The sequence below is a fragment of the Salvia hispanica genome, chromosome 6 (assembly GCF_023119035.1).
Source record: "Salvia hispanica cultivar TCC Black 2014 chromosome 6, UniMelb_Shisp_WGS_1.0, whole genome shotgun sequence".
In the NCBI taxonomy this organism is placed as follows: domain Eukaryota; kingdom Viridiplantae; phylum Streptophyta; class Magnoliopsida; order Lamiales; family Lamiaceae; genus Salvia; species Salvia hispanica.
The window spans coordinates 36078068-36148547 of NC_062970.1; the positions used below are offsets into that span (position 1 = coordinate 36078068).

At 34.1% G+C, this 70480-nt stretch overlaps 9 protein-coding genes across 21 annotated transcripts; 4 read left to right on the forward strand and 5 right to left on the reverse strand.

The window, feature by feature from the left end:
• Positions 1-730: 730 nt before the first annotated feature.
• LOC125195225 (gibberellin 2-beta-dioxygenase-like) lies at positions 731-2258 on the forward strand. Its single transcript, XM_048093406.1, has 3 exons — positions 731-1059; positions 1273-1597; positions 1967-2258. The coding sequence occupies exons 1-3, from the start codon at positions 731-733 to the stop codon at positions 2210-2212; spliced, it is 900 nt and encodes a 299-aa protein (XP_047949363.1). The 3' UTR covers positions 2213-2258.
• A 5535-nt stretch (positions 2259-7793) lies between these two features.
• Positions 7794-12698, forward strand: LOC125195736 (katanin p60 ATPase-containing subunit A-like 2). Of its 2 annotated transcripts, none has more exons than XM_048093925.1 (11): positions 7794-8077; positions 8839-9015; positions 9092-9147; positions 9335-9400; positions 9497-9604; positions 9677-9743; positions 9866-9950; positions 10429-10589; positions 11415-11516; positions 11729-11951; positions 12330-12698. In XM_048093925.1, the coding sequence occupies exons 1-11, from the start codon at positions 8039-8041 to the stop codon at positions 12461-12463; spliced, it is 1218 nt and encodes a 405-aa protein (XP_047949882.1). In that variant the 5' UTR covers positions 7794-8038; the 3' UTR covers positions 12464-12698. The 2 variants fall into 2 exon arrangements, with proteins under 2 accessions (XP_047949882.1, XP_047949883.1); XM_048093926.1 differs by having other exon boundaries at positions 8866-9015.
• Positions 12699-12827: 129 nt separating this feature from the next.
• On the reverse strand, positions 12828-14301 carry LOC125195737 (glucan endo-1,3-beta-glucosidase 11-like). Its single transcript, XM_048093927.1, has 2 exons — positions 14132-14301; positions 12828-13952 (listed from the first exon to the last, which is right to left on the reverse strand). The coding sequence occupies exons 1-2, from the start codon at positions 14193-14195 to the stop codon at positions 12955-12957; spliced, it is 1062 nt and encodes a 353-aa protein (XP_047949884.1). The 5' UTR covers positions 14196-14301; the 3' UTR covers positions 12828-12954.
• A 2277-nt stretch (positions 14302-16578) lies between these two features.
• Positions 16579-23569, forward strand: LOC125196681 (cullin-4-like). 9 transcript variants are annotated; one of them, XR_007171923.1, is made up of 19 exons: positions 16580-17050; positions 18227-18342; positions 18411-18757; positions 18925-19105; positions 19260-19382; positions 19473-19760; positions 20257-20382; positions 20492-20593; positions 20687-20740; positions 20907-21013; positions 21095-21155; positions 21249-21380; positions 21472-21609; positions 21681-21761; positions 21861-21941; positions 22036-22116; positions 22675-22804; positions 22888-22932; positions 23022-23569. XR_007171923.1 is itself a non-coding variant. In XM_048095294.1 (18 exons), the coding sequence occupies exons 1-17, from the start codon at positions 16723-16725 to the stop codon at positions 22786-22788; spliced, it is 2460 nt and encodes an 819-aa protein (XP_047951251.1). In that variant the 5' UTR covers positions 16579-16722; the 3' UTR covers positions 22789-22804; positions 23076-23569. The 9 variants fall into 9 exon arrangements, 3 of the variants coding, with proteins under 3 accessions (XP_047951251.1, XP_047951249.1, XP_047951250.1); XR_007171922.1 differs by having other exon boundaries at positions 23038-23569; XR_007171921.1 differs by having other exon boundaries at positions 23076-23569.
• Positions 23570-24397: 828 nt separating this feature from the next.
• On the reverse strand, positions 24398-26775 carry LOC125196683 (F-box/kelch-repeat protein At1g30090). The gene is made up of 2 exons (XM_048095295.1): positions 26621-26775; positions 24398-26258 (listed from the first exon to the last, which is right to left on the reverse strand). The coding sequence occupies exon 2, from the start codon at positions 25803-25805 to the stop codon at positions 24588-24590; it is 1218 nt and encodes a 405-aa protein (XP_047951252.1). The 5' UTR covers positions 25806-26258; positions 26621-26775; the 3' UTR covers positions 24398-24587.
• Positions 26776-32238: 5463 nt separating this feature from the next.
• On the reverse strand, positions 32239-36019 carry LOC125197497 (transcription factor TCP24-like). Of its 2 annotated transcripts, none has more exons than XM_048096251.1 (2): positions 35003-36019; positions 32239-32430 (listed from the first exon to the last, which is right to left on the reverse strand). In XM_048096251.1, exon 1 carries the CDS (start codon positions 35759-35761, stop codon positions 35027-35029), a length of 735 nt encoding a protein of 244 aa, XP_047952208.1. In that variant the 5' UTR covers positions 35762-36019; the 3' UTR covers positions 32239-32430; positions 35003-35026. The 2 variants fall into 2 exon arrangements, with proteins under 2 accessions (XP_047952208.1, XP_047952207.1); XM_048096250.1 differs by lacking the exon at positions 32239-32430 and adding an exon at positions 32825-33024 and having other exon boundaries at positions 35003-36016.
• A 5377-nt stretch (positions 36020-41396) lies between these two features.
• LOC125195990 (putative ALA-interacting subunit 2) lies at positions 41397-46484 on the forward strand. 3 transcript variants are annotated; one of them, XM_048094316.1, is made up of 10 exons: positions 41397-41499; positions 41609-41782; positions 42035-42096; positions 42204-42278; positions 42374-42490; positions 43251-43321; positions 43687-43984; positions 44700-44989; positions 45422-45478; positions 46081-46484. In XM_048094316.1, exons 2-9 carry the CDS (start codon positions 41704-41706, stop codon positions 45474-45476), a joined length of 1047 nt encoding a protein of 348 aa, XP_047950273.1. In that variant the 5' UTR covers positions 41397-41499; positions 41609-41703; the 3' UTR covers positions 45477-45478; positions 46081-46484. The 3 variants fall into 3 exon arrangements, with proteins under 3 accessions (XP_047950273.1, XP_047950274.1, XP_047950276.1); XM_048094317.1 differs by lacking the exon at positions 41397-41499 and adding an exon at positions 45104-45143 and having other exon boundaries at positions 41550-41782; XM_048094319.1 differs by lacking the exon at positions 41397-41499 and having other exon boundaries at positions 41553-41776.
• Positions 46485-47698: 1214 nt separating this feature from the next.
• On the reverse strand, positions 47699-49942 carry LOC125195226 (putative late blight resistance protein homolog R1A-10). Its single transcript, XM_048093407.1, has one exon. The coding sequence runs from the start codon at positions 49940-49942 to the stop codon at positions 47699-47701; it is 2244 nt and encodes a 747-aa protein (XP_047949364.1).
• An 8833-nt stretch (positions 49943-58775) lies between these two features.
• Positions 58776-60614, reverse strand: LOC125195227. The gene is made up of 5 exons (XM_048093408.1): positions 60298-60614; positions 59380-59708; positions 59261-59298; positions 58907-59179; positions 58776-58823 (listed from the first exon to the last, which is right to left on the reverse strand). Exons 1-5 carry the CDS (start codon positions 60612-60614, stop codon positions 58776-58778), a joined length of 1005 nt encoding a protein of 334 aa, XP_047949365.1.
• Positions 60615-70480: the final 9866 nt, after the last annotated feature.

The following is a 70480-nucleotide window of genomic DNA, read 5'->3' on the forward strand; positions in this document are numbered from 1 at the left end:
ACAAAAATAATTAACCCACTTAATGAATGTCTCATTCAGTATTTGCTATTATTATACAATGCTTCACGATAAAAAAGTGACACGCAATACTCGACTAGTACGACAATAGGAGTATATGTTAGTAGTATAACCTTTTTTTTATGGTTAAAATATGTATAGGGTAAAACTTGTACTACTGTGTAAAATTAAACATATTAAAAGTGAGCTGTTAATCATGGCAACTGCATAGGATGTGGTTTGAATCATTTATCTCTAAGATTTTATGTCTCGATCGTATTCCAATATTAGTACTATATATTATATATATAATAAATCATATTTAACATTTATCACATCATGTGAAATATCTATGTACTTTCTTCCAATATCTCTTCACACAATTGATCTCAATAGATATATTTTGTAAAATTTATTATTAACAGATTCATACTATTAAATTTCATTTCATTCAAGAAAATGATTAAATAAATTAAATAGTGAACTCTAATTAATAATCTTAAATTTATACTTTAACAACAAATTATAATTAAAGAAAAAATAATTTAAAACCCCCCTAAAAAGATTTTGTAAGTGATATTTTGATAATATTGTACCAATAATTATTGTTCTTTACTTAAAAAGAAAATAAATTGTTGTTTCCTTAATACCACCACCACCCTCCCTTTGTCTATAAATTCTCAAAAAGATTTTCACAAATCGAAACGCCCTCTCTCCTCTCCTATCCAAAGAGATGGTGGACATCCCCGTCGTAGATTTGTCAGACGCCATTAGTGCTAAGAAGCTAATAGTTGAAGCCTGTAAAGAGTTTGGATTTTTTAAGGTTATCAACCATGGAATCTCAAGGGAGCTGGTTGCCATGTTAGAATCCGAGGCTGTCAACTTCTTCGCACTACCCCAACATGAAAAGGACAGGTCCGGCCCTCCCAGCCCGTTCGGTTACGGTAACACTAGAATCGGGCCCAACGGTGACACAGGCTGGCTCGAATACCTCCTCCTCTCCGCCCACCCCAAACTCATGTTCCAAAAACCCCATTTTTCCACAATTTCAGAACCATTCTGGTAAACAGTATACTTTATCCAAAAAAAAAATATTCTTATGTTTTAATTTCCATTCTCTTAAATTAGTCTCATAATACTAAAAATGGAAAGTTTTCTATAACAAAACACTACATTACCATTTTGAACAACAATATTTTAGCCTTGAAAACTCTGTGTAATCTCATTTTGCATTAAAACTTGTGTCATATTATAACTAAATTGTGAGATGACCAGGCTTGTGATGGGAGAGTACACCTCAGCTGTGAGGCAACTACTGATGGGTGTTCTCGATGATATTTGTGAGGAGCTGGGAATCGGTACTGCTCTAAGCAGGCTGATCGGGGACGAGAGAAGTGATTCGTGTTTCCGGGTGAATCACTATCCGCCGTGCCCAGCATTGAATAAGATCGGATTTGGTGAGCATACAGACCCTCAGATCATGTCTGTTTTGAGATCATGCGATGCTCCGGGCTTCCAAATTTGTCTCAAGAATGGTTCCTGGGCTTCCGTCCAATCTGACCCTAACGCATTCTACTTCGCTGTTGGAGATACTCTCCAGGTAAACTCATATCTTGCTACTACTAGATGATGCAGAAACGTATAAAGAATGACTGACCTGATCATAGATAATTTGAAAAACCCTAATACGTTGAAAACGAAAAATATTCTTATTAATGAAAATCTCTTCAAAACAAAGACTTCGCTATATAAAATTGCATAAACGACCCAAAAGGAAATAAAACATAAACTAGAAAATTAAATTAAGTCGGGAAAAATAATAAATTGTCTTTTTTGTCCTTTAAACGATGTTGGATGACCAAAATTTCAAGTCATTCCGACACAAAACGTTTTCAGCGTCGCCAGTATTCATAGAATACTAAATATTTATAAAACTGAGGGGATTTCGTCTCTGTGTGGTGGCATGCAGGTTATGACCAATGGGAGGTTTAAGAGTGTGAAGCATAGAGTGGTGACTAATTGCATCAAATCAAGGTTATCAATGATATATTTTGGAGGGCCACCATTGACCGAAAAGATTAGACCAATATGCTCATTAATGGAGGAAGGCGAAGAGAGCATGTATAAGAAATTCACTTGGTCCGAATACAAAAAATCAGCTTACAAGTCAATACTGGGTGAAGATAGGTTGCAGCGATTTCACAAAAACAAGTGATGTTAGTTATTGACGTATTTAATAAATAAATTAATTACGTTAATAACCACTTTTAATGCTAAATTTTTAATTAATGCTGTTACAATTATAATTATCAAATTTAGAAATTGCATAAATACAAAGTGAACTTATCCTATTTTTTCTCCCACTTCAAAGATGATCTGGAAAAATAAGTTTACAATTTATTTTTTTTGAAAAAAAAAAAGATATACACATGCACAAAATGTCAACAATGTTAACCAGTAGTGCTTTAAAAGTGGTAAACAACATATTAGTACTAGGATGATGTAATTTACAAATTACATACTAGTACAAATTATAGCTTAATTTACCCATCTCTCATTTAAATACAAAAAGATTTATAAAATAATAAAGTATACTAGTATTTTTATAGTACAAATTTGATGGTCTCAATAATATTTTTCTAAGATATTACAATAATACTTAAAAAATAAAAAAAAGAGCTTAGTGATGTTGATAAGCTCAATTAATCATGTGAAGTATCATCGTCCAACTTGTTTTTACTTCCTCGGCTTTAAAGGACAAAGTACCCAAAACATACATCGAAATTACTTTAGAGAACAACCATCAGACGCTTTCAAAAAATGCATTCCTGGCAAAACGAATTATTTTCCCCTAATTCTAAAGCAGCCATTTCCCTTATTTTGGAAAATTGAAAATTTTACACAAGCAAATATATTTTACTACTATGTTTCATCACAATGTCACGAATATAACTAAAATATAGTATATCATGGAAATGGATTTGTAATAAATACACCATAAAATGTCATTTTTATTGGAGCAGAATAAATGGTTAGTCGGTTATCAGTTATGCCATAATACGATTTTGATTTGGTCCCAGATATTAATGATTATCAGTTATAAACGATAAGCAAAAGTAACGATAAAAATTGAATATTTAATTAAATATTAAAAATTATATTTTACTTTCAACTACCAATCAATTGGGTCGATCCATCAGCCCAAATATGAAATCTTAGCTTATAAACCGATAAAAAAAGGTTCAAATCCTAATTTATTTCCTCTATTTTTGCATAATAGCAGAATATCTTTGTTCATTGTATCAACGGTTAATGTGGGATGCAGTCAAAAGAAATAGAAAATGTTATAATAATTTGTTTAAAATTTCGATGACTATAAACCATGATGCATTTTTATCAACCTATAATGTTACTGAAGATGTACGACGCTATTACAGTATAGTTATGATAAACAAAAGTATCATATCCACGGATACTAATAATCTAATTTTAATTACTACTTGAACCTCTCATATTATCTAGACTACTAGATGTGAAAATTCATTACTAGCTAGGAGCATTAAAACTGAAAGTAACTATTTAGAAACTAAGAAAGCAAACAAAACCCTGATATCTTCAATTTAATAATGGAATTCAAAATGCATGCATTGATTTCATTAGTTTTCCATTAAATTAATCATTCGTTCAACACCTGTTATGACTCAAGTTTTTACTATGATCGTGATTCCGATTTTACCCTATTTTGGGTTTTAGATTTGATATATTTTGATCATTTATTACTTGAATGTAGCTTGATAATATCTATATCCTTATATTTTTGGATATTTTTATCCTATTACCATTTTTCGATTTTAGGGGCAAAATTATTTATTGATTATCTACTAGTTAGTATGTGAAATTCAAAGGGTACCTGAAATGATATTGAATACTAAAACGATCAAAATCAAATTTACAGAGAAGGTAGCCTATGAAGTACTAGTACTTAATATCGTTTCAAGTACCATCTGAATGACGTATATTAGTGGATATAATCAATGGACAATATTTCCCCTCAATTCAAAAAATACTAAAAGAACAAAAATGTCTAAAACAATGTAAACGTCCATAAAATGTGATTATCTATATGCACAAGAACTACCCATGATGTTAGAATTCACTAGCTACCAAAATAATGAAAATATTGTTTCAATTGTTCAGGAATATAATTTATAGCAGTTTATTCATTTTTTTTAAAAATGGAGATTTTTTGTCCTTTGTGCCCATGGCCCCAAAATGGCGAAATCTTACCCACGACCCTACATAAAATTTATCCTCCATAAATAGAATGAAGTATGAAATTCAAACAAAGGCGATTTAACATTTGTAGTTTGGAACTTGCATATTGGTGAAGGTACATGAACCTTTCGACAGGATCCTAAAGTTTTTATGGTGACTTGGCTTTTCACATTGATTTATACATAGACATAGTAGTAGTATTATTTCTTAATAATGCTATCAATCATTGTCTTTTAGTGGAGCTTACCATATCACTTCAACTTATATAAATAGACACAGCGTGCTTCAGAAATTATACTTTTTCACCTTCAAAATTTCCCAACATAGCCATCGAACTCTCGAGACAATTTCTTAGATATTTGATTTCAAAGATTCGTGGATTTCTTGAGTCTCTTCTTTTAAACTCAAATACTCCCTCCGTCCACAAAGAATATGCGCTTTGGGTTCGACACAAGTTTTAACACAAAATTGCTAAAGTAAGAGAGAGGTAGAGAGAAAAAGTAATTAAAGTATTGTTAGTGGAGAGTGAGACCTACCTCATTAGAGAGAAAATAGTTTCTAAAATTAAAAAATTATATATTCTTGTAGGACGGACTAAAATAAAAAGAATGCATATTCTTGTAGGACAGAGGAAGTATATAGTGTAACTCTTTAAACATGTATACACCCGTTTAGTCATAAGCAAGATGCTTTTTTGGATACAAGATTTTGAAAATAATAGTAGGTATTTAAAATGTTAAGTGAAAAGAGAATAACAAAGTTTTAAAGTGTGCATTTCCTTGTCTTATTTGAGAAATTAGTTTAGTGGAAAGAGTATAACAAAGATTTAGCGTATGTGTTTTAATGTCTTGTTGTAGCAAATGGTAAAATATATCAAGGATAACTACTTCAAGGTTAGATTAAGATATAATAATAACACAAGTCCTTAAAAAAATACTACTACTATAATTATAGTAGAAATTTGAGTAACTTAAAAAAAATACATAATGTGTTGTATTTCCAGCAAGTGCATTGAACTGGATGTGAAAACATTAGAGTAACAATCAATATTCATTATGATGTATTCCATTGTAGGCGACAAGATTAAAAAACTATCTTGGGCAAAATGCCACATAATCTCATAGTGAAGTTTGATTTGTAATTTTTTTCATTCAACTTTTATCTATGTGTAATAATAATAATAATAATTATGGTAAGAACTTAGACAAGTTAGATGGAGTATTAGTTAGTAGTATAAGCTTATCTTTCTACTTTAAATATTTTATAGTCTAATCCTCTCCATTAATTTTACCACTCTAAGTCTCTAACTATGTAGACACCTTAAATTGGTAAATTGAAATCACGTTTACCAACTTTTATCCCTCACACCCCCTCTAAAACCTTCTATTTAAGTATAATTTACAAAATGAAAGATAATTATATTCAGAAATATCCACATTTGATGATTCATGATAATAGTTTAGATAGCTAATTGAGCACAATGGGCCATATCATCAAATATGGCGGAACAAAATTTTGTGTAACACACTTTTATAAATCAAAATTTGTAAGAGATGTCAACTATTTAGTGGCATACATATTTGTTAATTATAAATCTATCAGTTTATGAGATTCAATTGGTATGAGATTGTCTAAAATTAAATTATTTTAATAATTAATTTAATTTGTTGCATTTGAGAGACAGATTCATAAGACAAATTTGATACTATAATGAAAAACCTATCACAATAATATGTATATCTTCGAGCGGGGAGTGTTATATTCCTAACTCATAACTTAATTGCTAACTACAACTAAATAATAGCCATTAGATATTCAAATTAAGGGCTTAGATCATTAATCCTTAAATGTCAATACGATCAACGAAAAACGTCAATAAGACCATAGGATTAATTCCAAAAAAATCAATAGGGGTATTAATGTCAATTAACTACATGTTTAGTTATAACTAACTTTTAAAAAAATCCCAAAACTTTAAATTCATATAACATATATCAAATTAAAGATAATTTCATAAGGATTCCAATGATATCCTACATGCATATGTTCCGACGTCAAAATTTGAAAAAAAAATTGAATTTTTTTATTTTTTTCGTACAAGCAGAAATGTCAACATACTATATAAAATATGTTAATATAATACATGTAGAATGTCAATATAAGCAATGGGTTAACATTCTTAAAGCATTGTGTTGACATTCTCAAAGGATTGTGTTGATATTTTCAAAACACTATATTGACATTTCATCCAAAATCCTAATTTGAAGTTTTTTTTTATCTTTTTATATTTTATTAATAAAAACGAAAATTACACGTGGCAAATTGTAGACTACACATTTTCTAAAATCCTATGGCCTTAAATTAGTTGTAGTTAGCAATTAAATGATGAGTTAGCAATTGATCACTCCCCTCTTCGAGTAAATCTAACCTAATAACATATTATTATAAACTATTCATTCCATCTTATAATAATAGAACTTTGGAGATTGCATGAATTTTAATACTAAACCAGTAAAGTAAGAGATAGATAAAAAGAAAAAGTAATCAAATTTTTGCCAGTGAAAAATGAGATTCACTTTATAAAAGAGAAAAATATTACTAAAAATGGAAGTAAACTCATTTTGTGGGACAAATTAAAAATAAAAGAAAGCGAAGACTTTTTTTTTTTTTTAAACAAAGGGAGCGTAAAACTTGTCTAATTCACCAATGACCAATCCAACATCCCAATGGCGCCTACTTACACGAAATATAATTAAATGAAAATTCTTGACATGTTTATAGCAATCTCACACAGTTACCAATCATGTTATCGTAGAATCAACATAAAAGCAATTTGGTGAATACTTTTTGATGAAAGTAATTCAAGAAAAAAATCTAGTTTAGCATCCGAGGATCGATCTCGTGCTATATGCAAATATTAATGTATTAGCTAGGACCATATCATGTCATTTTTTCAATAAATAATCGAGACACAATGTGGGTGTAACCTTTTCATCGATGCATTAAAGAATAAATTTTATACTACTTTGATTTGTAGTATAAATTTTGTGGATAAATTTAGAAAACTATTTAAATAAGAAACAAAAAATGAAGAAATAATTTACATCAATTTTCCAAGATAAAGAAGGCTGCAAAAGCTCTATTCTCAGGGCCTAAGTGAGGCCTAATTAAGTAGATATTGGCCCATTTAATCCATCTAAATTCTAAACTGTATAATATGGGCCTTGTTGTAAAACCAGTAATACATTTGTTGTAGCCTATTTATTTTATTTTCCAACTTTATTAAATATGTCAGGTAACATCATGACCTCATATTTGTTGATTATGTTGTAGTTTGAGACGGTAGGAGTTTATGATGAAAAATATTACTATAAATATTCAACAATACTTATTTAAATTCGAAAAAAAATCTCAGTTTTCCATTTAATTAACCATTTAAATACAATAAAATCTTTTATTAAAGAATTAAACACTCACTGATTACACTCCAGATTCTTCCACCTCTTCACCGCATCAATATCACGAGCTGATTTTCCTCATTTTTTTATTAATGGTTTCAATTTCTCTCTCATTAATATTCGCCTGAAAAGCGAAGGAGAAGCACATGCTCGATCTCCGCACTCTCACTGCATAGAGTGTGACGATCGGAGATCAGAAATCACACGCATCTGCTTGGGTGCGTGTGTGTGTGTGTTTATGCGCTAGAGACGGCGGTATCAGCGACCGCGGAGCATTGTCCAATCGGCAATCGATCTACATCTCTTTAATGGCCGATGAGCCTATGCCTACGCGCTGGTCGTTTCAGGTAGCTCTTTTTTACTCTCTCAATTCCGCTTTTCTCAATGCTGCATCTACGATGGCGACGTTGTGTGTTTTAGTAATTTTGCGTTGACTTGTGCTTTGAATTATTGCTCCGGTGAATCATTCGCATTTTTTTTCAATTTCTGTATTGGTGGAGCTGAACGTAGGTGTACCTTAGGCTTCGATTGTTGTACTTACGAGCTTCGTTGCTCCTCTGATTTACATTTCATTGTGTTTTGAGTGTGAATGCGTGTGGTTTGCTTGTAGTCGCTGGAGTTATTCGGAAGTACTTGATGAATCATGAGTGCGTGGTGAATCGAATTAACCAGACTCAACTGCGAGTCTTCGAAATGAATTTTCGTCGAATTGTTGTTGTTTTCTTTGTCTGTCTCAATTCCTGCATTCAGGAGCTGAATGAGTGTACCCTATGCTTTCGATTGTTGTACGACAACGAGCTTCGCTGCTCCGCTGATTTACATTTCACTTGTTTTGGAGTGTGAATCTGTGTGTGTGGCTTGGCTGCTTGATAGTCATTGGAGTGATTCTGAAGTGCGGTAGTAGTTGATGGATCAATATGACCAGACTCAGTTCATGAATATTTATTGCTCTTCCTTGATATATGTACATGCATATACTGTATAGAAATGAGAATTATATGCTAATGACCCAACTTTATGTGTTTGCTGTGTGAGTTCCATTTGTAGGAGTGGTTAAAGGGTAGTACTGATGGTTATATAAAATTTATTTGTTGGGTGTACAATATAGGAATTTAAATTGTTTTATGATTCCAAGTTTGGGAGGAAGAGGGAGTCCGAGCAGAAAGATGCAACTGCAAATGGTCAAATTGTGCCTAATGGAGATCAATCAAATGGAACGACCAATGGAAGTACCAGTGTGAAGAACACGTCTGACTTGGCTATCTATGAGCAGTTCAGGATTCAGGTAATATGATTTTGATTGAACTGAATGAACTTTTTGGTCCTTGTTGTGATATTTTGACACGTCAGTTTTGATTCAGAATGGCGGGAATGTGGTACAATCTAATGGAGCATCTTTAGCACAAGATGATAAACCGTATGGCCTTTATCCCTCCCTTTTGCAAATTAATAAATGTTCACAACGTGCATAGCATGGGCAAGGATTATGGATTTCTCCAAACTAAGGATTCCACCCAATTTCAAACAACCAACCAACTTTCTTCCTTCCGAACGAGGTACTTTGACCATGCAGTCATTCTCTAAAAATTAATCTTCACTTTCAGGCAAAGATCTTTACTTCCTCCTTTTGAGTCAGCAGAAGTGCGTGCTTTGGCGGAGAGTTTATGTAGGTAATAAGGGATAAGCTATTTTCCCATTTGTGTTGCAGGATAACAGTATTAGTCTTAATCATTGATTTTTGGATACTCTCTTGTTATCATTTGCAGAGATATCATCCGTGGTAGTCCAGATATTAAATGGGAATCAATAAAAGGATTAGAGAATGCAAAACGGCTTTTGAAAGAAGCCGTTGTTATGCCTATAAAATATCCACAGTAAATCTTCCTCATTTCTTTGGAATGATTTACGGTTTTTTGAGCTCAATTGAACCTGTACTCATGTTATAGGTACTTTACTGGTCTTCTAACACCGTGGAAAGGAATTCTTCTTTTTGGCCCCCCTGGAACGGGAAAGGTTTGTGCTCTGCTTCAATCATTTCTTCATTCATTGCCTAGTGTCTTATTTTATATTGATAATATTACTTTATTTTGTGATAAACTATGAGTGGTAAATATGTATCTTAAATCAAATTCCAGACTATGTTGGCAAAAGCTGTGGCAACTGAGTGCAAAACCACATTCTTCAACATTTCCGCATCGTCAATTGTTAGCAAATGGAGGGGTGAGATATTGGGTTTTATAAGTTTTGTGACATTCTTGTATGTTATTTACTTAGCTCACCATACCCATGTTATCGACTGCATTGGGTTGTTGCTATTGTATTATTGTGATTATCTTTAGTTACTTGTTATTTTCCTCTTAACTCTCAGTTGTAATTATGGGTGGATGTTCAGTTGACATTATACCACCTTCTTAGCTAATAGAAAATACACTTCCACGTCTCTCTCTATAAGTAATTTTCATTGAGCTTTGTGGTTTGGTCATTACTCTCTTGTTACAGTAATTTTGCTTCTTCATTGCCATCTTCCAGCATTTTCTCAAAATTGTAGTACTATGTGTTAGTCTCTGGTTTGGTAGGTCATTCAGTTTTACAAAATCGAAGACCATTTGCTGGCTTTTTACATAAGACAAGCATCACACATGTCTTTGGTGTTCCACTTATGAATCAATATCATGATATAGAAAGCATCTAATTGCAGGTGATTCTGAGAAACTGGTAAAAGTATTGTTTGAGCTTGCTAGGCATCATGCACCATCAACTATTTTCCTGGACGAAATTGATGCAATTATCAGCCAACGAGGTGAAGGACGCAGCGAACATGAAGCAAGCAGGCGTCTGAAGACTGAGCTGCTTATACAGGTGATAACTTGTTGGATAGTTGTTCAATCCAGAACACAAAAAATTGGATCAAACACCATAAGAGGAAGATATCTGTCTGATTTGGGAACAAACCAAAAAATTCATCTTCTGGATGGGTGAATGTGAACATTAATGTTTTGTTGTTAACTTGTTATAAACTCCCCTGATTAAGATCAAAATCTTGAACCCTTGTAAATTGATAACTCTGCACCATTAAGTTAAGTGAATATTTTCCATATGTACTTTTAGACATGTCTCATCCTAATGAATAATGATTCATATGGTAAAATTAGATAAAGAAGGTAATTTGGCTAAGCTTATTTTAGAGAGCTTATAAGCTCAGCAACTTAAGATTTTTCAAGAGCATAGAAGAGGTAATGTCTCAAGAGTTTATAAGTTGCTAGGGTGTTTGGATAATCGAGCTTATAAGTCGAGAGCAAGTTGTGAGTTAGAGAGAGAATCATAGTTAGAAAAAGAAAATGTAAGATGAGTTTGGAAGGTGTTGAGAAAAAAATTTGGAAATAACAGACATAACAAGGCTATTTTTAAATTGATTGTTGCTTATAAGATTATGAAAAAATAGATGGGGTTGAGGAATTCACGTTTTGAGGAGGTTATAAGTTGTTGGAGTTTATTTTTACAGCTTACTAGTCGTTTAAAAGCTTATAGAGTCTTGCGAAGTGTTGGGCAAAATATGATCCTTTACAGCTTAAAGCTATTTTAAGGAGCCTATAATCTTAACCAGGCACCCTCTAATATGCTCTGCCAATGCAGCTATATTTTCCACGGATACTAAAGTACTAATGTTTTTGTGGTAAACTGCAGATGGATGGCTTGACAAAGACAGATGAACTTGTATTTGTTCTGGCTGCAACCAATCTCCCATGGGAACTAGATGCAGCAATGCTTAGACGTCTGGAAAAGCGGGTGTGCTTTTAAAAAGCTTTGTGCCTCACTTTACAATTTGCTATAATTGCTTTCATTATTTTCTCCATTCTGTTGAAAACAATAAAAGATGCTTGAAAGCTGCAAAACAAAGTCAAATTAATAGCTTGATATACTTATATTGTATGTTGATTAGCTTTAATGTAAACGAATTGCTAAACGATAGGGAAACTGTACATTGTTTTCATGTTTAGATCCTGGTACCACTTCCGGAACCAGAAGCAAGACAAGCGATGTTTGAAGAATTACTGCCATCAAAATATGGCGAGGAACTTTCTTATGATTTATTAGTCGAGAAGACCGATGGTTATTCAGGGTCAGATCTTCGCCTTTTATGTAAGGAAGCTGCTATGCAACCATTGAGACGGCTAATGGCATCTCTTGAGGAGACACAAGCAGAACAGGGGCCTGAAGATGGTACGTTTTTACTGATGTCTTCCCCATTCACATGCCATTAAGGCACTTGGAACTGGTTACTTGTGATCAACGAGTATCGAGTTCTTTGATACCTGGTCAGTCTAGTTCATTATATGTGCATCATTAGGCAATTAACCCCCACCCACAAAAGAAAATTTGCATCTCATCTTCTTTACCTTTTTTTTTTATGTTGAATGAAGCACACTGGAAAACTGCAAAATCTGCGATTACTGATTGATGGAACAGTCAGATTTATTCTGTTACACTTAATAAAGAAATATTCAAGCATTTGATTCACCTTAGTCTGGTTTGATTTGTAGTAACTAGTTTCTCGTTCCATTTTTCTCTGCTACCGCTAAAAGTGTCGTTCATATGCAGAGATGCCTAAGGTTGGGCCAATCACACAGGGAGACATAGAAGTGGCATTGAGGAACACCAGACCTTCTGCTCATCTCCTTGCACATCGTTATGAGAAATTCAACGAAGACTATGGAAGCCAAATACTCCAATGAAGGCACACACATCTGTTCCTTACCTGTTATTTGTTTTTTGACATGCTGTGGTGTGTTATCATATGAACATTGAGGGCTTTAAATAACATCTGTTGTTTCCTGTTGAATGGTGAGCATTTTTTTAGCATTTCACGATTATGTTATTGTCGCGTCGATCCCAGATATATACTGTGGTACATGGTTAAATTACGCTGCTTAGTAGTACATTGTTATTTCATTGAATTATTTCATTCTAGATATGTTGGAAGTAATGCTATTGTGATACCGATCAATTTTCTTTAATATCAGTTCCCCTGTTCAGTTCCCCTGTTCTGTTTAGTTGTTGATTAGTTGTTGTTCGAACTTCTACTTTTTGAAAAACTAATTAAAGAAAGTAGTATACATGTTTTATTGATGCTACATCTAATAACTAAACAAGGTGTATAATTTTACCATTCATGAAGCTAGGATGGTTTTGGTATGACTAGATAAATTTTCATATGAAGAGTTAATCAATTAGCTATACCTTCGGATAGTCCGAGATTGTAAACCATCGTCCCATCGGGCTTCAACAATCCAAAGTTTCTCTCAGATATTGGGCCGGGCTTCATATCCTCATTGAACAATGCAAACATGTACACCTCCAACCTTGTCTTAGGTCTCAATGGAGTCCCTTCACCTCTCCATTGTCTCCTCAACAAATTCCCATTGTAGATCGCAGCGTTATGAACGGTCGCCCCGACTTCACTTGGATCTCCGATTGAGGGCCATCCTGTTTCTGAAACCCGGACCTCAATCCCTCCATACCCCATCTTTGCCATGGCAAATATCACCGCATCGACTTGTGCATACAGCATATTGTCATAATGTAGCTTTGTATATGGATCAACCACTCCCGGGTTCGGGTTGAACAATGTGTAGTCCAGAGAGATCCTACTTGGGTCGCCGTTGTAAGCAAAATACGGGTACGCATTGATCCAAAATGGAGCCTTTGTAGCAGCCAAAAACTGCAAAAGTTGGGGCATGATCTGGTTCAGTTCGGGCCGGAATGCACCAGCTGATGGCGGGTAGGATTCTTGAAGAACCGCTAGCGAACTTGGAGATGAGACATGCATGAACCTGTTCAACCCAACCCGGACCAAGGCTGCATGGATGCTAACCATGGCCGGCACAAGGTATGATATGAGAGTGGTGTCACCACCGGTGAAGAGCTCATTACCAACAGCGATGCCAGTGATCCTCGTAGCCGGAACATAGGGTTTGATCCGGGTCATGACCCACTGAATAGCTTGGTTTGGATCCGCTAAAGTCGATAACATTTCGTTTTCGACCATCACGACTATTTCAATGCTGGAGTTGGCAAACGCTCCTAGAATTTGCGGGTTGGTGTCGTAGATTCGGGTTTTTGTTAGCCTGAGAGAGTGGAGGAGATCGATAACTCTTTCCGGTGGCGGCAAATTATTCCCGACCTGCCCATAGTTGATGCCAAAGGATTTGACTTCTCTTAAACCTGTATGTAATGTAATGGAGAAATCAATACAAAATCATTTCGTTTCAAATTTCCATATCTACATGGTCAATTTGAAACAAATTCATAATGAATAATTGAATATATATGGATTGAAGCCATAAGCAACAATCAAAATTATGAAATTTCTCTTTGAGTCACTATGCATGGAGAGAGAGTACCTGATAAAGTTAAAACAAATGCAAGAGTTTTTATCATGGTAATCATGCTAACAAGACCTCCCATGAGAGGGAGGTGTTCTTGATTTCTATCAAAAATCAAGACACCAAGAAATGTTTATGAAGAAAAAGTTATGCTGGAATTAATCAAATGTACATACGCAAGGGGATATATATACCATATACATATATGTGTGTATGCATAGATTGTATGTCGGCTAATTCCTTTCTTTGCTTGTTTGCCTTTTGATTTAAATTAATGACACAGTATTTGTTTCTTGGCTTTGGTACTCAGCTCAGATGCTTCAATTATTGCTTTTTTTATGATAGAATATATATATGTCCAACATTAAATATTGATGAATTTATTGTTTTATGGTATAAAGTATAAACACCATTGTCATTTAGATGAGCCAAATAGAATTTTTGCTTTGTTACTATATAAGATTTAGTTAGCTTGCATAATACAAAATGTATATTCGGGAGGGAGTTTGGCAACTGTAGTACCTAGTATTTTATGCACCATCAATTTTTTTTATTACTACCTACTTTTCAATTTTATCTAATTGAACTAGCACCTAGTTTGGTAACAACTGGGATCACCTATACAATTTCTTCATAAGCTGCAATGATATTATATTACATTCGTTCCACAATAGTCAAGCCGTATTTCCAGTTTGTGATTGTACTGTAATTGAGTCGTTTTTATTTTATAATAAAAGTAAAGACTAAATTTGGTCCTGAACATATGGTCATTTTACGTTTTTGGTCATAAACATTATCTTTTGGATTTTTTGGTCCTGAATATATGGAAATTTGATCATTTTGGTCCTCCGGCAACATTTCCGTTAAAAACTTGATTAATCCCGAATTTGACCAAATTAAACTTTTAATTCTAATTTTTTATTCCCTGATTAATTCCCTAATTAAAATTAGTAAATATTTATTTAAAATTAATATTTAATATCCAATATAAAAGCGGCGCCTCAATCCTCTGTTCTCCTCTGGCTAATCGCCCATCGGTCTCTCTCTCTCTCCATTTCACATCTTCATTTCCAAATCTGAAATTCGTAATTTAGTGAAGGAGCAGCAGCGCCTCAACCATTCCCATTTCTCTCTCCTGGGCAAAATCATTCCTAATTTCCCCGTTGCGCCGTTGCTCTTCCTCCTTTGCCGAGTGCCACCGGCATTCTCTCAACAAGGCAGCGCCACCATCACCTCTCCATCGTTTCCCCGTCTCCTGCGTGACTGTTTTGTTGCTGCCGCCTTCGATGCCCCACCCTGCTCGGCCAGCGAAGCCGACTGCTCCTCGGTGAAACAGCCGGTCCTCGCGGCTGCATGTACTCCCTTCGCGCGACACGTTTCTACGCCTGACGCTGATTTTCGCCAAGCCCATCATCACCGTCGCACCTCGTCGCCGCCTTCATAGCCGCTGTCGATCGGTTTCTCTCGGTGGGGCTGCTGTGCGTGCGTCTTGGAGTCGCAGTGGAGGCCGCGCGACAACCTTCGATGCCCCGCGTCGTCTTCAGTTCCACGCAGTGGAGTCTGAAATGTTGGACGGCGATTTGTTCTCCTCGGGAGGAATTAATGAGGGAATTATTTTAAATGGTTTTAATTAAAAAATTAATTAGGGAGTAAAAAATTAGAATTAAAAGTTTAATTTTGTCAAAATCGGGATTAATCCCGTAAACCGTTAGTTTTTAACGGAAATGTTGACGGAGGACCAAAATGATCAAATTTTCATATGTTCAGGAATAAAAATTCCAAAAGATAATGTTTAGGACCAAAAACGTAAAATGACCATATATTTAGGACCAATTTTGGCCTTTACTCTTGTAATAATAACTAACACACACATTCTATTGTATTGTTTCTTACCGTACAATATTTTGTTATATCTCTACTCAATACAATAAACATTTTTTTCTTAATTTTCATGTAAAAAAAATAAACTAACGTACAATTCTCGCCCCAATTCAAATCTGTGGACCAAACCTATAGAAATAATCATAGTGAGGAAGTACTATATTTACAGCGTAATTAATAATATATGAAAAAGGAGAAATTTAGTTGAAATAAGTAGATATATTAACTAAAAATCCTACGTGATTAGTAGTTGAATATGAATTGTAAATAAAGTAGATGTATTAATAATTTAATAGACACAAAACATTGAAAAAACAAAACTAATTTTTATGAGTAGAGAATAGAAATGGTAACTTTTTTAATAAACTCAATATTCCACGATTCCACCCTAAAGCCCATAACCACAAAATCCCCACTTACCTAAAAAACACAAAATGGCAAACCCAAAAACCCCAAAATATAAATTCACTAAAATATCCAAACCAGAAAAATAAAAGAAAAAAAATCCCCTCTCCCTCAAGAATTACTCGCCAATTAATTACAGTATAGAAAAAAATAAATAAATAAACACAGTATTATTTCCCCTAAAATTCAATCTCATCTTCTTCAAAATTCTCGATTTCAATTCAGTGCAAAAATCAAAACACACAACCAAAAAAAGACCTTCTTCGCTCCTATAATGAGGAAGAGCTCGAGCTTCCCTTGATAGATTCATCACTCTTTCTCTTATGTCTCACCCCACCTCCTCTACCTCCACCTCCAACCCCAGCAAGCGCTCCTCCTCCCCTTATTCCTCCGCCGCCGCAGCTCCAATTCTCTCCGCGATGAAGAAGGCCAAGTCGCACAATACTCCCCACGTCCACTTCTCCGACTCCCCCGCCCTCTCCCCGATGATCGAGGACGATCCCGCCGACTCGGCGCTCGAGGCCTCCTCCCCCTCCAGCGCCTTCGGCCGCACTGGCGCCGCTTCCGCCGGCGGCGTCACCTCTAATTTGTCGCGGAAGAAAGCCACCCTCCCGCAGCCAACGAAGAAGCTCGTAATTAAGCTCAATAAAGGTTTTATTTTTATTCAATTCGGGGTGGATTTTCTTTGGGGATTTCGATGCTGCTGATTGTGAAATTGTCTAATGTGTGTCGAGTCGGATGAATTTAGTGAGAGATTTGGAGTTTGGTATCCCGATTTTTATAGCTTATGCTTGTTTTGGGATTTTAGGGTTTTTATGTGTTTACCTGATCGGGATCGAATTGGCTTTTTTGGGGTGAATCAGTTAATTTTTTTGAAGCATTTCTGGTCCGATTGTAATGTGTTTGTATTGTGGGGAGATCTGGGATTTTTTTTAGCTTAAGAAATGAATTGAGTGTTTTTTTCTTTATCTCTTTAGTGTCCAGTCTTACTGAAATGCACTCTTGAAAAATGAAATTTATGAGTTATAGATTAGTGTCCAGATTTCTTCTTAGGTTTTTGGCGTTTATGATCTTAATTTAGTAGCTGGAGTATGTATCCTTTTTAAATACTTATATTGGGCTGAAATTTCTGATTGTTTTATCTTGTAATGTTTTTGAAGTAACTGACATGTAAGCAATAGGATAGGAATTCAACAATTATTGTGAAGTTTGATTAGAGAAATGTGAAATATGAGTTAACAAGATGCAAGCAGCTGAGATAGACAAAGGGCAGTCAGTTGTAATAATAAGATAAATTATTCATTAGAGTTCACCAGGGATGGCATTTGACCTTTTTACTAAATGCTGACTTTTTTTATTTTACTAATATGATGTAAATTATTTGCTTGAATTAGGCTTATTGAGTGCACTCATATATGTTTCTCGTCTAAAGAATTGATGTTTGAAATGCATGCTATCTTGGCAAGGCATAAATTGAAGCTGTATTCGTAAGGTGGGATGATTTATTACCACTGATTATATAATTTTGGGATGTTCATTTCACGCACATCTATTAATGAATGCTACCTCGATGTTAAGTACATATATTGTAATGAATAGTTGAGCACAAAGTGATTGATCCTCTTAAAAAAAAATAGTTGATCACAAAGTGAAGGATGTGAATCAGGACATACTTCCCTAAAATTGTAATTTGAATATGTAGTATGAGTGATCATGTATAACCGACAGTTGAAATGGAATCGTAAAGTTTGGAAATTGAAAGCAGATTGTATCTAAATCTATGTTAGTTTTTGGGTTTTTATTAATTCTTGATTTTTGTGTCTGCAGCCAAACCGATGCTACCGGCTAATTTTGAGGAAAATACATGGGCAACACTTGAGTCGGCAATCAGCGCTATATTTTTGAAACAGCCCAATCCATGTGACCTGGAGAAACTCTATCAGGTAAGCTTATGCTCTCTTTTCCCCCTTTATGGTACATTAAATGCTGACTGGGTAATTATCATCTTAAGGCGGTAAATGACCTTTGCCTTCACAAAATGGGGGGAAGTCTCTATCAACGGATCGAAAAGGCGTGCGAAAGCTACATATCCGCTTCCCTTCAATCTTTGGTTGGCCAAAGTGAAGACCTGGTGGTTTTCTTATCACTTGTCCAGAAGCGGTGGCAGGATTTTTGCGACCAGATGCTGATGATCCGGGGTATAGCTTTATATCTCGATAGAACATATGTGAAGCAAACATCGAATGTTTGCTCATTGTGGGACATGGGCTTGCAGCTTTTTCACAAACATCTTTCCCTAGCTTCAGAAGTGGAGCGCAAAACTGTATTTGGTCTTTTAAAAATGATTGAGAGTGAAAGGTATTTTGCAGCTTTCTGAAACTGTTCACACATTTTGTTTAATGATGGTCGTGCTTACAGCTTTCTCCTATAACTGCAGAGTTCTTCAATGGTTTTTAGAATTGTCTCTTTTTTATATCCATCGCCAAATTTTTTTTTAACACCAACATGTTTGTTTGTTCGTGAAGATTAGGCGAAGCAGTTGATAGAACTCTCCTTAATCATCTATTGAAGATGTTTACTGCATTGGGTATTTATCCAGAAAGCTTCGAGAAGCCATTCCTTGAAGGTACATCTGAGTTTTATGCAGCCGAAGGTGTCAAATACATGCAGCAAGCAGATGTTCCAGATTATTTAAAGCACGTAGAGGTACGAATTCATGCTGCACTTTATATTCCTTATGTCGTTCATCGCACATTTAGTCTTGCATCCTTTGTTGAGTTCAAGGCTTGCATCTTTTGGTATTTCGTGTTGTCTTCCTGAGCATTGTTAGCAACTTATTTGGCTATTTATGTTTTTCCAGATGAGATTGCAAGAAGAAAATGAAAGATGTCTAATTTACCTGGACTCAAGTACAAGAAAGCCACTCGTAGCAACTGCAGAAAGGCAGCTGCTCGTGCGTCATGTAACTGCCATTCTCGACAAGGTGGCTGTTGTGGATACAATTACAATCAATACTCACTTTCTTCCTAGTGCTTATGCATGAATGGCCTAGTAATTCCGATCTTCTTTGCAGGGTTTCATGATACTTATGGATGCGAAGCGTATTGAAGACCTTCAGAGGATGTATCTTCTCTTCTCTAGAGTTGACGCCCTCGAATCATTAAGGCAATCCCTGAATCAATACATCCGAATAACTGGTCAGAGTATTGTCATGGATGAGGAGAAGGACAGAGATATGGTATCGAGCTTATTGGAATTTAAAGCTAATCTTGATAGAATATGGGAAGAAAGCTTTTCCAAAAATGAAGCATTTAGCAACACCATCAAGGATGCATTTGAGCATCTCATTAATATCCGGCAGGTATGACCAGGAAAAATATATAAAAATTATTGTATCTTGCTTTCATATTCATTTCAACCAAATAATAAAATCATGTGAGTTTCATTTCATTTTCACTTATTGCATATGATGGTTCCCACCTTAACTTTCTTCAACTCTATAACACCATTTCAATGGGACCCACCACTTACACCTAAACAGTTTTCCAGTTGAGTAAGGGGGGCTGCAACTGTACTCTTATCGATAAAGTACCTAGCTCAAGTTGTTGACATTGGTCTTATTGTTAATATTTCTGTTTGGGTCATGAAATGGAATGATAAATTTAAAGCTACAGTAGCAATGTGCTGAGTGTGAATCACCTGCGGTTTGTTTCATCACTTCATGCATTAGGATTTAGGATATAATATATTTTGGTTTTACATTGGATTGGAAGCTGAACATCCATAGCCATTCAATTGTGTCTTACTGATCCGATCAATTTATCTTAGTAACTGCCTGATAATATGCTCTCTCCCAGAATCGGCCTGCTGAGCTTATCGCAAAGTTTGTTGACGAAAAGCTTCGTGCTGGAAACAAGGGTACCTCAGAAGAGGAATTGGAGGGTACACTTGATAAAGTGTTAGTCTTGTTCAGATATATACAGGTAGATGCAATCTTTAATTATGATCTGCATTCTGTCATTGTTCTTTTACTTCAAAAATCAAAATAAACAAATTTATGTTGCTAAGTTGTATTTCCTACTCCTTGCTTAGGGCAAGGATGTTTTTGAAGCTTTCTACAAGAAAGATCTTGCTAAAAGGCTCTTGTTGAGTAAAAGTGCTTCTATTGATGCAGAGAAGTCTATGATTACTAAGGTAAGCTTATCCTTTCAGTATATTCCCCAACTCCCACCAATTTATTTTATTTTTATTACCGGGCAAGTAAATTATTGTGATACTTTATTGCAGTTGAAAACTGAGTGCGGCAGTCAATTTACTAACAAACTCGAAGGAATGTTCAAGGTGCGTATTAGTTTTGGGTTTATAAGCTCAATGGCTAATGTGTTTACAACCAGAATTTCTGTATGTTAAATATTGAAATGCGTATTAGTTTTGGTTTCTTGATGCTATTTCCAAATAGTGATAACACTCCAGGCGATATGTTTGAATTACTTTTTCCACAATTCAGGACATCGAATTGTCTAAAGAGATTAACGAATCATTCAAGCAATCATCTCAAGCTCGGACAAAACTCCCGTCCGGGATCGAGATGAGTGTTCATGTCCTAACAACTGGGTAAGTCTCTATTTTGTTCCTCCCCTATATACATCAACCTTGCATAATATTCACTTGTTAAGGAATTTTTTTTTCCTGCAGGTACTGGCCGACATATCCACCCATGGATGTCAGGCTCCCACATGAGCTCAATGTTTACCAGGTTAGTTACCTTTTTGATTCAATTCAACATTAAAAAAATACCACTGCTCCGTAGAATAACCATCTCCTTTTTTGTGCCAATTTTTTTCTTCAGGATATTTTCAAGGAGTTTTACTTGAGCAAGCATAGTGGGAGGCGATTGATGTGGCAAAACTCGTTAGGTCATTGTGTTCTTAAAGCAGATTTCCCGAAGGGTAAAAAGGAACTCGCAGTTTCTCTGTTTCAGGTTTGTTTTGTAATTATTACAATTATAGCCGCTATATAAGTTTCTCCTCTTTGCCTTTAACGTATAATATCACGTGTGTTCTGTGACACAGACTGTTGTATTGATGCTGTTCAATGATGCACAAAATCTTTGCTTTCAAGATATAAAAGAATCTACGGGTATCGAGGATAAAGAGCTGAGGAGGACTTTGCAGTCCCTTGCATGTGGGAAGGTTCGCGTCCTCCAAAAAGTGAGTTTTCGTTCTTTTCTTCTTGACTGTTCAAAAATATTTCTCGTAGAGTAATAAAACTGCTCTTGCAGATTCCTAAAGGCAAAGATGTGGATGATGACGATTCCTTTGTCTTCAACGATCAATTTACTGCTCCACTGTATCGTATAAAGGTTGGGATTTGTTTCTTTCCTCATCGGCAAAATGATCTCTTGCGAATATCAGTCTTATTTAGTTTAGCAGATCGCATCGCTGACTGAGTCTGTAAGCAGGTAAATGCAATCCAGATGAAGGAAACAGTTGAGGAGAACACTAGCACAACGGAAAGGGTTTTCCAAGATCGTCAATATCAGGTCTGGTCAAAGAGATCTAATCTGTTTTTCTTGTGGAGATCATCTTGTTTTGGGCACTAATTTTGTTTGCACTTAACTATTCATGATCGTACAGGTCGATGCTGCTATCGTTCGTATAATGAAGACGAGAAAAGTGCTGAGCCACACCTTACTGATCACCGAACTCTTTCAGCAGGTAAAGAAAATGCTCAAACTCTACATATATACTGACTTAATGCTGTGTCTAATTATTGCTGGGGCAGACCATTCGGGCGGTTCATGTCCAAACTGACCCAAGCCCGGAAAATGGCAGTAGGAAAACTGACATTTTGTTTGAGAGGAGTCTGAACTGGAACCGAACCAAACCAAACCCATAACGAAAATGTTCTGTTAGGTTTGGTTCGGTCAGTTACAAGTGACACTTAACCTAGTTTTTAAAATGTTGAGTACTAATCTTTGCAACAACTATAAATTTATTTTACTATTGTGCTAGTCGAACTGTGAAATAAATAAAAAAAAGTTGCATTTAATTCCAGTGTATTTGGTTCCACCCAAATTTCCTGGCCATAAAACCGAACAAGGGCGTATTTGTTTGGGTTACAAATAAACTTTGAACCTCTAAATTCCAAATCAAATCTAACCAAATTGAAAGTTGTGATTTGGTTTCCTGGTTTGGGTTTTTGTTTTGCTCTCCCAGCATAAAAGGGAAGTACACTACATAGTATTGACATGTCATCTTTTGTTGATGATACAGCTGAAGTTTCCAATAAAACCGGGTGACCTGAAGAAGAGGATCGAGAGCCTCATTGATCGAGAGTACCTGGAACGTGACAAAAACAACCCACAAATATACAACTACCTTGCTTGAAAAAAGTCACCACAAGGTAAATCATCATTTTTCCTTGTATAAACGACATGGTCTGATCAACGTGTTAGAAGCTCATCTATCAAAGAAACCTTTGTACAGGAACTCAGCTGTCTTTCTCTCCTCCCTTTTTTTGTTATGCTCAATGTAAGTATATTTCCTTAAAAAGGTTGTCTTAAAGCTCCGTCCAAGATGAATGAATATTATCATTAAAATAGATTTATCATTTTCCTCAGTCTCTTCTATGTCCAGTTTCAGCATGCATTTATAAAATTTGTGGCTCTGCGCAGCAACCCACCTCTCGTCGGGGCTGTACTGTATAAAAACTCCGCTCTTGTACTGTTTACACTCCCCTAATGCCGTTTCTGTGGGGTACATTCACATCAACCCATTGGGAACCTCTTCCACAAACACGGGCTGAACAGAGCTTGCTCTGATACCACTTGTTGCCCGACCCCCATTTCATGAACGTTGCGTCAGAGAATTCAGTTCCACTTTATAAATTCATATGGCAGAAGCTAAGAGGACCAAAGAAATCAAAAGGTGCATGCTTTGAGTATATGGATTACAGTACAGTTACTGCAAGATCTCCTTCAACTATCGATCTTTTCATTTATTTTTATCTTAGGAATAAAGTATAGTGGGATTGAAATTCATAATTTCATGAGATCAAGTGTGATAGAATAGCAAAATTTGATAATAACAACCCTAGTTCAGATCAAACATGACATATTCCCCATCACTTTTGAAACGTCTAAACAATGTGTATGCTCGAATTTCTCCACCGTTGAGCGCTGTTGTTTTTACTGTTACATTTGACATCCAAAACATCGTCATTTTGGAGGTGAATAGAGAGAGAATGGAAGGAGATAGCCGCCATTTCTAGGTCCCAAAGAGCAAAAACAACACAAGCCAGAAAACAATCTTTCTGGGTGGAAATACAAAAACAAAGATTAAATAATCTAAACAACAGATTTTGCTTTTTTTAATCATCTCTATATCTACACCAGACTGATAAAAGAAGCAAAAGCCCATCATGATAATTGATTCATCATCGTTTCAGCATAAGGAAGATGCAGAAAAACGATCAGAGGTCATAAAGAAAGCAAAGAAAAATGAGTCCTTTGTCCAGCAACGGATTCTACTTGTTGTAAACCTCTGTACATCTATGTCAGACTGATGAAAAGAAGCAAAAGGCCATTCATCATCGTTCCAGCAAAACGAAGATGCAGAGAAACCAACATGGGTCATAAAGAAAGCGAAAGAATTGCAACGGAAGAGAAATAACAAAGAAAAATGAGTCATTTATCATTAGAAAAGTTTTAGTTTATGTTGTTAATGAGAAGCATGAAATAGCAACAACAATCAAGAATGTTGATACCAGCAATAGCCAAACATTCATGCAAAACTCTCACAGAAGCTTGTGTAATGGGCCAAGATCCATATCCGGATTCAAGGGCATATTTGTAATCTTGCTAATGCTCTGGAGACCGTCTTATACAAGACTCTCCCGAACTGAAATTACGAATTCGAAACCTCGATTACAAATAGTAGCATATGAACAAGAATATGCATGGAGAGTTTCTAAAGATACATTATCATGAAATTGATATAAGGCAAAAGTAAACAAGTATAGATATACATAACCTTTACACATATATATGATGTATATATTTATATAACAAAAGCAATCCATACAAAGCAATTCCCTCTAATTCATAGGCCCTCTTATAGTTATTCATGCAGCAGCACGAACATGACAAAACAAGAACATAAAGCGAAAAATGAAAAACAAACACCTTCTAAGCAAATAGAACCTGTGCACTTGACGGCGTTAGGTCAAAGAGGGTTCCAGGAGCGTCCACCATTTGCCACTGAACAGAAAATCTACATTTCTTTTCACATGTAGCACTCGGACCAAGCTTCACAATATGGCCAATGGCCACATGGAGATTCCGTCCAACGACATAAATCTTAGACTCCCAACTGCTGACACGGAATGGCTTGCATATCTGCTCAGGTAAAGCCGGACCCTCTACAATATCCCAAGTATCATCCCCTGAGTCATACACCTTCAATTTCGTCCGTTCATGCTCCGTCACTACAAACAAGCGACTGTGCATCACAACACTTGATCCTGTCCATCCCTCCCGGAGCCCAGCAGCCATATCCTCCCAATTATCAGTTGATGGGTCGTATATTTGACCTCTAGGGACGACATAGAAGGGCCAAAACCAGCCTTCTGTCACGAGAAGCTTCCCGTTTAGAACTGCCGCGTCGTACGAGGACATCATTGTCCCCATGCCAGCAACGGGCCGCCACATGCCTTTCTCAGGATCCAATACCTCGGCCGAATTAAGCTCAAACAAGTCCGTGCTATTACCTCCGGCAACATATATCATACCATCGATAACCCCGCTCGCGAAAAACGACCTGGCTGTGATCATCTGCTTCATGACCGTCCAACGGTTCCTACGCGCTTCGTACTTCAACACTAAATTAAGCGGACAGTCAACGTCGGAAACTACTCCCCCGCAAACAAAGAGAGCCCCCTCGTGTGGGATGGAAACGCACCGGAAACCCTGCGGGCACACCTTGTCCTTGCAAGGCATAGCCGGGATTGTGTGCCACGACAAGTGGGTGAGGTCTAGAACCTTCCACTCGATCTTCCCGGTACATTTGTGATAAGCAAATACAAAAAGCCATGGATCGTGAAACCCAAGCTCCTTCCTCAGGGTGAAAAATTGTTCTTTGCTTCCAAACAAAGAGTACCAACGCCTGGACACAGTCTTGCAAGCTGTGTGCTTATCGACCGGCAACCGAAGGAGGCACTGCAGAGCAATATCATCAGGAAGTCCGGGAATCAAAGGCTCCCCCCTCATAGATAGCTCGAACTGTAGTGCAGGGTCAAGCAAGGCAGAACATGTTGCAGCTAACTTAAACTTCGGAGACAAAGTCATCTGCGAATCCCCCAGCTTATGCACCGGAGACTGATGTGATGAAACTCGAACTCTTTGCATTTTTTCCTGAATATCACTATACAGAACCTAATGCTCAAGCATACTTTTTTTTGTCACAGTATATTTTACAAACACTCTAAATTATCATGGAGCAACGACAACGACAATAACGCTACACCAAAATCAATCACTATACACAACCTAATGCTTGAGGAACACTTCTTCCCTCACACTACAAATGTTCAAAATTGTCGGGAAACAACCACCACGACAGCATCAAATGGCAGTTAAATCTCAATTTCTCCACCTCTATGTTCTCCCACAATTCTGATTCACGATACCAAGCAAGCATCATCAAACTCTCCAATCCAACCTCATTTGCCTCAAACAAATAAAACAAAACTGATTCAATTTATTCACCAAAACCTCAGCCACTCCTTCACATCTCCACTTCACATCATCAAAGCTACAAACTTTTCAGCATCCAAGAATCACAAAAATCTTTACACGCAGCTGAGAAAGAAAAATGAATAAGAAAGCAACAAACATCATAAACAAAAACTGAACAATTCAAGATTCACAATAACAGCATACAAAATACTAGAAAAAATTAACAAAACTCCCAATTCACATCCAACACAGTATCATCAGCTCTAAATTCAAGAAACCCACAAACCAAAAAGTGCAAGATTTCAATAGTTCAGATGTCAAAAGCCAAAATAAGATAAAGTATAAAATAAACATATAAGGCACGGGCAAAGCAAAAAGTAGCTCAAGAAAGGAACTTCATTATTAGGGCAAACAAACAGTAACAACAAAAATTAAAATAAAAAAATTCAAAGGGCCCAAATGGAAAAAGGGAAAATCAAACTCACGGATTGCTTGTTGATCAAACAAGCAGTTTGATGCAGATTTCACGGCAGCGAATGATTTACTCGGAAAGATTACTTTTTTATGGAGATTTTTGGCGTTTTCAGCTGGGAAAACTGTTTGGTATTTATCATGGTTGAGTGTATTAAAAGAATGACATCTTCATTCGTGCAAGATCTAATGGTCCAGCTTCAATTAAATTATGCGACTTAACTACAAAATTAATTAATCAATTAATTGATTAAATAACTTAGATTAAAGAAGATTATATGCGGCAAACGCCATTTTTGATTTCATGATTCCAACGCGCGCGATTTCGGCGCGTTAAAGCGACGTTTGTATCAATGTGTTTGGCTTCTTCGTTTTCACATTTTGAATTCAGCCGGATTTTGTGGACTTGTTTGTTTAGAGTACATGGTTTTTACGAAGGTTTAAAAGTTTATGGATATTTATAGGAGAATCTTCAAGGGGATAAAAAATATAATTATCATATTTGTCTTTTTTTTCACAAGAATTATTATTTAAGGGAAAATATATTTGAGAATGTATTATATCATTTTTTTCATTTTGAAGAAGTATCTTTGTCTCTCTATTAATGGAAAGCTAAAATTTCTATAACTATTATATTTACTTTCTTTTCATAAAAAATCATTTTTCAAGGGGAATGTATTTGAGAAGGTATTATACCTGTATATTTTGAAATGCATCTTGTACTATCTTTTTATTTTAGAAAATAATTTACCTTTATATATATAATACATTTTTATCTTTGGAATGTGTTACTCCATCCGCCCAGCCCATTCAAGATGTACACATTGACTTTTTAGTTTAACCCATTTAAAATGTTCATTTTCTATATGTGGAAATAAATCTCCTTCTCCTTTCTCGTCATTAAAATATTCAACTACTCCCTCCGTCCGGCATTAAGAGTCCCGGTTGAGTTGGGTGCAGGTTTTAAGAAATGTTTGAGTGTGTAATAATTGGAGTGTGTGAGATAATGGAATGTGAGACCCATTTGCATTATTATTTGCTTTATTCTTTAGATGTGTTTTTACTTGTGTTTTTTAGTGTTTTATTTTATAATATTTTATTTCACTTTTTATAGAAATATCTAACCGAGACTCCTAATGCCGGACGGATGAAAAGGGTCAACCGGGACTCCTAATGCCGGACGGAGGGAGTACATTTTTTCTCGCTACTTATTCTACTTAAGCATTCCCAACAGTTTCCCTAAAACCTCCCTTATTTCTCCCTAACTTCTGCCACATCAGCGCCACATCAGCACCATAATTTATCCCCAGTTTTTAGCCAACTGCTCCAATGGTTTCTCCCTTATTTCTCCCTAACTCAACATTTCATTTTTACATCATCACTAATTTAATTGTTTTATTTTTGTATATCTCCTCGTCGGACCGAGAATGAGAAGACGATTCAGAATTCATTAAATATAGATGGAGAGAGAGAAAATAAATGAAGAGAGAAAAGGGATGAGGATGAGGATGAGGAGAGAATGAAGAGAGAAAAGGGATGAGGATGGGGAGAGAATGAAGAGAAGGTGTGTATTTATAGGGGGGAAATTAAAAAAAAAAATATATATATATATTTATCGCCGAATTATCGCCCACAGTGGTCGGCGATAATCCGGCGATTTTTCGCCGGTTGGCGATAAAACGGGAGGAAAAATCGCCGACTTTTAGCCGGCACCATTGGAAGTGCTTTAGCAAGTCTTTCTAAAATCTCGTGCTACTCAAGAATATGAACATCTTGATTGAGATGGATAAAGTACTTTTTAATGATATATTTTTCTTTTTGAAAAGATAAATAGAAGATATACCATTTTTTTTATATACCTGACCCCTTTGAAGATGCTCTAATTGAACTAGATACTAGATCGAGTTTTTCTCTGCGATTGTATCTAGTTCAATTTCTTATAATCCATTTGTCCACTAAAATAATCCTGTTTGTGTACCGCAAAGAATAAATATGTAATATTTTTGTTAAAAAAGTATTTCACTTATATGCGAATACCAAAAAAAACATGACACACCTATAATAGTCCTTACATCCATAAAAATAGTCTCATATCTAAATTATAGCTAGTTAAAGTTTAATAGTATAATAATTCAAACCTTGCTTACTAATTCAAAGGTGTAAATAAAGTTCTAAATGCACCTTAAAAAACAAAAGGATTTACATAAAGAGATCCTAATTATGCTTATTAATGGATAGAAAATTGTACTACCCTTGTAAATTGTTTGCGCCATCTTTCACATGTCGATTCATTTGAATCGACCTTAATCTTCTAACAATTATTCCTATGGGCTGGTTTGATACCATCAATTAGCCCAGAAAAGAGCCTTGTTTATCAATTATTCCAATTTTTGATACACATTTGATTTTTCTCAAAGTTTGCTAAATTAAACTCGGCCCGCAAGAAGCCCGAGGAATTATGATGCCTCTCATCCAATGAAAATGGGAGGTTCAAGCTCGTGTTTTGGATGAAAGCCACAAGTAAATACAGGACAAACAACGCGAGGTTTGGATTTTATCTAAATTCATCTTTGTTGGACATCAAATTTTTCGGAGAGGTTTGATGCGAAGCTTCTTGGGGTGGCTTGTTTAGCAGATTTACACCATATATAGAACACAAATCTCTGAAGGGAACATCAACTTCATGGCTAGTCTTACTCAATACCGAGCAGAAATGAGGGAACAAAATATGGCTAAAAGAATATTAAGAAATAGTAACTATATAGAGAGGTCAGTCAGACTGCTAAATTTTTTGAGGAAATATATTAAAATACTTGCCAATTTTTATTTAAAAAATCAAACTTTTCTAAATATTTATAATAATCTAAAGTCGATAGTCTCAACCAAGAACGGATTTAGGTGGGGTCGGAGGGGTCGACCAACCCCACCATCCGCCCATGAGCATAGCCGGAATCGAGCTTTGGATCTCCACCGACCCCACGGATGCTCTGCTCTCACCCCAAAGGGTACGATACTGCGCCTCAAGAAGGAACTTGAACATCGGCGGATCTTTTTTTTGGGGGGGGGGTTGGTTGCGTGGAGTATAGAAATCTATTTGTTTTCAATAAATGTCATATAAAATGTAGTAGTCCAATGGTTTGGTTGTTAGATTTTTAACTAAGAGGTTTAGGATTTAACCCTCAACAAGAACATATTTTTTCATTCTTTATTTTTTTATTTTATCAACTCATATTTCTTCTTAAATAATACCTGTACATACTTTATGAAATCTAAACTTTTACTAATTTGCATATATTATGTTGTTATATTTATTCTTTAGTTAAAATCATTTTTAATCTTGTGTTAATGTATTTTGTCCTAAAGTACTTATAATTTGTGATCCATGCCTCTTATTCTCTATGTAACAATATAAACATTTTAAATATTTTTGAAATCTAAATATTTACTACTTTACTTACACTTTTGTATATAATATTTACGATGATTATGTATATAATTAGGGGTGTCGAAACGGGTACCAGCGGGTACCCGCACCCGATTTTGGCCCAAAAGTTAGTCCCGATACCCGCCCCGCAGTTAGTCGGGTATTACCCGATACCCGAGTCAGGTATCCCGCACCCGACACCGCGGGTACCCGACCTGAAACATTAATTTTTTTTATTAAATCTTCTTTTTTAAAATATTATTTGTATATTTTAGATGATTGTTTTAAAAATACTACTTGCTGAATGTAATAGTCTCACTTGAAATACTCCGCAAGTCCGCAAATATGACAAATTCATATAATGAATTGAAGCCAAGTAGGCATCACTTCTAATTTTCAAATAAGAGAGAGTCGAGCAAAATTGCTGAAGAAAAAAAACTCATAGTTACCTTACCTGATTGAATCAGCGGCTGCAGATGCGGGTGGAAAGAGGAGGCGGGTGGAAGGAGACAAGGAGTTGAATTGTAGAGAAGAGAAAAGACGGAAACCCGATTTGTGATCTTAACCCTAATTAAAAGTTAAAAACTTAAAAAATATGTTTTATAATATATTACTAATAAAAAATTACAATATGACATATTTAAGCCAGCACAGTCAGTAACTATTAAAATTAAAAATTATAAAATATTAATATACATATCGGGTATTTTCGGGACTATCGGGATTACCCGGTCGGGTATCGGGATACCCGATACCCGCAAAATCAAATATAATTATACCTGACCCCAACCCGTTACCCGATTCCGTCGGGTAACGGGTGCCCGATACTCGGCGGGTATCGGGTCGGATTCGGGATTACCCGTTACCCGCTACCCGTTCCTATATATAATATTTACAACAATTTTATATTTTTAAATGAACAATACATATTTGCAAGCTAATGCATGTTTATATTTTATTAACGAAGTTGGTGCTACTTAAAATATTACTCCCTTTGTCCCACTTAAGATGACACGTTTTCCTTTTTAGTTTGTCCCAACTAAGATGACGCATTTCCTTTTTTGGAAACATTCTCTCTCCAATTAATACACTCAACTACCTTTTTCCACCCCTATTAAAATATTCATCTTTCTTTCTCTCTCTATTTTAATACTTCCACCCACCTTTTTCTCTCTCTAATTAAACACATTAATCAATAACTCCTAAAACCCCGTGCCAGCTAAGGAATGTTTCATTTTAGCCGGGACGGAGGGAGTAGTAAAATATTATTAATTTTATTATTAAAAATAATATTAAATTAAATATTAAATATTAAATATAAATTTTGCCCCCGCCATTTCCGGGGTTTGGATCCGCCACTGAACTTGAACATTGTGTGAGAAGATCTGCAGATCAACTAGGGACTGGGTGTGGTTCAAAATTATACAAATATTAGGCCTGTATTTATTTGAAACCCATTAGCCCATTTATGTGCCCTTTTATATATCTACTATAAAGACACTTCACCACTTGTGTTTGTGACATTCTGCTGCAGTAGTTGAAATATGCTTTGCACACGGTAATGGGAAAGGTTTTGTTCCCTAAATTTTGAAATCTGAATATCAATTCCTAAATCAGGTAATTAAATAATTGATCACTAAATAACCTATTATTTTGTCAAATAATATTGTTATATTGTGCCATGAAATTATTTATAACTTAATATAATTTTCTTTTTTTTTTTATGCTTTGCATTCTCATTTTTTCCTCTCAGTTCATATAATTCAATATTGAATATATATATATATATATATATATATATAGTAGTATTAAAAATATTATGCTTCTTCATATTTTCGCTGTTTGCTTTTTTGAAAAATTATTTCAATATTTAATTTATTGAGAATTTTATATCGTATCCAATCCCACGAGGTTCGACTCCTGGATCCATGGGTGATCTCAACAACATCTTAGACAAGATAGTTGGTTTTGGAGTGTTCTTCATTAAACATTCTCTTCAATTGGTGTTAGCCCTAGCTACGGCTCTATTGTAGAGATCTTTATGTCCTACTATGTGTTTTCATTTCATGCATCGTTAATTTCCATTATTTGTTTTATGGCAATGTGCATTTTTGATGTTCTAGATGTTATGGGTTTTATCATTTATCATTTTTATATAATTCACAGGGGTTGACCGTGCAGGAGGAGAGTAAAAAATTTGAAGGCAAACTTATTCATTGAGGAGAGTGATACTACGTTTTAGACCTCTTGCTGAGACAAGAATATTGGACTACATTACTACTACAACCCAGCTGACACCTAGTTGAACTAGTTGATCGAGGGAGATATCAGTGTCTAGTGGGAAAGTTGGTGTGTCTTTCTCGTACCAGACTAAATATTGTATGTGCCAAACCTAGTAACCTACACAAGAATCAGATGAGTAGTGAATTAAAAGACTCTTGTGTAATAGAAAGTGAGGGAATATATTTCTATGATAGAATATGATGCAAGTACTATTTAATAACCAAGCATTGTAACAGAAGATTGAAACTAAGAAAAGAAAATGAAAACTAATTTTTGTGCCTATTCTCCCATCAATATCTAGAAACTCAAAATATTTGTTGCAGTATAAACTGTCAATATGTGGAGTATATGTCAAAGAAAAGATCGATGGACAATACACACGGCCATCAAGATATTTTTTCCCTACTTAATTAGATAGGAATATATCTAGACCATTGATATTTGATGGTTTAAAATTGTCATAAAAAATCATTACATAAATAAATATTATTGTTGTAGCTAGTGTGAAGTATTGATACGAAACATATTATTGTGTGCATAATATTGATGTATTATATATATGCATATAATTCCATTAAAATATATAGATAAAATAACAAGAATTACTGTAAATAAATAGTTTGAGCCTCAAATATAGTACAGAGTAGGAGTCTTTTCTGGTTACGAAATTAGGCTGCTTCTCTTACCTCTCCTGTCTGACTGTCTCTAGATCTGCATATATCATGCATGAAATAAATAACTGTCAATATTGGATATGATATCTCATATCTATGGGGTCATACCTTTTCTTACTACTCCATTTTTCATGTATCTCTATTAAAGCATACTATATAGCTAAATTATATATACACAGAACCTATTTGTGTTTGCATTCATCATTTAATCTCATATTTAATTTAATCAATCCTAATTACGAAGTAAGATATCTGATCTAATTTTTTATAACTTGAAATCCTATATTTAAATGAGCTTGTTTATAAGCAAATCACCCTCAGTTTATTTACTAAACTTGACAAAGTAAATCTACTATCTTTATTGGCATAAACCATCATTTCCCCCTAATTAAATACAGATATCTTTATAGATTCACATATATGTGTGTATATACTGAGACAGAGCGCCGAAGCACTGACAACTGTTGAACTCCAGCTAAAGGTTTTTCTGTGTGTAATTGTCAGAGCGCAGCTAATTATTTAATGTAATCATGGATTAAAATAAGCAAGGATTTTATGGGTTTGCGCTAACATGCGCACAATTTGCACACCCGTCTCTCATGCTTCAAACAAATCAAACCAAACATAACGGTCCCCATTCGTAGGTATCTATGCCTCTATTATCCACGACATCGTTTTGCTAATCACTTTTCACAATCCCGCTAAAATATACTCCTACTACTATTTCATTCGTATGCCATCAAATGATAATAATGCATTCCCCCCTTAATGTTATTAAAAACTTACATATATACAAAAATAAAACTCATATTCAAACAAGTATTTTCAGTCCACTTTCTCTTTATATTTTTTTAATTCATACTGAGTCAAACTGAGACATTTATCTAAGAAAAAAGTAATTAGATAACATTTTATGTCATAATAAAGTTTTCATAAATAGATAGAGACTAATTTTGATGAATGAACCACAATTTTCATTCGCCCAAAGTCCTACTTAGTTGCCTGGTAAGATTCAATTTTGTGAAGTTAGTAATTTTAGTAAATTTGTGTGCTTTTTCCCTCAAGAGTATAATGCTCTTTATTTTAAAAATCGTAGTAATATATTTGAGAAAAAAATTAGATGTTGTCCTAACGTTTAAATGTAGTCTTAAAAATGTGTCGGTATTTAAAAGGCAAAAATAATTTCTTAAACGCAATTGGAAGAGGATGAATCCCGACACATTATTTTCAAAAGTAGTACAGTATAAAATTTGATTCGAGAACAAATGTTTAGCCGTTACAATATTGGGACGGTTTTGTGAATATGTCCGACAAGACCTAATATATTTCCAATTTATATTTAGAAGTGATGATTAAAGTATAATTTTGTCCTACAACCTTAATTTCTCAAGCTATTTAACTGTGGGTAGTATTTGCATAATTGTATCTACTAAAAAATTAGAATAATTTTATCATTTTCATAGTTTCTTAAAACAGTGGAATCTATCAATTCTAATTGAGTTTTCAGTTTACATGGGTGGTGATAAACTGATAATAATATACTCCATGATCAAGATTTTTTTAGAAAATTTAATGAAAAAAGAAAACAAGATAGAGAAACTAAACAATAAAATAAGTAATAATAATATATTTTAAAACATTACTAGTAGTATAATAAGTTATAAAATTATTTTACAATCAATATAATAATTAAATTTTGTCACTAAAAATAAAACTAAATTTATACTTTCTCTTTTTAATATTTTAGACTTGCTCTTCAATATAAAACAGCATAAACTAGTGGGACGAAGTTTGAAATAAATCAAATAAGTAAGTTGAAAATATGCAGAATGAAGCAACCAAATAATGATTTTGTTAACATCCGGCCTCTTAAATGATTCATGGTTTAAGAAAACGTCAAATCCGAACTAGAATTCAGAAAGGGACATAGCACAAGCAATCAATCAATGCAGCAGACGAAATGATCAAGCCCAAATTAGCAACAAAATTCGAGACTGTTTAATTAATTAAATTACCAGCTGTTTTGAGAGTGACCGAAATCAGGGTTTGTCTTTGCTTTTCTGCCCACCATCGCTTCTCTGATCCCCATCGCCGTAGTAGAGCTGCAATCGCGACTCCAATCCGGGATAAAAATGGCGCTGGCCGTACAATTTCGCAGGAAATTGTGAAGAATTGGACTGAAGGGTCCCCCTTTGATCGGAGGGGAATGAGAAATGTGGCTGTAGCTCCGCCGCCGCTGAGAAACCGTTGGTGAAGTAATCCATCGGAAAGAAGTTGGAATTCTCATCGGATGCATCCTTGCCTCCGCTCAATAGCTCGGTGAAGGAAGCAACATAAGAAGATTTCTCCTTGTCATTTTCCTCAACCACCTTCTCAGATCTGGCAATCGAGCCCTTGCTGGTCTCGGAGCTGCTGCTACCACCGATAGAGGATTTTCCCGCGGAATCCGGGAGCGGAAAGGGGGAATTGATCGGCGGCAGCTCTGCAATCGAGGCAGCCGCAGCCGCGAGCAGCCACTCCACCGCCTTGCTCGGCTGATCGTAGCCTAATCGGTCCTGCAAATCATAGAATTCGATGGCGGTGTTAACTGATAATCGAACGCGGCGGTCCCTCAGGCCTCGCGATGTGAGGACCTTGCTGTGGCGGTCCTTGCCGCCGGTGGCTCGAGAAACCCTAACTATCCGCGACGACGGCCAGCCGTATAGTCCGCCAATTGGATCGGCCGCGCCGCTCCGCTGATTCTCCCGTTGCTCATCGTTCATTTTGTTCGGCATTGCTAATTTTGGGGAATTTGCACGGGATCTGATCCACCTCCATTTACAGTTTGAGTCTCATACCGGTTTTGTGAGAGGTGAATTTGGAGAATTAGGGTTTTTGAGCTGAAAAAGGAGCTAGCTAGGTAGCTAGAAGAGTAGGGACTAGGGAGGGATTAAATGTACTGAGTTAAAAAGATTGAAGAAAAGAGAGAGAAAGGGTGGGGTGAATTTAGAAGAGAGAAAAAGCTTTTTCTGCACTTGTTTTTAGTAACAAAAATCCAACACATCCTTTGTCTTTCTTCCCTCTTTAACCCTGCAACAAGAAACCCAAATACGTACACCACATCATCTCTATTATATCACATATGTGTGTTTGTTTGTGTGTATATATATATATAGTATGTGTGTGTGCGCGTATGTTATTTATATGGGTAATTGCAATTTAAATTATTAATTTTGTGTTGTTATGGACAAAAATGATGACATTTTATTCTGAAAATAAATTAAAACGACACATTTATTCAAAATGTGGTGGTTTAATGTCACATCAGTTTTAATTTTGGCTATTATAAAGCAACTTTAAAGAATTATTAAGTTATAATTTTATATCTAATTTTACAAGTTAGGAAAATAGCCAGAAATCAATAAAAATCTATGTTTTTTTATTTCTATATATTAGGTGTGACAGCCTAATTAAGAAGAAAATGTAGTTGAGTTCGAATTCATAATTTTTGTTTAATATAATTAATTAAATTACATAATTATATGTCCGCTAGAATTAATACTTAATATTCCGAGAATCGCAAAATATATATCGCGGGCTTAGCTAGTTTTGGTATTATGGCACACTAATAATTTCTAAATTAGAGCAATCAGAAAGTTTAATTTCGAACATTGAAAATGAATATAGATTAACTTTTCTACATCACAAAAAGTCTCGTATTTTAGCTCATTTTCTATTTTTAGAAACATTTTCCTCACATATTACACTAGCTACTTCTAAATAACTACGTCTACTAATACTATTTTAATTCTTTTCATAATTCTCTTCCATATATACTTTGTCAACTAAATCCAAAAAATTTAAAATAACCTTACCATCTGCTAACCCTATTTTAATTCTTTTTCTCATTCTCTTTCATATATACTTTGTCAACTGAACCTAAAAAACTTAAAAGTAACCTTACCTTATTAGAAATCTTACTATTATATTTAGAATGATCTTTCTATCAAAAGTACATAAAATAAAGGGGACACAATTTGAAGATTAGAAAAAGTATCAAATTAAAGGTAGCAAAAAGAAAAGGATATGAATGTTGCATTTACTTTTATTCCTAGTCATCTTTAGAGGTTATTCAACTCTATCTTGGTGCGTTTGGCGTGTCCTATAATCATTATGCGCTCCTTAGTATTTCCTCCGGTTCACGTGAATAGAGTCATTTTATTTCTGCCACTTATTTTGCAAAAATAAATAAATAATTAAAATAGAATAAGAGTAAAGTAAAAAAAAAAGAAAAATATAGGTAAGAGTCTTGTCAACATTATTCTTTCTCTTACTAAACTCTTTATTCACTTTAACTATTTATTATCATTTTTTCAATACAATATGCAAAAAATAAAATGAATCTACTACCGTGGAAGGAAAAGGGTATATAAGTACTTTTCAACTAATTAATTGGTAACACACTTTCTTCTTACTTAATATAAGTTGAGATTCGAGTCACTAAATATAAGATGGTAAATGAAAAAATATTATTGATCCTAATTTTTAAATATAATATGAGACAAGTATCGACTTTTTTTATTTTAAAGGAATTAATGGGCCTTTTTATTAATATATAATTTTTCTCAATGAATATAGTAACATATGGAGTTTGTGATTCTGTGAAGTTAGAAACATTTGGAAATAACACAATATTTTTTTGGTAATGTAATTCTTGCACGGTTTTTGAAATGGTATTATATATAACAACACAACTTTTTATACAGTATAAAATTTTCAATTATTAAATAATATGATCTTATTAATGAAACAATTTCATTTTAGGTGTCAAGTGAGATGTAAGTACGTAATAAAAGTGTGATAGATTTCACTGAGATGTATTTATGATTGCTATATGAAAGTCATATTTGTATGATAGTATTAAAATATCTATTTTATGTAATAAAATATATGATTGCTATATGAATGTCATATTTGTATGATAGTATTAAAAATTATCTATTTTATGCAATTAAATATAATTCATTGTTTGGTAGTATGATATATTAAAATCAAATACATCTAATAATGTACTCCCTCCATTCCATAGTAATAGGGGCGTTTTTCCATTTCCGTCCGTTCCATAGTAATAGAGTCATTTCCCTTTTTAGTAAAAGTCAACACATTTTTCCACACCTACTTTACTCTCTCTTACTTTTTTCTATCTTCATCTCTCTACCTTTTTCATTTTTCACTTTATTCTCTCTTTAGTTAACTCACCTATCCCAATTTTTCTTAATCTCCGTGCCGAAAAGTTTTGCCTCCATTACTATGGAACGGAGGGAGTATTAGGCTAAGCTAAAATGTCGTTGTCTTACTACTACGATTATTTGAAAGTTGACATACAATTTCTTCGAAGCTTGTAACTCTTCATTTCATCTCAACTTAACAATTAGTACTTTTAATACTGTAGTACTTTTCTTTTGGCATTCACTATTCATACGTGGGAGGTGCACAAATATATTTTGAGAGAGATATTGAAAGGTGAGCAATTAAGATTGTTGCAATAATACAAATTTAAAAATCCGTTTAACTGTTAGGAACGCATATTTAAGGGTATAAATTAAAATCATTTTCTCCATCGCAGGGAATATATGGTTAGATTAGAATTAGATCATTAGATATAGAAGAGAAACGATTGCAAGCTCAATTAGGACTTTAAGATGACTTATGATCAAAATATAAACCTCAAGAAAATATTGCAAGATCAATTAACAAATTGGGCAAATTGGAGACGATTAAGAGGACTGTAGTCTGCATGGATTATGTTAAATTGTTATATTAAGTTTAGTTTTTCTTCTAAAATATGTGTCTCGGACATATATAGTATCATGCATCTTTAAACATGTTAACTTGCGTTTTATTTTTATTTACACTCCATATCCAGTCATAAAACAAATTAGCATATTAGTAATTACATAATTACTTATATAGGTTACTTAACTAAAATGGAAGAATAATAGCGTAATTCATAAAGCATCAAGTAAATTAATAGAGGTTGGTCACATTGACCTTTTGGGCCAAAATCACTACGTATACCGTACTTTTAAATATCCTAGTATATGCTACATATACTAATTAATGTATGTTAATCTATCCACGAAACAAATAAAATAGATGTCGAGATGAAACGCTAGTCGTTGTTAAGAAAAACATGTCGTGGAGATGCAAAAGCCATTTTCAGCTGCCAGCTTGAAAGTAGAAAAAGATCCAATAAATTAAAGTGCAACATATATACAACTCATCTGATTAAAATAAAATACAAGTAGTATTGCGCTTTTGATTTTAGTAATAGCGATATCATTTTAAGCAAGGTTAATTAAAGGACAATATAATATTGCTCCCAAATTAAATTAAAGCAATATAAAGTTTAAAGAGTAAAGTGAACCAACTCAAAGTGTCAAGTTGAGAAGTTTGATTATAACCCATTTAGTCTCCTTAAAGCCCACATTAACTTTTGCCTTTTTCTTTTAGAAAAAAGTGGTTTTGTTACGATAAGTATCCTAGCTGATAAACAAATGGGTATAACTAATAATTACAAAAGGCACTTTAGAGTAAGATGGCTTTAGAATAATATTCCACATAGTAATGACGGCCTTGCTCTCTTTCTTAATTTCGTCCTCTCAAGAAACAGATGAAATTACAAAGCTTGGGGAGACAATCAATTTGATCGAAGTTAATGTAGAGAAGTCGCAGAGTATATTGTTTGCCACAAAAATTGTTATGATACACAGAGAAAAATAATACTAGTATGTTGCAATTTTTATGTGAGTGTTGTTCTCATTTAATATGTGTCTGCATTTTTTCGTTTTATAGTTTAGATTGATTCTATTACTTCAAAAGTCATTATTGAAGTCATTAATTTTAGAAGTTACGTAAAAATCCAAGCTTCCATTTTCATTATAACATAAAAAATAATGAAAGAATGATACGATCATGAAAGCCGTGCGTTAAAATTTACAACAGTAACCGGTTTCAATCAGTTCTCGGCCTATTGAGATGATGTCCAAACACTCTGAAAAGGATACCAATGTCTTCGTCTTTAAAAGAACTTCGTGTGAGTATCTTACACACCTCAATCGGAGTCCGATGGAGAGAGTTATGACCGTTCTACTAAAGCAGCGCAGAAGAAATGGGGAGTCCAAAGATAACGCGTGACCGGGCAAAATGAGACATGGAAAACGATTGGGCGGGCGTTTTGCACGTTTTTTACACATCTGGGCAGAAAGTTTGCTCGGGCGGGCGTTTTGCCACTTTCTAAAATGCCTGGGCGGGCGTCGGCACTATCTTGGCCGATTTTATCCATTTTTTAGGCTCTCTCTTGAGTTTTCAACCTCACCTATACATACTCATTTTGTGAGACTTTAAAGGTAGTTGATGATGAAATAAGATCTTGAGAGTTTTTATCCAATTCCTAATTTTAGGTTGCTTGATCATCAATTGATCCAATCAAGTATGATTAAGTATAGGTATGCATCAAGGGTTTGTGAACTCCTTTGAGTAGTGGAGCCATTAGTTGAATCTAGTATGTTGAAGATTGCTTACATTTGTTTTCTCCATCAATGGATTTAGCTAATATCAAATTCACATTTCTTCGTCTCTTGTGTCTCATCAAATCCTTTTATATCTAGTTTTTGAAGGCTAGATTCACCTTATAATCTTTTTAGTGCCTTGTGTTTTTTTGTGTTCAATTGCAAGATCAAACATCATCAAAGAGTATAAATCTTGAATTAATGGATCATAATCTATATGGATCCTTATCAAAGGACAAACTAAAGCTTTGATTTTTATGTTATTTTTAAGATATTACGGTTGTTTTTCGGGGGGGTAAACTTGACCTGATTTGATTCGGTGCATGATTTGGATAGGTTTTTGTCTACATTTATATGAATTGGTTGTTTGATCATTCCATTGAATTTTCATAGTAATGTGGAGTCGAACTGTGAGTTTTACAAAGTCGTGGTCCTTTGGATCCGCACATGCTTGCAAGTCCGAATGTCCAGACCGAGAGCTTGTATCGGAGTTACCGTGTCAAGACTCAAGACAGGACACAATTAGTTGTATCAATCTTAGATCGCGTTTGTTAGTTCCCAAAATCAACTTCAACATTTGTCGAGGTTCTTGTAAATCAATCATTGTCACTAAACCTATCGTGTTGCATAGTACTTCTATTTGGAAATTGAAATAAAAAATACTACTATATATTACAATTAAATTGGATAGAGACCAATTCTGTCCTCAGCTTGCATGCGGAGGTTGTGGAGGAACTTGCTGCATTTGAACTTGGTTAATAATCGTAAGTCAATTTCTTAAGTTTATAAATTCGTCAAAAGCCACTACACGCCTCTTGAATTGTAAAAGTCGCATTTACCAACAGCCTAGCAGGACGATATTCACTACGCCTTTCTCATTATTTATTTTTTTCATATGACCATTTGATCAATACCCAAATTGGGAGCTGCTTATCTTTCTTTTATCCTCTTTTACTTTTCCGGTAATTTTTTAACGAACCATTGGCAACGATTTTCCCCCAATTTTATTTTATTATTTCATCGCCTTTTTTGTGCGACTGATCGACCGATCTCTCTCTCTCTCGTTGGCAGGCGTTTGCAATTAAGTAACAAATTCAGCTCTGATGCTGTTGCGGATTCGTGAAACTGTGTTGTAGTAGTTGCTCTGAAATTTGATCGAAAGGGAAATGGAGGAAGGGAGGTCCACGGCACCTGGAATCGAAGCTGATCCAGTGTCATTGAGCCAACGCCGCTCCAATTGTATGTGTATGTGTGTGTGACTTTTTTTGGTTGATGTATGTTTTTGGTGTTATCATTTTATTTCATGAAATATCATTGTTAATCTGATTGTATATTGGCACTGATTTTATCTATACATACATATATATGTGCTGCGTACATGATTTTATGATTGAATTTTGTAAAATGCGAATTATGAATCCAAATTAAGCTTGAGGAGTCTGTTCTCTAAGCCAGGAGTAGTTAGTAATGTTTAAATTGATTATTATCATTTTGCAGTCATATACCAGTTTACTCAACAAAGTCTACCAGCTTGTAAACCTGTCCTATCACCTGTGTGGGTAAGCAAATGATGGAAAATCGCAAATGCTCATTGGCGTAGTTATGAATCTGTGTAATGAAACTCTAGTGTTATTGTTATGTATGAATTAAATTTTGCCCTTGACAGGTGGTTTCGGTATTTTTCGTGGTCGGGGTGTTATTTATCCCAGTTGGGATTGGCTGTCTTCATGCTTCAAGAAGTGTAAATCTTCTTCTTCGTCTCTTATGTTTTAGTGTGAGATTGTAGTTTAATGTATATTAGCTGACAGCTGTCAATGAATGTTGATTTGATTGCAGGTTGTTGAAATTGTCTATAGATATGATGTTGAATGCATTCCAGCGCCATTCAGAGGCAACAAACTGGCATACATTGCAAATGATTTCATTTCCAAAAATTGCACCAAACACCTGCAGGTAGTATACTCTGATGCCATCAGCTGTGTATAAGTCATTAATAAGTGGAAAGAGAACTTGGAAGCTCTGATTTGTTTAATATGATAAATGTATCTTACTGCATTGACTTTATATAATGTCTGTATTTCCAATGAGAGCTAGAGCCTGATGGGATAAAAAAAACTTGATGATAAAAATTGCTTATCTGATAAAAGAGTTCCTGATGCAAAAATCTTGATTTTATTTATTGGTGAACAAGGAACAGAATTGGAATATAGTGTTTGTTTCATGTTATTGTTCTGCTGTTAAGGAGGGTAGATTAATACTCTGATTGGCTGGTATCTAAAATGAGGGCGACGGCAGAGCCATGGGGCTCTGGTATTGGTATATAAAACAAAAGGCCTGTGCATTGTTTGCCTGTTCTTTTCAAGTTTTAGTCTGCGCCTGTTTCTTGTTTTGTCCTGAAAAAGTACGCCAGTTTAATGGATATGTAAATGTCACCGGATAAATGTTATGACTTTCGATTGAGTGGGCACATATAGCATTGGGGACTTCTGAAATTCCACAGGAACAAGTGATACTGATGCATTGCTGACCAGATTCTTATTAAATATCTTTCCTTACTTGTATTTCCAATTACCGAGTGCTGGTGGAATTTGTTGTTTGTATTGATTTATCTTTTCTGGTATACTATATGCAACTTGTTTTTGCAATTTGATTGCTTAACTTCAAGTCTAGCAAAGATTACATAATTAACATGTTCCAGAAACCTGGTATATAGGTTCCCAGGAGTATGAAAGCTCCAATATACATCTACTACCAGCTTGATAGCTACTACCAGAACCATAGACGGTAAATTATTCATTTTCTCATATCCAGATATGGAACACCAAGTCTGCATTTTCTGCATATATATAATATGAGTTTGATCAATGTAGAACTTATTTTTTAAATGCAGAATGCTGAACCAAAACACTGGAGTTCATTATTAGTTTGTGTTTAGTTCATTAACATTTTCTGTGCAATATGTTTGACACCTGCGAGATGAATGAACTATAAAATGGATTTCTTTTAAAATGAACTAAAAACAAACTAATATTGGAATCTGTGTTACCTAACAATGACCTCAGTGTTATGGTTCTGTTCTGCATTCAGAACTGGTTTTGCCTTTAATGCCGCCCTATATATATTTAGTCTATTTTATTGGTTTTATCAAGGTATTATAAGAGCCGAAGTGAGCGGCAGCTCTTGCATGGATTAGAGTACCCTGATATAGGTTCGTGTGCACCAGAGGATGTTATCAATGGTCTCCCAGTTGTCCCATGTGGCCTGGTTGCTTGGAGTATGTTCAATGACACGTTCTCTTTCTTCCGGGGAGTAGACGAATTAAATGTCAACAGGAAGAACATTGCATGGAAGAGTGACCGTGATTATAAATTTGGAAAGCATGTTTTTCCCTTCAATTTTCAGAATGGAAGTCTAATCGGTGGTGCAAGACTTGACCCCAATATTTCTGTAAGTGATTGCATCGGTTCGAAAACTTTTTAACTCTTAAACGTGAGACATAACTTTCAAATCCATCACGCCCATTTTTTATTTATAGACTTAGGTCTCATCTATTTAACTTAGTGTTAATTGATTTGAAAAACATCCCTTGCATGTTTCATATCCTCACCCCCTTCTCTTTCTCTCTAACTCAAGCATGCACAGTCACAACCTGGACATCCAATTGTTTCCTAATCAAGATTTCACTATTTTATCTGGAATGATGATGATTTGGTCACTGTTATCTGAATATCTTGGGTAGTTGTGTTTGCATGTCTATGCTTATAAGAAGCCAAGTATTTTACCATGGAGAAAGTCTGATCCCATTTTTTTCCAGCCGTGTACTGTTAGATATGAATTTTCAGCTCTCATGAAGTATGAGTTTCGTATCTTTTTTATTTTTAGGTGTATATTTATTAACCACTGCATTTTTGGTCTTCTGATGTGTAAAATTCTGAGCTGTTTGTATTTTTTATTCTTGTTCTCTTACCATTGGTCTTCTATATGGATTCTATCAACTTTCATGAAGTATGAGTTTCGCATCTTTTTTATTTTTAGGTGTATATTTATTAACCACTGCATTTTTGGTCTTCTGATATGTAAAATTCTGAGCTGTTTGTATTTTTTATTCTTTTTCTCTTACCATTGGTCTTCTATATGGATTCTATCAACTTGCACCAAGTAGCTAAGTGATCAAGAGGATCTTATTGTATGGATGCGCACTTCTGCTCTCCCATCTTTCCGGAAGTTGTATGGAAGAATTGAAGAGGATTTAGATGCTGATGATACAATCTCCGTCAAACTTCTGAACAACTACAATACCTACAGTTTCAGTGGCAGCAAGAAGATTGTTCTCTCAACATCAAGTTGGTTAGGAGGCCATAATAATTTCCTGGGGATAGCCTACCTTTCTGTTGGCTCGTCTTTTATATTTGTCGCCTTTCTCTTCCTAATGCTTCATATACAAAATCCAAGGTAAAATTTGTAAAAGCACGAACACTCATGCTTATGATTTTTCCTATTTTAATGCTGCTTGCTCGTTGATTCTTCTCTCTTGGCTGAAGCATTCTTTTCATGTGATTGTTTTAGGATGAAGAGCCCATTTTTTCTCTTGAGGACCAATCATATGGTTGTTTCATCTTTGTAAACTAACTTCACAGTACCAACATAGTCATTAGAAGCGTACTCCTTGTTTTATGTTCTAATAGAAACTGAGTGATGTCCATTGGGTTGTATAGAGTTTTGTGTAATTTACATTTATAAAAAACACACAAAAAATGCTAAAAACAGCCAATCTAAAATATCTTTCCTTAGTAAGAATAATGTTATGTGTGACTTCAACTTTTCTGAATTGCGTTATATTCGTACTTCATTTTGATCTTCATTCTTCTTATTTTTGTTTCCCAGATCATATGTTGATACGAGTAATATATCATGGAATCGGAAGCACATATACGATTAAAGGTAGAGTAACATCTCGATCTCTCATTGTGATATAGAAAAGAATTGTTCGGTTTTTATTTGAGACAGAGTTGGATGCTTGTTGATGATTATTAGAAATTTGAACTGAGTTTTGAGAACATATTTAACTGATGAACCATATACCTACATAGTAGAATATTTTTAACCTAGGACAGCAGAAATATGCCTGAAAAAGAACTCATCCTTGAAAGCCTAAAATGTTACTATTTGCTATTCTTATTCGAATTGCATGTCCAATGACAAAAGAAAATTTTCGACTTCTATTTTCTCTTTCGTCCTATCTTTCATATAAATCATTGCCTTCTCCCTGCATCATCTATCATTTGTTTTATCTGCCTCCATTCATTCATTTACATTCTCGAGATCCCTTCATTGTCCTCTTCTGCTGCTGCGCTCGTGTCTCTCTTGCCCGTGAGGGAGCTTCTGCGCCCGTGAAGTGATGGGAACTCTTTGAGAAGGGCTAAGAGAAATGGGATTTGGAATTATGCTTGACGAAACATTTCCTGCATATTAGTATCAAACAAAGAGGCTCTGTGCTTTTAATATCAAATGATGAGTAATTACATACTTATGTTCTACAACAGGTATTGATTGATGCAAGGAATGCCAGGAAGGGCGTCGCTGACCACACCTTATTTCTGGAAGCATCCATCTTCTCCAGTCCTTCCTTGGCTATCGTCTCGAACTCAGCCCATTCAACACCTTCTGAGGGAAGATTGTTGGCGCGTGCAACCTCAACCCAGTTCTCATACCTCACTTGCTTTTTCATTTTTGTTGTGCAGCACCAAGAAATTCTAGAGAGAGAGGGATTCTTGTAGGGGGGCTGAAGATGATTTCTTGTATCTATGTAGGATTTAGAGAGGAGAGAAAATAGTTGGTGTGAACAAGAAGTTGAAACTATTTTGCATATGAGAGGTCATTTAGGTGAAGCCATTGGTGGATCCTGAATTGTAGAAATATAATGCCAAGTGTTTGGTTTCCTTGTTTATTGTTGAATCAATACCTTTTGACATGTTCAATTTTCTATGTTATTTCTAATTGATTTCCGGAAACTCGGGCATTAATTTCTTGTTTATTTGACTAATGAAAATTACTGAATAAATTCAGAAATTATTTGGATTTTAGACAACCAATTAATTATTCAGAATAGGATTATGGGCAAACACATGAATATGATCTAGAAATATATAAGTGGATAAAAGAATTTGTATTACTGAGATTTCTTTGTTGTAATAGTAATAGTAATTGACAAAATAAAGAAAAATATATTTTCACTAAGGACCGAACCATAGACCTCTTAGTTAAAAAATACTACTACCAACTTAACCATTGGGATTATATGACATATGTTGAAAATAACTACTAGTAGTACTATATTTCTATATTGTGAGGGGACGATCATGCATTTTTCGACTCAGACTCTAGGGAGCATATAGGCTCTCAAAACTACCAAATATGATTCAGCCGATTATTTTGAGTTTAACAGGAATGTCCTGTAATAGATCTCTTTATGGATTATAATGGAACACATAATATTCAATCTAAATCATTCATATCTTAATCAAATAGATTAAATTAGTAGTAGGAGTATTATACTATGCACTAAGTGGACGTTTACATTCGATTCTGCGTAGTACTTTGTAGGAATTTAATTTTTTGTGTTGATTTGTCTTGTTTAACTCTTGATTACACAAAAACATACACGTAACACGATATACTGACATAATTAGCGACATAGTTGAATATGTAGAACATTATAATGTAGTGCCAAAACAAATAAAACACACAAACCGAATGTAAATAAACAGTTGATGATGCTATACAAGGCATTTCCCAAATAAACATATAAATGATTTAAGGCTGTTGCTCGGTCACTAAAGCCTCAGAAGAAAATAAGATGCGAACTTGAAAGTCCTTCTTATCATAGACCTCTTGATCATCCTTAATCTCTGCTGCCGAATCCACAACAGCACGACCGCAGTCCACCAGTTCGATCAGTCTGAGGGTACCAATGAATCCAATATCCGAAGGAATCTCTTTCAAATCATAGCAATGCCTGAGGTGAAGTTGCTTGAGCACAGCAAAGTTCGCGTGATTAGCGTCCCAGGTCTTGAAATTGAGGTACTCGATCATCAAGTACTTCAGCTTCTCAAACACATGGCCATCTAGCAGGCACCATTCATCGCCATTGAAAGCAAGCTCTCACAGTTTCAAGACTTCAAGATGTTCCAGCTTCGCCACAACTCCCAGTGCCTCCCAAGGAAGTCCACAGCCGCTTAAACTCAGCTTCCTCAGTTTTGGAGGCAGGTCGAATTCAGATTCGAATTCAATTTTTTTGCTAGGACTGGGATTCAAGACAGTGAACTTGAACACCTCGAGCTGCTTGAGCTCATCCGGGTAAAGGCTTACCACGCCCGCCTTTTCAACCCACATACTCAACTTTTTCAAATTAGGCATCCTTTTCAGAACCCCTCTGGTGCAAGAAGCAGCATTGATATTTGTAAGAGATTGGAGGTTTTCAAAGAGAGGAGTCTCTGGGATTTTGGGAAGATCGGTTTCTGTCATTACAAGATGCCTTAACTGCTGCATCCCCCAGAATTCATCAGGCAGAAACGATTTCCCCACATATATGATTCTAGGCTGTCTGCGAACAATCAAGATTTGAAGATTTTGAAGGTTGGACAATGTTGATGCAAGCTTCCCATTATATGTCAAAGACAAATACCTCAAATGAATCAAATGAGCCAATTCCCGCGGGAACCGGATGAAGTAAACTGTATAAGCATCCAACACCCTGAGCAGATCATAACTCAGAAACAAGGGCATCGGATGATGATGATGCGATCCAGCATAGATCAGAGTTCTTGCATCTGAAATCAATTTTGCACTGTGATAAACATCCTTCAAGCAAATGAGTATGTTTTTATGAACAGACACACGCCTCTGACTCTTGGCAACTTCCTCTAATATTTGCGCGTTTCCATACCTCCTTACAGAGTGAAAGAACTTCTCCGTCCCTGACTCCTTCACAGCTAGATCGTGCAGACTGTCGTGCAATCCACAAGTCTTAATCCTCCCACTTGAACTAATCTTGCGAACCGTGATCAGATTCCTCTGAGTAAGATCCATCAAGTAATCCTCCGCGACCTTCTCCAGCCTCCCCTGGCGCTCGGTTACCACCAGAAATCCCTCTCCAATCCATAGCTTTGACAGTTTAGAGAGAGGGATGTCACTATCTTCAGGAAAAGCTCCCAAATAAAGGAAACATCCCTTGAGTTGACAAGGCAAGTGATTGTAGCTCAAAAGCAGAATCTCCAAGTAGGCCTCTTCGCCTTTGGCAGCTGCAGCGTTGGTGTCCTCCTCGATGGTCTGCCAGTACTCCTCCGTCTGCCGCTCTTGAGAGAGGAGACCTCCGATGACGGTTAGAGAGAGAGGGAGGCCTTGACAATTGTTGGCAATCCCCCTACCGATCTTCTCCAAGTGAGGAGGGGATGGATTCCCTTCAAACGCCCTGTCACAGAGCAAAATCCAGCTGTTTTCTTCATCTAGAGTCTGCATCTTATGGAAAAAACTAGAGGATTTCGCAGCTTCAGCTATGGACTCGACTCTCGTAGTGAGAACAATTCGACTTCCGTTTTTGTTATCCGGAAACGAATTCTTCAGAATATCCCAAGTAGCAATATCCCACATATCATCAATCACAACTAGATATTTGTAATCGTACAAGGTCTGATGAACATCAACCCTGAGCTTACAATAATCGCTGCCTTCATACACTCTTGCTCCGGCTTTCTCACCCCTTTTATCCATCGAATTCAACAATCTAGCTAAAATATCACCGACGTGGTAATCCTGGGATACAGTGACCCAAGCGCGAATTTTGAAGCTTTTCATAATGTTACGATCGTCGTAAAGGCTTCGAGCGAGAGTAGTCTTACCGATGCCGGCCATCCCGCTGATTGGGAGGATTTGGAGCGTGTGTTCATGGCTGGCGAGCTTTTCGGTGAGGAGCTGCTTGTCTCTCTCCTGCCCTACGATGCGGAATGTGCGGGTGACGAGGTAGGATCGGGGCGGCGGAGGGATTTCGTCGTCGGTGGCGGCGCCGATGAGTTTGCGGATTGAATCGGCGAGCGATTGCGCCTGATTTGCGATGGGGTGGATTGATTGTGTTATTGGTGCGAAGGAGAAGGTGGGGGATTTGACGGAGAGGAAGGAATCGAGGGCGTCTTGCGCGTGGTAGATTACGTCTCGGATTAGGGTTTGGAGGGTGGTTGCAGTATGGCGGTGCTGTTTGGGGGCGGGGAAGATCGTTTCGATGGATTTTTGCAAGGTGGAGATGGCATTGTACAAGGATTGGAGTTGATCGTGGAGAGGGAATTGGTCGGAGTTGATCAGGAGCTGCTTCAGATGCTTCTCTAAGGAAACTAGGGCGGAATAAGCTGCCATCTCTCAACCAATTAACGTACAGAGAGAGAGAGAGAGGGAATCGGAATTCTGTTCGCTCGTCTTCGTCTCTGTTTCAAGATTCAAGTTTGAAGCAGAGTGTGTTTTGGCGCGCTGCGTCAACGGGTCACCGTGACCCGTGATGGATCGACCCGAACTCATTTGGTAAGATTCAATAATTGATGTTTTTTTTATTCAAAAATGAACCAGTCCAGATATGGAATGCTTTGTGTATCACTTTCTATTTTCTTTTCCTTTTCAATATTACTAGAGCACATTCATTGAATTTGTCTCCAAAATAGCATCAACTTGACAAAAACTTACTACTAGTAGCACTATTTTACACAAATTAGGTCGCAACTCAAGGTTAAGTTACTTATAAATTGGTGTGCTGGTAAACTAAAAGGTTAAATTGTAAATTCAAGTTTTTTTTTAAAAAACATAAAGTCATTTTCTGATAACTCAAAACCTTTGATAGCTTACATTATGAATTGAGTTATTTTTTTTATCTTAAAGTCTTAACAGTGACTTCTTAAATTTGAGGGTCGAAGCAATTTTAACTCAATTAATAACTTTAACACTAATAAACTAGTTCAATCATACCAAACGAAAAAATAAAAAAACTCATAACGTTTGTATATTTGTATGGCTAAAGATGTCAATTAGTACATATTTTAATGGAAATTCTATGTTTAAAATCTGACCACGGGTATCAAAAATTAATCTCAACTATTTAAACTCAAGTAAAACATGCACAAAAATCAATTAATAAATCACAAAACTCTTCTTGAAATGATACTATTCATCCAACGCATCGTGTTTTTTCTGCATATTCTCATCCTCAATTTTACATAATAAAGTAAAAATGAAGTATTGTAAAGAAAGCTAGTACTCCTCCGTATGAGTATAATTGAAAGTAAAAAAATAACTTTAACTTATCAATTTAAAATTGCCACGAAGATTGAGTTCATAAATTTGGGCGGATTCCGTTGGAATAATGTTGATAACCGCTAATAAATCCCTATTAAATTATAGGGATATTTTAAGATTTTTTAAAATAAAGTGATAAGTACTAGTATTCCCTCATTTCCAACTAAGTTGAGTCGTATTCCTTTTTGGGATGTCCCAATAAAATTAAGTCATTTTCATTTTTTAATAAAAAAACAAAACATCTAATCACTCTTACTTTATTCCACCATCTACTTTATTATCTCTTTATCTTTCCTACGTTATTCCTTCTCTTACTTTTCAACACAATTTCTTAATCTTCATGCCCAAATTTTTTGACTCAACTTAACTGGGATGGAGGGAGTATAACTTTCACAAATTGATAAGGGTATATTGAGAAAATGGAAATGCAGATGAAGAAATTGACCGGAGAAGGTGGCGTTGGCCCGTCTTTTTCCGGCTACCTTTCAAAATTGTTCTCTTTATAAGTATATCGCTATTAGAAGATGTTAATATCACATTTTTGCTCATAAATTTCATTACCTTCCTTACACGGCTGAGCTTTAAACTGTACAAATTAGGCCGGTCCGAACACAACCAACCATATTTTTCATGTCAGTCAAATATTATTAATATTATAAATGTATATAAATTAAGAGAGAATGAGAGATTTTGATATGTCACAAATAATATAAATACTGATATAAATGTTTCTGTGATTTTAAATAATTGAATTTTGAGCCGGCTAACTAATTCAAATTTCCAAAACAATGTCTTTTATGCTAAAATAATAAATAAGTGGTCCCGACATTTTGTCACGCGATGTGTCCAATCAAACATAATTGCAAAAAATCACTTCTGTCTTTTCTACTCTCTCTCCTAAAATCACTTCTGTCTTTTCTACTCTCTCTCCTAATTTTAACTGATTTAATAAACCACGTGGCAATATAGTGTTCAGATCACTAATTTTTACTCTTTTTACAGTACAAGAGCTAGTTGTACCCATTTTCAATGGATCTGTGTTTATTGAAAGATAAACTAACGAAGCTTTTGTAATATGTGGAAAAGACATAAATTGATAGATAAATAACTAAAAATATGCATGGGCAAGAAACTCCCACTTGTCGCATGCAGCCTACGTGAAGTTTCCCTTATGCTAGGCCAAAGGGAAATGTCTTCTCAAGCAGATATTAATTAACATAACCAAAATAACTTCAATTACCATCCCAACCTAATTTTCTTCAGCAGCATAGACTGTCCCGAGACAAAAAAATATCTCTAGTGTAACATTTAAAAAAAAAATCCAATTTTATTACTCGTACTTATGGAAGGTAGTGCGCAGTCATCTATACATATATAAAAGGGGAGTTTTGGCCATCTTTTTAAATATTTGTAAAATTTGGGCAAGATTTTAAATATATATTAGTTATGAACCTTTTTAATATTTGTAGATAATTGTGTAATTTGTGTATAAGGAACTGTCATTGGATTAAATATTTGAGCCCATTAATTATTTTTAATAGTAATATAACTTATGTGAAATATATTCATCGAGTTGGCAGTTATATAGTTAGTGGTAGATGATTGGGCATGATACTCAAAATATATACTAGCATTTATAATTCATATACGCTTTAATAATCAATAAAACGTGGAAATCATAATTAGGTTAATTATGACTAATTCAAATGGAGGTGTTTTTATTTGATAAATATAAATTTGTAGACCATTATTATCATGGTATACTAAAACCGATCATGGGAAATTAGTGGCAGTTATAATCTAATATCGGTGTGGGGAAATAATAACCAAAAGGCTCCATGAACTCATTTTGGTTATAGGAGAAAAGGAATAGAGCAAAAATAATTAGGTAGAAACGGTCGATGTGGCTTAACTGATTAATTAGAAAGTGAATGAAATTGGCGTTTTATAAACGTGGCTGCCTTTACCAATGAATCCGACCATTATAAATTAATACTGATGGCTAATGGTTATACAAGACTCTTTAGGGACTATAAATATGAGATTAAATTCTGACTCTAAGAAATTAGTGGTACAGACAGCTATCTGTCGTGAATAGAGCAGCAAAATTGCTTGAGATTCAACTCCGTCACTACCATCTGCTCGACAATGATCTCCACGAGTGAGGGGTAGTTTTAATTGTTCACAACCTTGACATTTTATAGTACATTATAAAGTTGGAGATTAATTATTTCATATGGATGGCATTTTAGTAATGAACGATACATATATTGTTAAGGTATGGTTGCTCCCTTTATAGTATAAATCCAAAAATATCATATTTAATATATGTGCTTTCATTATTTTTATCCAAAAATAATAATTTTCATACGCAATTTTATTTACGATTTTTCATTTTCTTGTTGATGGTGTATCACTTTTGAACTTGCATATGCTTAATTATGCGTGTAATGTGATTACATATTTTGTATTGAATATCCAAAATATTTTAATCAATATTTATGTGTTAATTTTAATATATATTTTGTCATGATATTTAGGTTGAACTATAAATATATGACATGGGATACCATAATCCAGGTGGAGGCACACCCGAACCAAGAAATGGTTTTGCTTGAAGTTCAGAAGCTATTTGTGAAGCTGGTATGAATGAATTTGCAAAACAGATCTTTGTCCACTTTTATAAGGTTTCACATAAAAAGTTTGTCATCCATTTACTTACACGGCCAATCATCCGACAGTTCGCAAAGACTCCTCCAAATTGATGTGTTTCGACGAGATAAATCCACGAGATGGCCTTCGAGAAGTACTAGGCCAGCCGTCCGTTCGTCGCCATATTGTTATCAAGTTTCGTCTTTAGAGAAAAGGGGAAGATAAGAAATATATACCTTTGAACAAACACGAAGAACTCTTTGCGCAGAGAAGAAAGAATAACACTGCGCATTATTTTAGGGCATAATAAATATGTATATTTTCTTTTACAATCAACCACATATGTTTTATGATTAAAGGCCATCGTATAATATCTTTTACTAACTAATTTTCTATGATAAATAAGCCAGCGTACATTAGTTTCAATTGCTTAGTTTATTTCATTTTAATTGATTACTTTAATTATTTATTTGTTTAAAGTTATTGGATTTATCGAATTGTTAACTCATTTAATGATTTATTAACTTAATGTATTTGATTCATTTAAGTTTTTATATTCTTCACAATTTTATTAAAATATTTTCCCCCCAAAATAGAGTAAGTGATCAACAAAGTAAAATTGAACTGGGACGAAGGGAGAATTTTATTGATGATGGCTTATTTGTTGGTCATGGTGAGTATATTTTAAAGTTAAGGGTTTATGTTTAGGTTTCAAGGTTTGGGTTTTTAATGTATAGGGTTACTATATTGCAATGAAATGAAGCTCGACTAGGAAATGTCTCACCAGTGCAATCTTAGATTATAGCTTTTGATAACAATATCTTCAATCTCATTAGGAGAAGTGGTAATTATACATTCTTTATTTTTTTGTTTTGTTTTGTGTGATGTAAATTTGCTTTATTTTTAGTCTCACGGTCAGAGTCATTTTCCCATTTTACAAAAATAATGTACAATATTATTTTCCACGTATTTATATTTTAACTTAATCATAACTTCCTTCGTTTGTTTTTACTAAGCGGGTCATATTAAAACTTAAACTAACAATTGTTACTATTTGCCATTTTTTGTAAGAAGAAGTAGAGTACCACGTATTATATTTTAACTTAATCCTAACTTCATTTGTTTGTTTTTACTAAGCAGGTCATATTAAAACTTAAACTAACAATTATTACTATTTGTTTTTTTAGAAGAAGTAGAGTACATACTCCTATTTCAAATTATAAATTATAAATTATTATGTGCTCCAAAACACGAATATCTGAACTTCGTCCCCAAAATATCCAAGATTTATTGTTTAAGATAATTGATCTAATCAAGCATATAAAAAAAAATAGGTGAAGAGCCACTCTTTGGTACTAATATTTTAGTACTACTACTTTTGCAATTACATTATTATTATTTGTGTATTAACATTGACTCGTATTGTATTTTTGTAGATATAATTGATGTGATTATTGACCCTGACAAGTTCATTACACAATTTAATTCTCAATCGTGAAGGATTGAATATTTTAGTTTGTAATAAAGATAGTTATGGTACTTGTGATTTTTTTATTAATGTTGTTTACAAATAAGTTTTGTAAAATGTATAAAATATGAAATATTAAATTGTACTTGTGTTAACTTTTGTTAAATGTTTGATTTTATTTATGTTTTGTCTGTGTAATTAACTATTTTTTTTATATTATCACATTAATTGTTTATATTTTCATAATGTGTTTGTTTGCTATATAAATGTAAATGTGTTTCAATTAAATTTGTTCACAACTTAAAAAATTACAACGAGAGAAATAAAATGAGTCGTGCGATGCACGGGCAGTCATTATAATAAAGCTAGACAAATAAAATCTTGGACGGAGATAATCATAAAAATAAAATCTATGGTGGTTCCCATTCCATATCCATCAACACACTCACACACCTCCATGTGTCCCTCTTCCCAAACCAAATGGTCCTCCCCTCATCAATACGATCAAATCTATTAAAATTGATTGGATAACCAACATTGAATTCCACATAAAATAAACTAAAATGTGAACATTATTTTTGTTATTTTAATAAATTTATTAATCATCCCTCCTTGTGCTATAAATTCGAGCATAGGCTATATCCATTATTCATCATTCAAACATGAGCTGAAAAAAACCTAATAAATAAAAATGGCGAATGCCCGTATAGCAAGATTCATCAGCGAGGTGGCGCCACCGCAGTTTGTGAGCATTATGAGGAACAGAACGTCAAAGATGCTGGACACCATACATGAGGAGGAGAGAGAAGCAAGCAGCAACCAATCTCTCTCTCTCTCATCATCATCATCATCGACTACCTCCAACGCGCCTCAACTTCTCAAGAATGTTCATAAATCTCTGTCCCAATTCCGCGGGTGACCATGTAGTACTATATATATATATATTCCTAATGCCCGAGCATCGTTGCTAATGCTAAGTGGTGTTCGATTTTCCACTCTCTCTCTGTGTCTTATTGTTGCCCTCTTTTTTCGGCTATGGACCTAATTTACAACTATTTAGATGTAGTACAGTGTTAATCAATTTCACTGCTTTATTTTCTTATTATTATCACCAAAGCGCTCATCTATCTTGTATATAGAGTGAACTACAAAAATGGTCCCTGGATTATGGGTTTATCTCGCCCATAGTTCCTGGACTTTAAAAATATCGTCAGTAGTCCCTGAACTAAGGGTTTATCTCGAAATTAGTCCTTTTGGCTTTTTTTGGTACGAAAATACCCTTTGATATTATTTTGGGGGGTTTGGGCAATTTGGTCTTTTTACACTTTTACATTTTAAATATGATATTATCTTAGTTACGTACTAACTTTGATATTATTTCAAAATTATCATTCTTCTTCCATTTTGTTATCCTTCATTGAATTTGTCTTCTTTTTTTTTTTTTTTTCAATATTAGATTTAATTTTATAAAATTAAATTTAATATTTAGATTTTAAATATCAATAAATTTTTTTAATAAAAACTATTAATTCATGAACACTATAAATATTGATTAAAACTATTAATTTTTGTTATTTAATATAATATTCAATTGAATTGAAGAAGTACAGAAAAATAATATTAATCATGATGGAAAAATAAGAGTTATTCTATTTAGCCTCCGTTCGGTTGTTATAATTGCTTGTGATTAAATATTATGAAGTTGACTAAAAATTTGATCCTACTAAAAATTTATATATGAGTATTTTTGTTGAAATTTTCTAGTAAATTTTGATTGTTTTCAAATTAATAAACGAAAATTATATTAGTTTTACATTAGATGCATATTTATTTCAGAATAAATTGTCTTATATAATCTATTTATGATTAAAGCTACTGCATTAAATATTGATTAAAACTAAGGCGTTGTCATACCTTATTGATTACATAGTACTATACACTATCAAATATTGATTATAAATATTAATTTTTGCTATTTAATAAAAAATTTATTGATATTTAAAAATTAAAATTTAAAATTTTGTAAAATTAAATCTAATATTGAAATAAAGAAACAAAGTGAAGGATGACAAAGGGAAAAAGGATGATAAATTTGAAATAATATCAAAGTTAGTACATACATAACTGAAATAATATCAGATTTAAAATGTTAAAAGTGTAAAAAGACCAAATTGCCCAAATCCTCCCAAAATAATATCAAAGGGTATTTTCGTACCAAAAAAAGTCAAAAGGACCAATTTCGAGATAAACCCTTAGTCCAGGGACTACTGGCGATATTTTTAAGTCCAGAGACTATGGGCGAGATAAATCCATAGTCTAGAGACCATTTTTGCAGTTCACTATTGTATATATAAGTGTATTTCGATGCAATATTTAGCGAGAAAAATACAAGGGTTAATTAATGTTCTTCTTAGGGGTACAATTGGACGACATGACATCGTGTGACAATACACATCACACATGAACTTTATACTGAAAAGTATTGAAATGTTGTAAATTAAAAAAAATTGAGGTGTAGCAGTAGTATAAATGTAATTGTAACTTTTCATACAAACTGACAGTTCACTATTGTATATATAAGTGTATTTCGCTGCAATATTTAGCGAGAAAAATACAAGGGTTAATTAATGTTCTTCTTAGGGGTACAATTGGACGACATGACATCGTGTGACAATACACATCACACATGAACTTTATACTGAAAAGTATTGAAATGTTGTAAATTAAAAAAAATTGAGGTGTAGCAGTAGTATAAATGTAATTGTAACTTTTCATACAAACTGACAATTTTAGGTAAATATTGTAATTTTCTGATGATAGGATAGATATTGGAACATGTTTCAAAAAGTTTAGATGGGAGGCCCAACACCGTAGATGATCCGATGGGTTCGAGCTGGGCCGGGCTGAAAGTCCCACAGTTCTGAGAGGGTATCAGTTGGGGCCTCAAAAAAGAAAAATAAAATGACCAAAGGAATAACTACGAATGTTAGCCTAAGGAACTAGTACAAAAATTTCACATGATCATTATTTCACTGACCTTTATAAAATGTAAGGCTGATTAAACGATTCCGCTGTTTTTGGTTAACCTATGATCGAATCGGAATCGGAATCGGAATCGGAATCGGAATCAGAATCGGAATCCATCAGTAATTAGTTAATCAATAAATTAAACGACTTTTAAATTATCAAGTTATTCTTCAATTGTGGCCTTGATAATTTTGTCGGCCTCAGTCAAAATCTTAATAATATGTCGTATTCTACTTTCGGTACGCGAAATATTTTCACATTTTTATTAGTACTCCGTTTGTTTTTATGTGAATTTCAAGCGTTTAGATGGAATATAAAACACATTACTGGCAAATTTTATCTTTTAACAGTTTTTTATTTTTGTTTTGTAACCCCAACGAATTTTATTAGCATGGATAAACTCTAGATATATAGGTGATCACATTTGAATATTTGAATTAATCCACTAATATAAACTATTCAGATAATACCCGCAACTAATTACAAGGATGTCATGAAGATATGGATCACCAATTCTGGAAACAAAATTATCCAAGAACTCTCATTGATGAATTAATTAACACAATCAAATACTACTAAAACCAACATTAATTTCTTGCAACAATCAAATATTACATATCCAAACCCTCGAACATTTATTGTCACATATCGATAAACATTTATTTATCACTCCAAGTTTTCCAACTCCAAATCTCACTTTCCATGTCTAACAAAACATTTCCCAAACCTCGATCGATGAATGAACACGAAATCTGGGTCTCAATAGATTTTGGAGACATCCAGGGAGCTAAATGATGTCCAAGCATCCTTAGACAATCACAAAATAAGAATAGTTCTATTAATAAGCTAAGCTAGTGAGAAGTTGACATGATTAAATTATAAGTACTCACTTGAAGAGCGGCGAAGACTTTGTGTGCAATGTACTTGTGTATGAGTGATGCTCCTCTTTGCTGAAGCTTGTCTGGATGTAGGCATAGAATTGCTTTTTGATAAGCTTTCTTCACTTGGGAGCTCTCCATTAGTTTCGCTAGAGGGATCGCCATCCACCCGCTGTTAGGCCATACGATCTGATGAAGGGAGGACAATAGCAGCCGGATATCGGATTCCTTGCCGCTCAACCACAACCTTATCTTTTCATCAACTATGCTCTTATCATCCTCTTTCTATCATCATTTTACACATTATTAATTAATTACTCCCACCTTGTTAACATAAAACAAATAGACTCACAAATTGAAATGTACCTCAACCCCTCTTGACTCATCATCCATCACTCCTGTGGCTGCTTAGTAATAATACAACATGTACAGATTCAAAATACTTAAAATTGAAACAAGAAAAATCAGTTTATTAGTTAACTAACCAAGTGTGGGTTTCTCTTGGGAGTGAAACCTTTGCTTGGCCCACGCGATCGCTTCATCAACGTCGCTCGGTACATAAGCACTTGCAGTTTCTCTACTGCAACAATCAAGATCTATAACGTATGAGCTCACAAAATCATCTTCATCAATTTCCATTTCTTCATCAATTATTTCTGCTTTTATCTGCTCCATGTTAGTAACATTTTCCTCGATTCGAGGAGGGCAGCCCCCTAATTTGTTATCACAATCCAAATCGGAAAATAGTGCCCACTTTTTATGATCGGAATCTCCGTTTCTCGTGGAATTCCACTTGGTCTTGATGTCCATTGCTCTACAAATTGTGGGAAATGAATATTACTTTAATAATTTACAATTATTGATCACTCGATTTTTTTAAACATATCATAAATCCAAACAAGGGTATTCACAACGTTGTTATCAACTTCTTTTTTTTTTTCGGGTTTGACCACAAGTTTGGAATTAAGTCTCCAATCATGCATGCATGAGTTTGGTGTTTAAACATGCATCTTCGAAAATATACTATAAAATAATTAAAACTTAAATTCCATGTTTTGGTCCTTAAAAATGCACATATTATTTTAGTTAAACTAGTAGTAGTATTTATTAAAAAGATTCGACAACTATTTTGCTATATCAAATAAAATAAGGGGTGTTCGGTTGGCAAGATTAAATATCATGATTAAATATGTATCATGTTTGGTTCATAAGATTGACCCCCACAATTTAATCATAGATGGATAGTCTAATGATAATTAGTCACAGTCTCCCCCTCCAACTAAAAATCTCACAACGTAATCCTAGATGGATAGTCTTATAATAATTAGTCATGGTAACCGAACGCCACCTAAGAGGATTAATTTAATTTGTAACATCATTGTTTTATACTCGCACGCACGCACCTGAGCTTCGCCGCTGACATAGCAACGTCGTCGTATTCGGAATACAACCTCTTCTCCTTCTTCTTCTTCTTCGCATCCAACCCAAAAATGTGTACGAAGGAACGACTCTTTTGGTTAAGCTGCAACGAAGGAATATCAAAAAGGGGCAAATTCCGTCCCCTCCGCCTCAGCGACGGCGGCGGCGGCGCCTCCTCCGTCGGGCAGAAGACGTCATCGTAGAAGCTAGCGTTGGCGGATATTTGGTGGGAGAATATGCTACGTGGGCGCGGGGCACCACCGAAAATGTCAGTGAAGAAGTGGTGAGGGAGATCCTCCATTTTCTTGATTTTCCGGCGCCGAGGTTTGTATGGAGTTGTTAAGTTGTTGTTTTGGAATATTATGTAAGATGTCAAGTTGTGTTTCTATTAAATAGACACGGAAAGCAAATAAGTTCCCGCCTTTGTTTGGAGGTGCAGACACATTGGTTTATTGGATTTGGAGCAATCCTAGCCAAGGAACTCAATTTTTAATTTATTTCATAATTGTAAGAGTGGAGAGTATTCTACCCCGGCCCTATTCATTTTTTAAGTGCTTTCGTCTCTTTCCTACACATATAATTGTATAACTCTATACCTTCTTAGCTACAATGCATTTTAAGGATCAAATACATCGTTTCTGATATGGTACGAGAGCAAGTTTAAGTTAATTATGGATCTCTTTGTTGTATATGTGGAGTTCTAATGTACCTTACGTTCCACAAGTGTAAGGGTGTATTCAAAACCCCCATTCATATCTTACATTGGCTTGACAGTGATTTCGCTTCTTCAAAAAGTATATTCTTAGAAAACCTTTCTTTTAGGATTGTCCAACCAAATTTCGGTTATCAGGTATTGTCGGATCCGATCTGACTTTAAAATCATCAGATATGTAATACTCATTTTGTTTCCTCATAGATGAGTCATTGTTATTTTTTACACCTTTTTAAAAAAATCATAAATAAATAGTTAAAGTGAAGAACAAGTAAAGGAATCAAAAGAACAAAGTATAGATAAGGGTCTTATCTACATTATATTAGTTTTAAGTAATTCTATATATATAAGTGGAATGCGAGACCTCTTTACCATTTATAGTAATTATATATGAATCGGGACTCGTATTCGCTGAAGGACTGAAATGAAAAAACGAGACTCATATTCGCGGACGGAGGAGTAATGGATATTGAATATCTTAAACATGAGGAAATAAATAATAAAAAGATAGTCAAATTATTTTTACTTTGACATTAAATGGAAGACCAATATTAACGTCACAAGTTAATACTGTAATTCGTTTGAGAGACCCTATTTTTTAAAAATTTTAAGTCTGAATCATAACATCTCCCCTTCAAAATAAGCAAAAAAGAACAATTACATAAGAAGAACTATTATTATTATTATTATTATTATTATTATTATTATTATTATTATTATTTGTAGTAGTAGTAGTAGACTATTGGAGTACTATTTTATACTAGCTGGTTATATTATGGTTCGATGACGTTATTCGGTTATTCCTCCAAAAATACGAAAAATGCGTGATATTACTTGAAATTCACTAGTGATCATGACAAAATAATGTCATTTTATGGTAACTGACAATTCGTGTCTGCCACAATGACCAGCATTATTAAAAGATTTTACAGTTCATGATAATAGCTCCAATTATTTTTCAGAATTTTCTCTTTATCATCATTTTTTATGTTGTACTCCTACTTGCCTATAAAATTTCAGACTTTTTAGTCAAATTTTGATTCTTGTTACAAAACTGAAAAAAAATTAAAAATTATATACTTCCTCCATTCAAAAAAATTAATCTCATTTGTCATTTTGGAAGTTCACGAAAAATAGTTTAATATATATACTATATAAACGCTTTCTCTTATTTTTTACCGTTTTTTCTACTTTTCTTTCTTAATACTTTTTCCCCTCTCTTTGACATAATCTATTTTTCTACACTCTCTCTTACTTTACTAATTTCTTGTTAAAACTTATGGGGTCAATAATTGGGATTATTTTTCATGGTCAAAGAGAATATTTGATAAGTTTTGTTCAATCTTGCAGCTAAAACAACAATAAGAAAAATCTTTGTATTAATAGGTGATACCATTTAATTCCCAGTGGTATAATTAACTGTAAATAAAATGAAATTTTGTAGTTTTTTAATAGTACTTTTAAATTATGATATTTACTAAAATTTGATCAAATTCTATGATTTTTCTAATAAAATACCAATATCTTTTCAAAATTTCTTTTTTAAAATATGACAATTTTGAATCATTTTGTAGAAGATCTGAATGCATATGGTTTAAAAGGCATTTTATGTACTCCCTCCGTAAGTTGAGTCGTATTTTTTTTTGATATCTCAACAAAGTTGAGTCATTTTCTTTTTTAACTAAAAATAAAATACCAAATCACTCATACTTTATTCCATTACATACTTTACTCTCTATATGTCTTTCCTATTTTATACCTTTCTCCTAATTTTCAATATAATTTCTTAAATCTCTATGTCCAAAAATTATGACTCAACTTAGTTAGGACAGAGGGAATATAAATTTATAAAGCTGAAATTATCAATTTTATATGGATATGCCGAAACTATAAATTAAGTATTTAATATTTATGCGAGTAACTTCGAACGGACGATGAATAATAAACCTAGTAATATTATAAGTTCGCACGGTGCAAATCTTTAATCAAGAAAAAAAGGAAGTATATATATATGTGACGTGAACATTTTTTTGTCTAAAAACTTTGCAAAATTATCATTTTTGGTTCGTAATATTTGAAAATACTCCCTCCGTCCATGAATAGGAGTCTCATTTCTATTTGGCACGAGTTTTAAGAAATGTTAAGAAAAATGGGTGGAAGAAAGTTAGTGGAATAGGGGTCCCACTTGTATATATTAGTTTTAAATGATATGTGAGTGGAATGAGTTAGTTGAATGTGGGGTCTCTTTACCATTTATGGTATGTATGAACCGGGACTCCTATTCGTGGACGGACCAAAATGGAAAAACGGGACTCCTATTCGTGGACAGAGGGAGTATCTTTTGAGGCTCGTCAACTCCGACTTACTATTGTTTGATCTATATTACTCCATCTATCTCATTAAAAGTGAAACGTTTTCCTTTTTAAATTGTCCCATTAAAAATGAAACGTTTCCTAAAATAGATATAACTTTATCTCTATTTTTCTCTCTCTCTTCTTTAACTCACAAAACAACACTGCATAAAATCTTGTGCCGAAAAGCAAACGTTTCATATTTATTTGGACGAAGGGAGTATAATTTTGCCTCTCTTACAATGAAATCCTGGCTCCGCCCCTGATTTCCCTCTCTTTCTTCTTCTCATTCATCCTTCTCTCTCTTCTTCTTCATCTCATTCGTCCTAGTCCAAGTCAATTCTCACACCAATTTGATACTCCTTCCGGCCACCATTTAAAGAGACTTTTTGCCATTTTGGTTTGTCCATGATTTATAGAACCATTTACTTTATTCCATTTTTAGTATGCAAATCTCACACTCCACCAACTTTTTACACTCACAATCCAATATAAAACTAATACATGAAATGGGTCTCACATTCCACTCACTTTCTCCTTTTACTTTTCTTCACAAAATCAAATAATTTTTTAAAATCCGTGCTAAGTTAAAATGATTCTTTAAATCGTGGACGGGGGAGTAGGATTCAAATGTGATCACAGCTAGATGCATATCTCATTCGTGTGACTAAAGAGATAGAAAGAAAAGAGAAATAAATTATTTTAATGAAGAAGAGAGAGTAAATAGACTAAATTACCCTTCATAGCTATAAGAGTAAAATGTAAAAAAAAAGACAAAGTAGCTCAAATGATTTAAGTCGAAATTAACGAACCTCAAAAAAGATTTTCAAATATTATGAATTAAAAATGAGAGTTTGACAAAGTTCACCGAGTAAAAAATATGTTCCCCGAATATATTTTACCAAAAGGAGACACTTTTCATTTGATGGATTTCAGTTTCTAATTTTCCATTTGATTGACTTCAGGTACTAATTTTCCATCAGCAAAATAATTATCAGCTTTGCACCCAATGATTATCAACTGCATAGCATACTCCATTCACAATCTTGTATTCTCCTCATTACATCATTTAATTTAAATTATAAATAGTAGAAGTACTAAATGGCTAAATCTACCCCGATTTGAAAATTGTTGGTTTTACAAAATCGATAGCCACCGGGAATGAACACTATAAGATCAAAATAAATCGTTTAGTTTATTAATAAGATAAATAACATTTGAATTTTATTTGATCATTTGACAAACGTAAATAAAATTTGAACTGCTAATAGAATTAACACATGTTTCACAGTACAATTTAATAACAGCTTTGTCCCACATTATTAAAAGGAGAATGTACATTTTGTTATTTTGTTTATAATTTTTTGCCTCTCGAATCTTATCTTTTCTAATGTTTTATTTATTGTTGCTTATGTATTCATTTGGATTGACAATTGCTGCATTAATGTGATGCGTTTGTTGAAATTACTAGTACGTACTTGTCACGAGTAAGTTAAAAGGTGCGACATTTTTTACTGCGACAAAAATCATATACTACTTGTCACAAGTAAAGGTTAAAAGGTGCGATAGCTTTTACTGCGACAAAAATCATGTAAAAATTGTAAATAATGAATATCGTGTTATTTCCATTCTTAGAGCATCGTTATTCATGGCCTCATACCACTTTTTACTTTATTCTTATTTGAGGGAAAGCATCTATAACCATTCATAAGTTAATCATCTCTTCATTTCATTGTCCATGAGACCCACTATTTCATTTCTACTCGCACAATTTAACAATATGGAGTAATTAATAAAAAAATATTTCATTAAATAATCCAAAAATTACTTATAATTTTTAAATTTTAAAAATTACTACATAATTAAAATTCTTAGAAATTAAAAAGTATATTAAAAGATTAAGCATATATCTTAAAAGATTAAGCATATTTCTCGTGAGGGGACGGCTGCAATGGCATCCCTTACCATTCCGTCCCGGGAGGACAGACGCCCCATGAAAAGGGACATTGTTGTGGATGTTTTTATATGTCTTAAAAGATTAAGCATATTTTTCGTTCCATTTATATGTCGCTCTAGTCTTTAGACTGTGTCACTGTGACAAACATTATTCTTCAAAATATGAAAAAATATTATGTTTAAAGGTAGAATTATTAATGTCCACGACTAAATGGTGGGGATTCAAACTCGTACGACCTTTAAAGTTTCATTTTATTTATCCATATATAAAGGATATTTTTATTATTGAGTTTATATTTTGAACTTTGAATTAAGCATTTCTAATCATTTATGTCAAACTTAAACTCATTTTTTTAGCTAATGTTACACAAAAAATAATATCACTCAAATCATTTACATTAAACTCAAACTTTACATCATTTTAAATTATACTATGTTTTACAAAAGTTTTATAGTAGCCGTAGAAAAATGCAAAATCAGTTAGAGTTTGAGTCGAACTTGAGTCATCCTGGACCCCCCTCGAACATAAGTCATTCAGGGCTCAGCCCAAGTCACCTAGGCTCTGACCCCACTCGAACATATCAGATTTGGAATGGGTAAATTTTTCTTAGTCATTATATATATAATATAAATAGAAGGTAATATCCCATTCGTATAATATAAATTGTTATTCTGTAAAATTGTACTCTCTCCGTCCCACAAAAGATGTCACACTATCCTTTTTAGTTTGTCCCATAAAAGATGTCACATTTCTATTTTCGGAAAAAAAATCTCTCTCACATGAATATAAAAATAATATTTTCTCTCTCCATTTAACACACAAAATAAAACCTACTAAAATTTTGTATCGTCCCACAAGTGTGACATCTTTTGTGGACGGAGGGAGTATAGCGTATTGATGTCAAACATCTTATAACGGGGGGGGGGGATCCAAATTTATATTATCATAACAAAAAGAAAAAAACAAGTAAGTCTATGACGTACAGATCATTCTTAAATCTCAATGAGTTAAATTGCCGTTTAATAATACTTATTTGTTTCATTATATTGTATTTTTTTCCTTTTAAGGTTCCACAGTGGTCCATCTTTTGGCATGTGTGCATCCACAAATTTCTGAAATGTCATTTTATAGAGAAAGGTATTGGTCCACCTGATGATAGGCTCATAGGAGTTTGGAATTTAGGAATTTTGGGAATATGAAAAACTTTATAATAAAAAAGACTAACCAAATAAATCAAAACCTCGTGATATTTAAGTTATAAAAATAGGCCGAACTGTGTGACTCAATATTAATTCTTTGCTTCAAATAGTAAGAAAGAGAGAATGTATATTTATAATAGTGATACTACTTTTTATTCTCAATATTTTAATTTTGTAGTATAAGCTACTGTATTAGTATTTCATATAAGAAAAAGAGGCTCTCTTGTCCAAAGCGATTGATTGAGTCATTTTATTTTTTTTATAAAATTAACCATTTTAATTTAAATATTTTATTTTATTTTACTTTATTTATTTTTCACTTAATTTAGTAAACACCGTTTACTTAAAAACAAATGTCTCAATTCATTTGAGATGAATGAATATTTTATATATATAAGTTTATACACTAAATACAAAAATTAACTGCACTAAACTCCAATTTAACAAATATAACAAATTTCTTATAATGCAATTAGAGATGTCCAAGGTTTACAGTTCGAACGATTAACCGTGAAACCATAACTGGTGGTTCGAAATCGTGAGATTTAAATAGAACCGAAATTGTCACTTTTAGAACCGTAGTTCAGTTCAGTTCAGGTTCCAAAATTCCGGAACCGAAACCGTACCGGAACCGCGAAAAACCACTGAAAAACCGAGTTAGAATCGTTAAAAACCACTGGATACCGGCGGTTCGGAACCGTGATAAACCGAAAAAAACTATTGTGTTCTGGTGAGATTTTGTTTATATAACACTGGCTACTTTCTTGCAAAGTATTTTCCTCCTGCATAAACTAAAATGTGATTTAAATACTAGGAGTATAAATTTGAAATTAAAAAATTCTTAATTCTGAAATTAGGAATAGTTAGTTTTGGAATTTTGCATCTATAGAGTTTATGATGTGGACAAAAGGCTAAAGTGACATGACTGAAAATTTATCAGCATGTTTATTTTTATTCTGACAACGATCTCTATTCACTTACGTAATGATCATGACTAGTGAAGATGCTTAATGTGAGTGTAAGCAAAATACATTACTCCCCCTTCCCAAAAAAAAGATGTTACACTTATATGATAATATAATATTTTAATATAATATTTTAGAAAATTTTATTTTATGTATTAAGTGAAAAAGAAAAATATAATATTTATATTACTATAAGGAAGAGAACTTTTTATTCAAAATAGAAATGTAATATTTTTAGTAGGACAAACTAAAATGAAAGTGAGATATCTTTTATTGGAAGGACGGAAAAAAGAGAGAAATAGTACAACCTAGCTAAAATCAAGAAATTCACGTGGCTAAATTCCGTCCATCCCTACTTATTTCCAAATACGAAATCTTAGAAAAAAATGTACTACTCCCTCAGGCATATCCAATCGGGTATCCGTGGATATTCGATTCGAAAATTTTAGGTACCCGATCTCGAATTTTTCAAAATCTAATATCTGATACCCGATACGAAAATGATTTTGGATTATTATTTTATTTTATTATTAACTTTTTAAGAAAATTAACTACAATCTTTTAGAAATACAAACTTGTGGTTCGAATCTGATACAAACTTGAAGTAGTTCGAATTTAAGAGAAAAAAAAACTACTACAAATTTTTAGAAATAAAATATTCATAAGTTATAACCTCATTCATTCAGCCATAATAAACATCACAATTCATACATTAATCATAAATATGACTTAAAAGCGAAAGATTTTGGGAGTACATTTAATTATTTAATTTTTAAATAAACTTTTAAAAAAATAAAAAACAATCGGGTAATTTGGGTGTACCCTATCGGGTACTACTATCCGATAATTCAAAAATCATATACCCGGACCTGATCTCGAAACCCGAAAAATTGAGTATCGGGTATCTAATTATCCGATATTTCGGATTTGGATATCAGGTATCCAATATTCGATATCTATTTAACAGGCCTAACTCTCTCTATCCCACTAAAGATGACACGTTTGTCCTATCTAAAATGACAGCATTACTATTTACTAAAACTAAACTCCTTTATTTCTATTGTATTCTCTCTCTAAAGTCGTTGAATGAAATTGGCTGCATCTCACATCGCTTTGGTATAAACGGAAGTAGTAATTTATAACATCATAGACATTCTCTTAAGTATGGGCCGTTTTACTTTAGTTACGGTCCAATGGGTTGTCGACAGTGGCATAAAACATTGTGAGCGGCAGATTAAAAGTGTGCTGGTTTGCATTTACGTCAATTTAGTACTCTCTCCTACCATTGAAAAGATGACTATTTTCTTTTATAGTTGCTCCAATAAAAATAATCCATTATTAAAAATAAAAATACTTTTCTCTTTGCTTTATTCCCTCTATCTTATTTTACTCTTTCCATTTTATGCACAAATTAAATTTCATAAATTTCCATGCTGCCCAAGAAAGGAATCATCTTCCGTAGAACGGAGAAAATATGAACTAGAGTATATAACACCAGGGTACCCTATCCTTCATAGAAATGAAATTTTCAACTTTGTTTGCCATTTGATTAAAAGAAATAGTTAAACCAAACTAGTGAAATTTTGATATGTAATACTCCTTCCTCTATTCGCGATTCAAATTCTTATTTGACATTTTGAAATATTCGTGGTTTAAAGTCTATCTGATTTTTCTATTTTAGTGGGTGGACTTACCATTCAACACACTCATTACACTCACACTCTATTATAAAACAAATATATAAAATTGGGGCTCATATTTCATTAACTTGTTTTCATATTTTTCTTCACAAAATCAAATAATATCTGAAAACTCATGCCATGTAAAAATGGGATTATAAATGGTGGATGGAGGGAGTTGTATATATACATTCATTTTTTCTAATAATACTAGATAGTACTTCATCCGTTCGCGAATAGGAGTCCCGTTTTTTCATTTTAGTCCGTCCGCAAATAGGAGTCCCGGTTCACTTTTATCATAAATGGTAATAGGGTCTTACATTCCATTAACTCATTTCACTCACATTTCATTTAAAACTAATATATACAAGTGAGACTCATATTCTACTGACTCTTTTTCATCTATTTTTCTTAACATTTCTTAAAACTCGTGTCACAAAGGAACGAGACTCCTAATGGCAGAAGGAGAGATAACTACTTTATTATCTTTACCATACCATTATGATTTTTGGGCCTTTTTGGAACACTTTGGGCTACTTCTAATAAGCTGTGAAAAAATATATTTTTTCACTTAAATAACAAACTGTTTATTTTAAATGAGAAATTAAACAATAAAAACACCTATCTTATCTAGTCAACAAAATATTTTCTTTTCCAAAAATAAAATAGAAATGATAGTATATTAATATAGCCTTACTATTATATTCTCTTCGTTTTCGTTCTCTCATAGTTAAGATGGAATTTTTCAGTATGGAGTTTAATAAATGAATATTTAGTATGTTAATTAGACGTATAAAAAAGTAAAGACAGAATAGAGCTAAAGCTTGAGTTTGATTCGATTATTATTGAGTTGAACTAGAGCTATACTAATATAATTAATTTATGTTTTCAAGCTAGTTTAATTTAATGGCCCACTCATACAATATTAATATAGCTCTAGTTTAATTTAACGGGCCCACTCATGCATTATTAATAAGCCGAGTGATGTGTAATTTTAGACTATGTCATAAAAAAAGGTTGAAACTCTCGCTCTCATCTCATATATTCTGATCCGACAGTATTGTGAAAGGTGTTAAATCAAGGTATGCAGTGACCCGCTAAGGGGAGGACTTAACCTACTGTCTGTCACAAGCCCATCTCCCAAGAGCTCACACTTGTGCTGAGAGGTGTTGAGAGGTGTTGCAACTACACGACAGTAGTGAAGCTGTGTTGGGTAACTTTTTATAGTGACTGGTTCCACCGCATGCATGCGGCCCCTTGGTTACAAACTCTTTATAGTGACTGGTTCCACCGCATGCAATCCC

Coding starts and splice junctions, on each gene's coding strand:
- LOC125196681 (XM_048095294.1), top strand. CDS start 16,723: ATGTCTCACCCCACCTCCTCTACCTCCACCTCCAACCCCAGCAAGCGC. Junction 20,594..20,686: donor AGAAGTCTATGATTACTAAG/GTAAGCTTATCC, acceptor ACTTTATTGCAG/TTGAAAACTGAGTGCGGCAG. Junction 21,610..21,680: donor AGGTTCGCGTCCTCCAAAAA/GTGAGTTTTCGT, acceptor CTGCTCTTGCAG/ATTCCTAAAGGCAAAGATGT.
- LOC125195226 (XM_048093407.1), bottom strand. CDS start 49,942: ATGGCAGCTTATTCCGCCCTAGTTTCCTTAGAGAAGCATCTGAAGCAG.
- LOC125195225 (XM_048093406.1), top strand. CDS start 731: ATGGTGGACATCCCCGTCGTAGATTTGTCAGACGCCATTAGTGCTAAG. Junction 1,060..1,272: donor ACAATTTCAGAACCATTCTG/GTAAACAGTATA, acceptor TGAGATGACCAG/GCTTGTGATGGGAGAGTACA. Junction 1,598..1,966: donor CTGTTGGAGATACTCTCCAG/GTAAACTCATAT, acceptor GGTGGCATGCAG/GTTATGACCAATGGGAGGTT.
- LOC125195227 (XM_048093408.1), bottom strand. CDS start 60,614: ATGGAGGATCTCCCTCACCACTTCTTCACTGACATTTTCGGTGGTGCC. Junction 59,709..60,297: donor ATGTCAGCGGCGAAGCTCAG/GTGCGTGCGTGC, acceptor CACAATTTGTAG/AGCAATGGACATCAAGACCA. Junction 59,299..59,379: donor CCAAGAGAAACCCACACTTG/GTTAGTTAACTA, acceptor ATTACTAAGCAG/CCACAGGAGTGATGGATGAT.
- LOC125197497 (XM_048096251.1), bottom strand. CDS start 35,761: ATGCCGAACAAAATGAACGATGAGCAACGGGAGAATCAGCGGAGCGGC.
- LOC125195736 (XM_048093925.1), top strand. CDS start 8,039: ATGGCCGATGAGCCTATGCCTACGCGCTGGTCGTTTCAG. Junction 8,078..8,838: donor CTACGCGCTGGTCGTTTCAG/GTAGCTCTTTTT, acceptor TGTACAATATAG/GAATTTAAATTGTTTTATGA. Junction 9,605..9,676: donor ATGCCTATAAAATATCCACA/GTAAATCTTCCT, acceptor CTCATGTTATAG/GTACTTTACTGGTCTTCTAA.
- LOC125195990 (XM_048094316.1), top strand. CDS start 41,704: ATGGAGGAAGGGAGGTCCACGGCACCTGGAATCGAAGCTGATCCAGTG. Junction 41,783..42,034: donor ACGCCGCTCCAATTGTATGT/GTATGTGTGTGT, acceptor ATCATTTTGCAG/TCATATACCAGTTTACTCAA. Junction 43,322..43,686: donor TACTACCAGAACCATAGACG/GTAAATTATTCA, acceptor GGTTTTATCAAG/GTATTATAAGAGCCGAAGTG.
- LOC125195737 (XM_048093927.1), bottom strand. CDS start 14,195: ATGGGAGGTCTTGTTAGCATGATTACCATGATAAAAACTCTTGCATTT. Junction 13,953..14,131: donor ATTTGTTTTAACTTTATCAG/GTACTCTCTCTC, acceptor CATTACATACAG/GTTTAAGAGAAGTCAAATCC.
- LOC125196683 (XM_048095295.1), bottom strand. CDS start 25,805: ATGCAAAGAGTTCGAGTTTCATCACATCAGTCTCCGGTGCATAAGCTG.